The 54928-nt window shown below is 36.4% G+C and overlaps 1 protein-coding gene across 2 annotated transcripts; it reads right to left on the bottom strand.

Annotated features, from left to right (window-relative positions):
- Window positions 1-15752: 15752 nt before the first annotated feature.
- LOC143238304 (frizzled-5-like) lies at window positions 15753-49690 on the bottom strand. 2 transcript variants are annotated; one of them, XM_076478402.1, is made up of 5 exons: window positions 49109-49690; window positions 43910-43977; window positions 41901-42027; window positions 25953-26052; window positions 15753-19887 (listed from the first exon to the last, which is right to left on the bottom strand). In XM_076478402.1, the coding sequence occupies exon 5, from the start codon at window positions 19511-19513 to the stop codon at window positions 17723-17725; it is 1791 nt and encodes a 596-aa protein (XP_076334517.1). In that variant the 5' UTR covers window positions 19514-19887; window positions 25953-26052; window positions 41901-42027; window positions 43910-43977; window positions 49109-49690; the 3' UTR covers window positions 15753-17722. The 2 variants fall into 2 exon arrangements, with proteins under 2 accessions (XP_076334517.1, XP_076334518.1); XM_076478403.1 differs by lacking the exon at window positions 25953-26052.
- Between the last annotated feature and the right edge of the window lie 5238 nt (window positions 49691-54928).

Below are 54928 nucleotides of genomic sequence, written 5' to 3'. Positions count from 1 at the left end.
CTCTGAAAACCAACCAACCAAATAGTCTAGCTATGATGGCTCGTTACTTTGTGTAATCTTTCCCTGAAAGACAGTCAACATTGACATTAGAAACATGTCAATTTTTTGGATATATGGATTTTGAGGAAAAGCGGGTCTTTTTAAAGATATGAAATTACTGTACCATTATATATTAAATAAATAGGACACACGGTTTTAATTGGCTTTAAACCCTACGTCAAACAAGGAGATGAAATCCAACGAACAAACATATAAAAATGTGTAAAGTTGATATTATATGATCGTATAATGAAACCTACATTTAGAGAGAAAAATACGGTATAGTAGTGTTCAGAAACTCCTACCCTAACTCTGACGTATTGTGACATTAGAAAAATTGACGCAAAATTACATCAAACCAACTTAATTTACTTCATTATAATGAAAAACTGTTGCCAAGCGATCTACGAACAAGCCTGAAGCACCCTGGTATCTTCAGCGCTGGACATAGTAGTCTTGTTCAAAATATTTCAGATATTTTTGTACTTAATATTCAATAAATAATGGCTGGGCATTAATTTTACTACTATATTCCTTAAGGATATTGAAGTCATCCTATAAAACAGCCAATCTTCTTGGACAAAAACAGTGTAATACATAGATTACATACATTCGTCTTCACTTGTATTCATGAATACTTTTTAATAATTAGCAAATCTTCTCAGAACTGATCGTAAGAAGGCTTTGCTAATGAGGTTCTGTTTTATGCTAACAAAGAAATATCAGTGGTCGCCTACCTATCTTTAGCAATCGAGGTTTGGGCTCTTGTTTTCCTTTGCTGTCGTGCACCGAGAAGAACAAACAAATAAATGAACGGATGTTGCTCTTCCGGTTTCATATGTTTGTTCAGGAACATTGGACTTTCAAAAATACTTTAAACATAAGGGTGTGGTTTGTTCAGAAACATTAATTTTCCACTTACATTATAAGCCATTTTTGAACCCTTTTCCCCTTTCACAAATCATGAACTGTTTGTTTGGTCGGTTAAATAAGACAATTTAAGGCTCTCCACTGGAGGGGGGGGGATCACTGGTGGTTGGGAACTACATACGTTAGGGTCTTTTATTTAAAGCCAGTCAAACAACAGTCCTACTCATGAGAAGAATAGTACAAATTCGATTGGGGACGGTTAGCGCAGATAGCCCTCGTGTAGATTTGCGCGAAATTAAAAACAAACAAAACCCTTTTACCAACGAATAGCGGAATTGGCCGCTACATTATAACGTCCCCCACAGCTGAAAGGGCGGGCATGTTTGTTGTGATTGGATAACACGCGACCCTCAGATTACGAGTCAGGCGTTCCATCCACCTGACCATGGCAGGCCAGTTCGATTGGTTTGGTTTGTTTTAAATTTCGCGCAAAGCTACACAAGGGTTATCAGAATTAGCTATGCATAATTTAGCAGTGATAGACTAAATAGAGGGCAGCTAGTCAACACCACCCACTGATAAATCTTGGTCTACTCTTTTACCAGTGAATAGTGTCATTGATTGTCACATTGTAACTACCTCACGATTAAGAGGGCAAGCTTGTTCGGCGACGGAGATTAGAATCTGCGGCTCTCAGATTACGAGTCGAGCGCCCTCTAACCACCAGACTAAAAGCTGGTATATCTGATTCAGTGCTGGATTGTACACGCACTGCAAATGTTTTTATGGCTATTTCAGTAGTTTTGCGTAGAGCCCCATATACTCCATCGTCCAATTGCTCGAAGCGCGTTAATGTATTGTTGAGCAGGATGAATTAACTGCATCGAATTTTCCGCTCCTTTAGCTGTCCTTAAAGGTGACTGTAGGAGGCTTTGAACCACTTTCATTCACCTTTTGTCGTCGCCATGGTAACTTACCATGGAGATAAACTTCGTTTCGACAGGCTAGGTGGTGGTCTGTCGGAAAATCTCGTGTCAGGATTTAGCTCGTGGCGCGAGGTGAGGTGACATTTTTTCGTGTAGAGTAGGCACAAGTGTACGAAGTTTCAAGTTTAATTAAACGTGGTTACGTCTGAAGCAGCCATATCGACTCTCAAACCAAAGTACTTCTGTGTTCATGTTTCAAGAGCTTTCAAACGTTTTTACTACAAATCCCAGTAGTATGTACTAGGACTACTATTATGCATATATAAACCTAACGATGTATTTCAACAAAGAACGCTCACTATTCTAATATTGGTGCGTGTTAAACTTCTTTTCGGTAGATGGCGCTTCGAAAACAAAAGACAGTGTCAGTCCGTCTGAAAGGAAAGTTTGAAGACAGCTTGAATGGGTAGCGAAGAAAAATTGTTATAAGTTTAGCGTCATAAGAAACGTACAAAGTTTCGACAAGGTTTAGTGATCATGAGATGCAACTTTTATTATTATGCCAAACATATAATAAAGTTTTTCCTTATCATCCATTCAAGCTGTTTTCAAACTATTTTTGTCTCAAAATGGATTCCTCGTCATAAGACTGAAAAGCAGCTAAATAATATCCAGAGTTTAAGAGAGAAACCGACTATACAGTTACGTTTTAAATTTGTATTATGCGTTTCTATAACAGCGAGATTTTTCTGACATGAAATATTTCGATAAAATCAATGTTTACTCCTGTTAGATAAACATACGTTTATAATGATAACACTGAGTAAATGTTGAAGAGGGAACGTTAACGTCGAATGTCAGAGGATATGCTATGATTGACAATTACTCGATAAGAAACAAGATATAACTGATCCCTGTTACTATTGTTAAAGACTGTGCTGCTAGATAAATCATTAGATTACTCTATTTGTGCTGAATGTGACAGAACTTTATACCAACACGATACTTTTTCTCGTGTGTGTCAACATTTGGAACTAGCTTACGTTCTCTTTGGTAAATTGTTTTTAACCTAATTAAACTTTACTATCAAAATATTTTTAACTGTGGTATACATATGTATGTTTATCTAAATTAAAGGAACCCACTTTTCATTAGACCGTATTGGGAAATATAATAAAATAAGGATAAGCAAATTTCCGTTTTGTTTTCCTAAGCATCAGAGTTTAAGTTTCTCGACTTTAAAACCTAGGTTGTAGGTAAAAGCTTATTATTTTACTACTACATTTAAACGCCATCTAGTGGCCAGCTATTTACAACAGTAGCCACTGAATAAATTGGGTTTTTATCTGAGCTTTATGCACGCACTTTGTTTCAATAATATATAGACTCTCGCTCCCTCACTTGCGCTTTTATCAAGTTTTGCCATTGAAAGTCCAATTATAGCCGAAAGTAATGGTGATAACAAACCTGGAGAACAGTGTGAACTACAGAAATGGTACATGTACCTTATGATTGGCTACTGGTAGATAAGGCGGACAAACATTTGCCTTATTCACAAAACTTGTGTTAGAATGGGGTTCACTGAAATGCCATTTCGTGATAAGAAACGTTTAAGAGCTAATTACAAACGATATCAAGGAAACTAAATTTCTCACAATAACGTTTTTCGTTAGTATCTGTTTAACACACGATCGTTCTCAGACTGAGGTAAATGTATGCCTACCCAGTATCATCTACTCTGTGTTTATTATTACTTCAACATTTCATCTATACCACTCAACATCATATTGACTGTAGTCAATACCGGATCAATCATCATCAACTATTGCAACGCTGGATTAACCAACAATAATACTTGACCAACAGTCAAGTACTCAAAACCTACTACCTCAACACCGGATTGACTAATTTAATTGCTTGACCATTTGTCATCAACTTAACATCAACTGCCTCAGCGCCGGTTCAACTCATCTTGGTACTTAACCAACAGTCATCAACTTAACATTAACTGCCTCAGCGCCGGTTTAACTCATCTTGATACTTAACCAACAGTCATCAACTTAAACTCAACTATTTCAACATCCGCTCAACTAATCTTATTAGTGCTTGACCAACAATTATCAACTCAAAAAATCAACTACCTTAACACCGGGCTAACTAGTCTCATTACTTGACCATCTGTCATCAACTCGAGATCAGTTATTATCAACAGCAGATGATCAACTTTCCCCATGATCGGATCAGTTATCATCACCGTTGGAGGAACTAGCCTCAATGCAGGATCAAATACCAACACCAACAAACCACGCAATCTCAGAATCAAGTGTTTTCACCAAAAATTTATCTTCAGATGTGGATCTCCTTAGCACTGTATCATCTGTTCCAACATCCTCAGATCCACGTAGACTATTCTTTTGGTTAAATCATCTTTTCAAAACAGTGTAAACTGTTATAGGATCCTTGTTAGTGGTTCTTGGCACCATAACCCCCACGAAAATGAAGGTCTGTGCTTCATTTGGATTCAATCTCTATTGACCCTGATCAACTGTGTTTATTACTTAAATATCCTGAATTCTGATCCATTATACAAACTGTCATTCAAACAGTTGTCATCTGACGTTAACAAACGATCCAAATAACCTTATTAGCTATCGTCAATAATCCATAGCAGCCGTACAACTTAATCTTAAACTCCACGTCTACTCACGTTTTTATGAGCATGATTAATGGAACACAAATTATTCTAATTTTCGCTAGAGACTTAGTGAATGGAAACTTAAATCGTAGCGAAGACATTTTGACACACTAAAATTTTTTATTGTCTAAAGAAATGAAACTTTATTATAAGTAACAAATATACCGGGTTCGAATACCTGTTGCATCAAACATGCTTGCCATTTCAGTCGTGAGTGCGTTGTAATGTGACGGTCAATCCCATTATTCGTTGGTAAAAGAGTAGCCCAAGAATTGGCGGTGGGTGGTGATGACTAGCTGCTTTCTCTCTAGTCTTACACTGCTAAATTAGGGACGGCTAGCGCAGATAGCCCTCGAGTAGCTTTGCACGAAATTAAAACGAAGAAATTTCCAAGTAGGAATAAAAAATTAGGTGGATGACTTAAAAGAGACAGAGGTCAATACAGATAAATATATGATAGAAACGAATAGGTTTTTTTTTTAAATTTTGCACAAAAGTACTCTAGGGTTATCTGCTTCATTCACCTCTGACTTAGAAATGGTAGGTTAGAGTAAAAGTAGCTAGTCAGCACCACCTATTACAAACTCTTGGACTTCTATTCACTAAAGAATAGTAGGAACTTACCCTATCATATGATGGGAAACACTCAAACTTGGTTAGATTAGGAGAAAAGAGATATTATAAAACATTTTGAAGTTTCAGTTTATAAGTTTATTTAATACTAATATATTTTTAAAAGGGGAGTGGCTGTTTTTATCAGAGATGAGCTGCAGTCTGGTAAAGACATGAAGAAAGATAAGAAAGAGGTTGAATATGTATGTTTTTTATAATCATGAATTTTAGGGTTAAAATGCTTAATTAATTGTTAGTTATTATTAATCACGTGATCACAGGTGAAGACATTAAGAAATCATATAATGAGATAAGGGCTTACACTAATAAACACTGATGTAATAATAATGGATTTTAATTTTAGACACGTTAATTTGATATATAGTCAAATAATGAGGAAGACAGACTTGTTCAAATGATTCAGTATTGATTTCTATACCAAATTAAGAGCCAAACTGTAGGGAATCCATTTTAGATTTTCTGTTAGCTACACTGAGGACTTGGTTTCAAGACGTGAAAAGGGGAACATTTGGGAAGAGAAGTTACAGCATAATTACATTTGGTTCGTATGTAAAAAAATAAAGTTCACTAATTTTCACAATGTCAAATTTGAAGCCATGACACAAGATTTATCATTAATGATTAGGATTATTAGTTGAAGGTGTCGTAGGATAGAGTTGTGAAATTTTAGAAATTAAATTGCTTTTAATTCGAGATAGGCATCCTCCTAAAAGAGAAAAAAAAAAAAAGATAACAAAGAAGGTAAAACTTAATTGGCTTGTGAAGATATAAGAAGAAAGCTGGAGATGAATCTCATAAGTTTAAGAAGTTTAAACTGACAGATGCATTGGTAGATTTACAAAACTGTAGGATGGAATTAGGGACCTTTAAAAGGTTTGGAGGAAAAAGGCGACTTATGATGTTGAAAGTGAAAGCAAGTTTTTTCTTGAAGATTATCAGATGGCTGATTTAAATGATTTTGAAAGAAGCGGTATCAGCAATATTCTTAGCTTTGAACTTTGTATGAGAAATATTGGAATCAACCTGAACATGTAGATACCAATCCCTTGATGTTAAGTAGAAAAATTTAGAGACGAGAAATGTAAATCATCTGGATCAGCCACAGTTTTCTTGAGATTATAAAGGAGTTCAAAAACAAGACATGCAAATCTTTCTCTTTTGTTTTTAATGGGCGTATAGAGACTGAGAATATGCCCCAGGACTGGAGAAGTCCTACTCTTACTATATTTTCTAAAGAAGACGATAAAAATTGCTCTTTAAATTACAATACAGTTAGTCTTACTTCTGTAATGGGAAACATTCTACAGGGCCTGATAAAAAGAAGCTTTAGAAATTTAGTGAAATATCATGTCATAAAATGAACCTAGCGATGGTTAACCAAAGAGAAATCTTTCCTTCGTAACCTGTTACTTTTTTAGAGAACGTTATTTGATATGCAAATAATTGATGTGTGTTTTGTATTTTTGTAAGATGACATATAAGATTAGCTAAGAAAATCTCACTTCTCGTGGTTTGTTTGTTTGAATTTAAGCGCAAAGCTACATAATGGGCTATCTGTGCTCTGTCCATTCTGGGTATCGAAACTTGATTTCTAGTAGTATAAATCCACAGACATACCGATGTGCCATTGGAGGGGCCGCTATTTGTGGTTAGGAAAAGACTAGTTAATTGGTTTTTTAGGATTGTTAGATGGAAGAAAGCAAATTGTTGTTAATGGAGTCCAGTTAAACTTAACATTTGTTTTTTATATTCTTTCATGATACTGATAATTAGTAATGCTTGCTGATTACTATAAACTTAGACATTTCCAGACCTATTGAAGATGTGAAGATAGATATTGCAAAGTGGTTCAGATCAGTCGATGATTTCACAACTGTTTGACAAATAGCTTTTAATTACAGTAAATACAGGATAATGCAGTTGGGCTATCTTGTAAATTTAGCTTAAATGGGAATCAACTCAATAATGTGACTGAAGAAAATATTGGGATAGATTGGGATAGAAGAAAATATTGGTGGTAGATAAATCTGATACATCATCGTGGCTATACTCGGTTTTTGGTAGTAAAGCTAATATAATTTTTAGGGTGTAGTTACGAATACATTGATTACAAGTCAAAAGTGCCAACTATCTGTCTAGACAAATCACTAGTTAGGCCTCACTTGGGATTCAGTCTACAATTTTGATTTTCTGATCTAAGAAAGTATGCTGACTTATTTGAGAGGATGCAGAGGAAGACCGCTGGGATGATACTGTGATGAAAGGGTCAACGACAGGTTAAGATCTATTAATAATGGTCAGATGTGAGTTAATTAAAGCTTACGGTATTAGCCCAGAGAATGTAGAAAGTAAAGGTAATTTCTACATGTCGTACTTTGAAGACAAGAGGATACATGTTTAAAAATTGGAAATATACTAGCTAAGTTCCAGTTATCTAACAAGTTGATTGATTTATGGAACGAGTTGCTTTCGGGAGTAGTAGAAATTAGCACTTAACCCGAGTTTAAAATGGGAACAAGTTAATTTTTTTCTTTTCTTTAAGGTGAGCGTGCAGTAAGACTGTTGAAGGCCCAAATGGCCTTATCTTTTCTGTTTGTTAAGTGTCATCAGCTCTGGACAGCCTTTACTGATCGTTGCTCTATCCACAAACGTGTACGCATCTAGTTAACTGACTAATCTCGTCTCGTTAAAAGAAGAGAAATAAAGTAAAGAATTGTTACTTAGATACGTTTTAAAACAACCTGTACAATATCTAAAACATCCCGATTAAAACTTGCGTTTTTGATGATGTTCTAGAACAAATAGAATAATCACTTTAAGCATAGAGTTTTTGTTATAATCAACCTTATAATGAATGCTACTTAATGTTTCCAGATACTCTAGGCTCAGGCTTAGCCAATTGTGGGACATCAGAAGTTCTTTGAGCCATGTACACATTCATACCATGAACTCTGGACTGACATGTATATTGCACGTGCACTTCAGCCTGACAACATCATTATTCGATTGTGAAGATTACAAAGAAACTTGAGTCAAAGCACAACAGAAGACTGACAGCCCCCTCCATCTCCCTTCCTCGTGGTCATGTGTTCTAGTCTTTGTAAAATCCCGTTTTGTCACTGAATAAAACATTGTTAGAGCGAAATACGTGCAGGGGCGAAACAAATCAATAGAAGTAGTGAAAAATGGTGGTCAGCCATAATGAGTTGTCGAGCAAACGATAATACTTGACCAGTCTAAAGATGAATTTCACTCCTGTAACCTTCTAATAAAATCAATAAGTTTCCCAACAAAACCATTTATAATGTTGATTAATTATCGTTGAGGTAATTACGTTTTATAACTCTTCATAACTTTGTTTTTATCTGTAGAATAGCAATGTCACCACCTATCATTTAGTTTTGTAGTGTAATTATGAACTTTTGAGAAACACTAAGTCTTACTAACGTACTTGTTTTTATATGTAATTACAACCAGTATTATAGATGTAATTACAACCAATACGATTGATGTAATTACAACCAATATGGTATATGTAATTACAACCAATACAGTAGATGTAATTATAACCAAAACGGCAGTCGCTTCTTTGTTGTGTAACAAGTAAACTTTTAGACAAGGTTTAAAACTTTTTCTCCTGTCTGTTACACCTTGTGTAAAATCTCCTAATAAATTTTTCCTTTCCTGTTACACACTGTGTGAAACTTCTTAACGAGTTTCGTCGTGTTCTGTTACACCTTGAGTAAAACTTTATAATGAGTTTCGTCCCGACCTGTTACAACTTGTGGAAAACGTCTTTAACAATTTTCATCCTGTTGTTACATCTTCCTAACGATTTTCGTCCTGTCTTGTTACACCTTGTGTAAAATGTCTTAATGATTTTCGTCCTGCCCTGTTATAACTTGGGTAAAATGTCTTAACAAGTTCCGCCCTGTTTTTGTTACCCTTTGTGTAAAACTTCTTAATAATTTTGGTCCTGTTTTATTACACCTTGTGTAAAATTTCCTAACGAGTTTCGTCCTGTCCTGTTACACCTTTTGTAGAACTTAACAAATTTCGTTCTGTTATGAAGCAACTATTAAAGTCTTGGTTCGAGTTTTTCAAAAAATACGAATATAAATTTCTTGTGAGTTTATCTTAAGTCATTTAAATAAGTATAGTTTTTATATCTGTCTTTATCTTTTTGTTTTATATCACACGCGTAATGGTGAATTCAGTGCTTTTATTAACTTTTTATAATATTAATTTTATCTTCTAATTATTGATTATGTCGATCATTTTAGACCCAACTACATATAGCCTTCAAATAACCTGTGTTTGTTAGAAAATGTATTTATCAATTAATTTTCATTTTATTAGAGACACGTATTTATATTAGAAAAATAATAATAATTAGGGCTTAGATTTGATTTTTGCGGTGAATAGATTTTAGAGTAAGTCAAGACTTCCAGGTTTATTCTAAATCTGACTCTGCATGTTGAATGATTTACAACTCTTTTGCTAAGCCATAAATCTTTCTCTGTGCAGAAAAAAGAAAAGAAAAAGTGCCTTCAAAGAACGAATACACACAGCTCTAGTATTCCTCTTCTTTGGAACATTGTTTACAAATTATTACTATCATTTGTCATAATTTATTGAATAAAAAGTATACGTAAAACTTTTTATTTATTAATCGGGTTATGGCAGTAGTTTGGTAGTTTAATATCTGAGCGTTTTGAAAACCGAATTCAAATCCAATGATATGACGAAAAACGAGCTTTTTTACCAGACGAGTTAACAGTTTAATTCATTTGTTTGAATAACAGCACTTGTTTCTCGACGTTTTGGGATAGGTGTAAGTGTTGAGATATCATAAAAAATATTAGTAGGTGCAGTTGTTGATATATCATGTAAATACTGGTAGGTGGAGGTGTTGGTATATCATAAAAATACTGGTAGGTGAAGGTGCTGGTATATCATAAAAATACTGATAGGTGCAAGTGTTGAGATATAAAAATATTGGTAGGTGCACTTGTTGAGATATCATGTAAATACTGGTAGGTGGAGGTGTTGATACATCATAAAAGATACTGGTAGGTGGAGGTGTTGGTATATCATAAAAATACTGGTAGCTGTACTTGTTAACATATAAAAATACTGATAGGTGCAGGTGTTGAGATATAAAAATATTGGTAGGTGCACTTGTTGAAATATCATGCAAATACTGGTAGGTGGAGGTGTTGATATATAAAAAGTTGACGCTTCTCTCTTGAAATTCCACAATAACGTAAGAAAAAAAAAACGTTTTTCGGTTTAAACACTGAACGCCGAAAACACCAACAGGCCTATGACTTACTATAAGAATATGTTATTTGTAGTTGTTTTTTGTTTTCACATTCCTGTTAATTGATAGGGGGAGGACACCACCTACCGCCAATTCTTGGGCTACTCCTTTACCAACGAATAGTGTGATTGACTGTCACATTATTACAACTCAACGGCTAAAAGGGCGAGCATGTTTGGTGATGGGTTTAGAACCCACGATCTACAGATGGTGAGTCGAGTTATCCCAATCACCAGGCCATATCAATCGATAATAGGTATTCTTGTGAGATAGTGGGCTATTCATGTTACCTATAAATACAGACATTAGAACATTATACTTTACTATCTGTCTTCCCTCTACTCTATCAGTTCCAAAGCATGAAGGGCTAGCGCAGATTGCTTTCGAGTTGCTTTGTGAGAAATTCAACAAACAACAAACGTTTACTTTAGGTTTATACATTTTATGTAAAGTTAATTTTCTTATTGTTATTATTCCTTAAGTGGAAACGTTTATGGGTAGTTTGAAATCGGAAGAAGAACTCGTTTTTTCGTGACCTCGTTGGACTTAGGAATCGAACTCCACAAGGTTGCATGTGTGGAAATACCATACTGTATTGTAAACAATATACAGAAATGCTTTCAAAATCAAAATATGAGCGACTGAGAAATAGTGGGAATTTTCCTTAAAATATTTCGGTAGAAGTAAGGTAAATAGAGACTATATGTTAATAGTTGTTGCCCACACTGGTTCAGTGTTAAGCCAGTGGGCTTAAAACGCTAAATTTCTAGTTTCGATACCCGTTGTAGGCTCAGATGAATAGAGTAACTTGATGCTCAACAGCAAACAAACAAATATTACGTTGTTAGTAATTAAAAATTCAAATTATCATTTAATGTTTTGTTTACAGGGCAGCTGTCTGAAGTGTTATCGAGACGACGCTAGTGTTGCTATGGTTACGGCCACACAATAAAGGTGGCACGTGAGACTAGTGACGGTAAAACATTCTTTTTTTCGGGTAGTTTTTACCGAAAACTAAAACTTTATCTGTTTTCCATGATCGTGGTATATATATTATATTGTTGTTCGAGATGATGCTGTATTACTATGGTTACGGAGAGACTGGTGGGGTAAAAATATTCTATGTTTTGGTAGTTTTTACTGAAAAAATAGCCTTCATAGATTTCTCCGATCCGTTGGCTACTGTTGAGAGAAACGGCGTTAATATTGCTATGGTTACGTTAATACACTCGACTTAATAATGGTAAGATTGAATGGTGAAAAGTAAATAATTATTTAAGCCATTTCTTACTGCAGACTAACTCGTTACACCCCACTCCCCAAACACACACACATTAGTTGTGTATTACTGATCGATTTCGCACATATCCGAAAAAGACATACTGAGTAAATTTATTGTTAGAATAACACTTGGTTCAAACCACTTATGGAATATTTACAATGAACACCTGTAACACTTAGTTTAAACCACTTACGGAATATTCACAATCAACACCTGTAACATTTTGTTCGAGTCACATATTGAACATTTACAGTCAACTCTGTAAAACTTAGTTCACCTGAACGATATGTTGAATAAAAATAAACAGCGTTATAATACACTTTGAGCAGTTCGATCAAAATCTGTTTTATACAGTATAAATATATCCTGTTCTGCCTAAAGCAGTGGTTCCCAACCAGGGGTGCTCGTACCCCTTGGGGGTGCGAGATAACATTTCAGTTTTTTTGTTGTTGTTTATATTAAGGGTACTGTCCTATATATTCAAAAATTACCGTGAGGGGTGCGAGAACATATTAAAATTTTTTAGGGGTGCGGGGCATAAAAAAGGTTGGGAACCACTGGCCTAAAGTATTAAATGTATCATATATACATAAATAGACAGGTTAGGAAAAGGACAGATAATAGACGTGGAGACAGGCAGATCGACACGTGAAGTGGTTAGATAGATCGATAGTTGGACAGACAGACCAATAAGCGGGCGTAAAGAAACATTGATCTTTATTAATACGAAAGAAAGCAGTACGATAGGAAATATTCAACTTTGGCGAGGGTTTTGTAGAATTACAAGTATCTTAGCCACCTTGATTTGAAAGCAGTACTTTGTCCTTCGACGGTACAGCGATAAACTTGAGGACCAACACAAAACCGGGGTTCGATACCCGCGATGGGCACAACATAGGTGCTTCTCAGACCATCAGTTTAAACATGCCTCTAACTCTTGTGTCTACAGTTTGTAGCTAAGCGCAAAGCCACGCAACGGGCTATCCGTGCTCTGCTCAACATAGGTAATTGGCTGCGTACACATTTGTATCGAGTACTTGTAAACCGCAAGAACCGATCGCCTCCAGATTTTCTTTGTAAATACCTTGATTAACAGATTTTGTTTCTGTTATATTTTACCTATAATGGAGAAGTTACCTTGTAAGAGGAGGCGTTTCCCCTAGATGGGAAAATGAGCAACGTTTCGGTATACTTAGAGTGGAAACTTCTGAACATTTAGGCACACTTCACGTGGCAAACTCTGGACAACGTTTCGGTATAGTTCAGATTACCGTAAGTTTCGGCACATTCCAGATGGCAGTCTCTAACACAAATTATTTCACTGCAAGAACGCTCTACTCATGAAACAGAATATTTTCAGTTTGATTACACGTTTCAGTTTGCATATGTATTAATCTCCATCTGTGTGTTTGTTATGAGTAGCTTAATGTTGACTATAAGTTCTTAATGATTTCTTAGACATAGAATACAAGCAAGATCTTAGTGGAATTGCAAACTTAGACTGTGTTCCAGAGTAAAGTATATTCGTGGTTCTAGTTATCACAAAACTTTGTCTTGAGGAGTAAAGACTCAACTACAAGACATCGTCGAGCACGCTATATTTGTTCCTGTCACGCGACCACGTGCCCTGTTCTCATCATAATAAGTTCTGTTCCTATCATACACAGGCTAAGTATCACCTACTTCAGTGATTTACTTTAAGAAAGTTTTCCCGTGATCATAAACTCTCAGTTATTTTATTTTAACAGGAATCTTCTTAAGAAGTATTATTTAGAACATCGTGGCTGCAGCAATGTAAATAAACTAGCCTCTCAAACCCCTGCACGTGCCACGCGCGTTCCACTCGTAGGTTCCCCAAATCATAAATTTAACGCGCTATCGCACACAAGCCCATTTCGGCCGAGCTACGACAGTTTAATGGTACTACAATTTCTGTAAGTCATACTATTATATGGTAGTGACACGTTTTACAGGAAGAATCGCTTAGCGTCACAAATTAACAGTTTTACCGCGTTACGAGCTCTGAAAGAATATTTTTAGCTTTAGATCCTCCCCAGTTGGCCGTTAAACGTCCCTCCACTAGAAGCAAAAACTAGACCGCATTCCAACTTGAGAAAGTTATGTTAGTTCAAAACAGAAACCCCGTTCAAGTACAAAGTAACATGTCGTAAACAACCAACTATACTTGTAGCTTTAAATCTATCACAGAAACTCTGAAGGACTATTATGAAGAATAATACAAGGAGACTACGTAGAAATACACTAGTAACGTGAAGGACTATAAACAAGTAAAACTGAAGGACCAGGACTTTAAAATACACAAATAACATACAGAACCGTATAGGACTGTAAATATGTAAAACTAAACGACTAGGACTTTACAACACACTAATAATGTACAGAACTGTAGGACTATAATTAAGTAAAACTAAACGACTAGGACTTTACAACACACTAATAACGTACAGAACTGTAGGACTGTAAATAAGTAAAACTAAACGACTAGGACTTTACAACACACTAATAACGTACAGAACTGTGGGACTGTAAATAAGTAAAACTAAACGACTAGGACTTTACAACACACTAATAACGTACAGAACTGTAGGACTGTAAATAAGTAAAACTGAAGGACCGGGACTTTACAATAACCAAGTAACGCACAGAAATGTGAAGGACTCTAAACAAGTAAACCTGAAGGACTAGGACTTTACAATAAACAAGTAACGCACAGAAATATGAAGGACTCTAAACAAGTAAAGGTGAAGGACCAGGACCTTAAAATACACTAATAACGTGCAAAACTGCGTAATACTATAAATAAGGAAAACTGAAGGAGCAAAACTTTAATATATACTAATAACCTACAGAACCGTGTAGGACTGTAAATAAGTAAAACTCAAGTACCATGTCTTTATGTTACACCTGCAACACACAGGATTATAAATAAGTAAATCTGAAGGACCATGTCTTCATAATACACTAGTAACATACAGGACTATAAATAAGTAAAACTGAAGGACCATGTCTTCATAATACACTAGTAACATACAGGACTATAAATAAGTAAAACTGAAGGACCATGTCTTCATAATACACTAGTAACATACAGGACTATAAATAAGTAAAACTGAAGGACCATGTCTTCATGATACACTAGTAACATACAGGACTATAAATAAGTAAAACTGAAGGACCATGTCTTCATAATACACTAGTAACATACAGGACTATAAATAAGTAAAACTGAAGGACCATGTCTTCATGATACACTAGTAACATACAGGACTATAAATAAGTAAAACTGAAGGACCATGTCTTCATAATACACTAGTAACATACAGGACTGTAAATAAGTAAAACTCAAGTACCATGTCTTTATGTTACACCTGTAACACACAGGATTATAAATAAGTGAAACTGAAGGACCATGTCTTCATAATACACTAGTAACATACAGGACTATAAATAAGTAAAACTGAAGGACCATGTCTTCATAATACACTAGTAACATACAGGACTGTAAATAAGTAAAACTCAAGTACCATGTCTTTATGTTACACCTGTAACACACAGGACTATAAATAAGTAAAACTGAAGACCAGGGCTTTAATATAAACTAATAACACAAAAAACCGTGTAGAACTGTAAATAAGTAAAACTCAAGGACCATGTCTTCATAATATACTAGTAACATACAGGACTATAAATAAAAAAGAATTAAACAGTGAGAAACATAAATGTGACTGTACATCGGATATAAAACATTCGTTGAAGACGAGCTGACGTTTTATCGGACGTGAAGTATCTTGTGATGCTCGAAGTCACTGTCTTTGTTTTCATTTGTAATTTTCTTATCATCTTGATACATGAACTGTAAATGGAACTTGGTAGAATATAATATTATTAAGCTGAAGATCTGTGTAGCATATATCACGAAGTACCGGTGAGGTCCCTCGCATAATACCACTACTTTAAGGGTGTGAATCAGCGTAACCAATTGTATAGTAATATTTCAATTTTAATTAAGTCAGGCTCTTTTATTGTAAGAACTTATTACACAGTATTGTTTGTGTTATTACAACATCGGTTGCAAAACTTATTTTCTAAGATGTAGAAAACGCCACTCAACTCCTTACACTGGCAGTTGATCATGAACCTAGTGAATGTTGATGTCATCTTTTTCAGCATGAACCAGTTGAGAATCAGGTGGACGGTTTTTCGCTCTGAGTTCAGATTAATACTAATTACATGTTTTTCAGTCAGATCTGACGAATGTTCTGTGTTAGTTATACGACCTTCCTCAGCGCAGATAAAAGTTAGCTTTATGAATTTTCTCATCTCTGATAAGAGTTAATTATGTGACATTTCTCAACTCAGACGAGTGTTAGTTACATGATCTGTCTCACCTCTCTGATAAGAGTTGGTTATATGATGGTTTTCAGCTGAGATAATTTCTGCTCATTGCTAGAATATTATAAAACTTACTCTAAGTTTCAGTATTCTTGTCAGTAAGCTTACAGTATTCCTTATTTCTTCTGTAGTTACAAAACTACATGTAACAAAGGAGTAAAACTATCCAAGAAACCCGAAAGTTTTAGAAATAGAAAACGTCTTTTGGTAGTTTCAATAACATAATTTTTCTATATCATAACCACTATGTTTTTCTCTGAAACAAAACCAGTGATGATTAATCTCCCATAAAAAAGAGCGAGCGAACGAGAAGGAACGCTGGTTTGGAAAGTAAAACTTGTTACTGTAAACTATATTTTTTTCCGAGAAAGATGAGCGTCTTTTTCCGCTTATATGTTTTGTCTCAGATCAGACCAGAGTAAGTTATATTCTGGTCACCACTTTTTTACTTGAAACAAATTGATGTTCTAACATAAGATGAACAAATTGAAGACACCCACCTGTTACATGATGTCAATATGCAAATAGTTTAACATTCTTAAACGATTAATAAGAGAATATACAGACTAAGGTTCATTTGGTGCAAGATTTGCATTCAACTTGTAGTCACAATATTCTTTAACGAGAGCTAAAGGTGTATAACATAGTCAGTCGTTCACCTGTTAAATGAAACTTTTTACGATCTTGCAGGTTATGTTACTGTGAAGCCATGCTTTGTAACATGTACTCGTTTTGGTCTTTTCTTCTGAGATAGAACGTCTATTTAAAAAAAAAAAATATATTCAGGCCTCATATTTAATATGCGTACTAATAACTGTATGAAATGTCTCCTGATGGGAAATGGTAAGTTTATGAACTCGCCACGCTAAAATCTAGGGCTCGAGCTCTCACGTTGGACATAACGTGGCTTTGCTCAAATATGTGAGACGTGTAATAGAATTAGCGTGATATTTATGATTTGCAGTTTGTTTGTTTGTTTTTCTTCAGTTTTTCTCTGAAAACAAAATAATTTTAGAATATTTCAACTACTCCTCACACAGTAATACTCTATATTCTACCTTTCTTTTCACAAGAGCTTTCATAAAAATCAAACACTATAGTAAATTACACTAACTACTGAGAGACTCTGAAAAATCAATAATATTCAAGCACGAAATAACACGAAAATTTACTAATTCAAGAAACGTGTTTAGTAAAGATACTTTGTGTCTTATACATGAATCATTTACAGGGATGTGATATGACACTTTTTCGAAAGTTTTGTGAACTGTAATTAACAATCGTTACAGCAAATAATTATTATATCTACGTAACATCGCATAAACAATATGTTACTAAAAATTAACATTAATACGTCTAGTATGTTACACGATTTGTGTGCAACTCGTCTCTTTAAATGCTAGTCTCACATACACCGTATTCACACACACACATTTATATACACATATTTCTTTTACAGCGAGGCGGAAACTTTTCCATTTCGTTTTTACACTCGAGTAAGCATCTGTTTACCGCTAGGCGAATAATTTTTAATACAGTTTTTACACTTGAGTAAGCATTTGTTTACAGCGAGGCGGAAACTTCTCAATATCGCTTACCCTATGTATAGGTTTACACGTCCTATCTAATTCACGGTCTTTACTCCCACAAAGTCGCCCATAAACTCTCCGCCAGGAATCTACAGTCTTCCCGGACCAGATCCAGAATCCAGAAGTGATCCCGACCACCAGACACATAAAGTACTTGAGCATGAACACGGAGTAGTCGGGTCGTACAGCCGGATTACTGCAGGGGCAGTTGTGCCTTCTCTCCCAAGCCTCCCGGAAGTGTTGCTCGTAGATGTAACAGCCGATGACGATGGTGGCTGGTACCGTATACAGCACAGAGAAGACTCCAATCCGGATCATCAGCTTTTCTAGCTTTTCCACCTTAGCCCGAGCCTGCTGTCGGATGACATTCCTTATCCGAAAGAGGGCCACAAATCCCGTTAGGAGAAAGGATGTCCCCAGAAAAAGGTAAACACACAGAGGAGCTAGTACAAACCCCCGCAGAAGAGACAAGTTCTGGTTTCCTACGTAACAAATGCCTGCCACCGGGTCCCCATCCACTCCGTCCACGGCTAAGATGGCGATGGTTTTGACGGTTGGTACTGACCAGGCTAATAAATGAAAATACAAAGAGTATCCAGCAATAGCCTCGTTCCCCCACTTCAGTCCAGCTGCTAGCAGCCACGTTAGGGCTAAGATAACCCACCAAAGAGAACTGGCCATTCCGAAAAAGTAAATCATCAGGAATACGATGGTGCATGCTGGAGGTCGTTCCGAATCCTGGTACCGGATGATTGGTCCATCACAGGCTAGCTCTGCGTGTCCCATCCCTAGCCGGACCAGATATCCCACGGATACCATCAAGTAGCAGCCAGACAGAAATATGATTGGGCGTTCAGGGTAGCGAAACCTCTGCATGTCGATCAGGAAGGTGATAACGGTCAAGCTAGTTGACACACAGCACAGCACCGCCCACAGCCCGAGCCACAGTGTAGCGAAAGTGTGTTCGTCCGCAGAGAAGAAGGGACCGTAACATGGAATAGCACAGTTCAGTACACTTCCCGTCTCCACAGAATTAAAGTAACCATAGTTCCCCGTGGCTACCAAGGGAACCAAGGGATTTCGACAAAAGCACCGACAGTCTTTTTCTTGAATTCTTGTCATGCGGGGATAACCACCATTTTTTGTCATTTTTGGCACTATGTATTTCGGACTCTTTTTTTCGGGGAATCTGTTCCTATTTATGTTAATATAACTCGAAGAACGGTTTGGTTTTTGGCCTTCGTTGCGGTCCATGCACATTCTGATGGGGTCACCATAGTTAGGCAGGTCATCACACTTCATTGTTTCTGGCCAAGTGAAACCATAGTTCATCATAAGAGGTTCACAACCAGCTCGCGCCCGCTCACAGACAGATCGACAAGGCGGGATGGGTTTAGAATAATCCTTCATGCATATTGGTGTATGCATGGAACAGAGAAAGAACTGAAGATCATCCGAACATTGGATTTTCACGAGAGGCCAAAACTGATGAACCTGCAATCCTGCTTCTTCCTGGGTTTCGTGGTGAAAAGTGTTGGGCATGGAGGTGTAGTTGTAGCCAATGTCGGTACACATTGGAATAGTTATCTCCTCACATTTTTGATGGCGCCCTGCTACTTTTCCAGATGCTAGGATAAAGAATAATAAAAGTTCCAGTGAAAGATAGGTTATAACTCGCGCCAAACTATAGCCTATTGCAGGCGTTGGAACGGCTAAGGAACGCCTCTTCGCCGAACTGCACATGCTGGTCCACACCAGAACAGACAGTTTTACTTCTACGTTTATGTTTGTTATCACGATGATATTTTGATGAATCGAACACAAGCGTAGATCAAAAATCAGCTGGAGGAAACGCTTGGGTGTGAAACTCGTAACTCAAACTATTATAAGCTTCGACAATACTTTCTGGCATGACTGTTTCAATTTGTAACTAAACCACTAGCACCTGCTAAACTACCGTCACTACCGATAACTTGTATGTTTTGTGAACTTCGACACTCCTCTACACCACTTCGTCACAACTTGACTCCGAGCTTCTGCTGACGTCACCGTTAGCAAACCAATCACTTTCCTCTGAAGGCTGTCACTCATCGGATCATTGTTCTAGAAAGTAATATCTGAAACAGAACAAAAAGATTGAGGTAAATCCTTAGCAAACCACAGAGTGGGTAGCTTTAAGCCTAAAATGCTTAATTCCCAGAAAATCTCAGACAAAAACAATACGGGGGCGCCGATTCCATCGCTTCACGTTGACATATATCAACTGTAATACTATTTTAAAACAGCGCATATTTGAGAGACTATGATACGCAAAAACTAAACGTGATGAAGTCATAACTATCATAGAAGAAAGCCAAAAGCGCTAATTACGAAAGCTCCTAATATTAATAAAGGAAAGAATGAGTTGAGAAAGTAAGGTCTAGAGCTTATCGTTCGCGTTCTACAAACAAATGAATTTATCCATCTAACCATTTCATGTTGTGTTTTGGAATTTTGAATTGAGTCATGCAATTTGTGGAAAGTGGATAAGATTTACGAGGTGGTAAGTTCCAATATTTACCGTATTGCTATAAGAGTTATGAGGCCTTTGTATGTTTGTTTGTTTTCTGAATTTTGCCCAAAGCTATATGAGGGCTATCTGCTCCGGCCGTCCCTAATTTAGCAGTGTAAGACTAGAGGGAAGGCCTGTAGTCATCACCACCCACCTCCAACTCTTGGGTTACTTTTTTACCAAAGAATAGTGGGATTGATCGAACATAACAACGACCCCACGGACGAAAGGGCGAGCATGTTTGGTGTGACGGAGACTCGAACCCACGAACCGCAGACTACGAGTCGAGCACCCTAACCACCTGACCATGCCGGGCATACCTGTTTGTGAAAATATACAGAAAGTGACGTTTATCATTGTCCATAAAATAAAAAGTTTAAAAGTTTCCAACTTTTGTTTTTTGTTTTACGAAACATTTCCTGACCACGCCAGTGCTGTGGATTGTTTATAGATAGATGTCTAAGAATTTTATATTAACGTCTAATAATTATTTTTCCAACAGAAAATTTGCCAACATTGAGCCTAATAATGTTGGTATTATCTTCTCTCATCTATTTCTCTGTTACCAATGGCATGTTAAACTGTATTGAACATATTGTTACAGCAGATGCTATTAGCAACAATATGAAGACATGAAAACAATATTTTAATAACTTTATACCTCTATTTCAGCCAACGTTTCGCCATGAAGTCGCAGTGACGAAACGTTAGCTAAAATAGAAATTATGGCGCTTTTTTTTTTTTTAGAAATATAAAATGCCTGATAAGTGGGCTATGTTTGTGAAATCTTACTGATAAGTGGGCTATGTTTGTGAAAACTTACTGATATTAGTAGATACAAAGTTGAAGTTTTCATAATGCAGTTGATTAGTGTATGTTTCTCATAACATTCTGACTCTTACAAGGATAGTTATCACAACTGATGTATGAATGTTCTAAACGTGCTACGTCATCAACAGTTCATGTATTTTGTAGAAATTACGGTTCTATTTTGCTTCCATCCAAGAATTTGTTGGAATGATCCGCTGAATATAAGGTTTTGTATTAATTAGAGAGTAAAGGTTGTTGTGTTTTTTTCCACTAACTTTATTGCCAGGATGTCCGAATTTCTACAATATACAGTACAAATTTTGAAAAACATCGGATAAAATATTTTGATGGCGAACAATGTAGATGGAGTTAGTGTGCATGCTACTTCAACATGTATTCACTAACATCTGTGTAAGCTAAAGGAATTCTCCCCCATCTTACTGTGTGTGTGTATATATACTTTTGGCAAGTTTGTCTTTTGCCACGTTTTGGGTGTAAACGGATCCTTAATGAGTGTCTGTATGCACAGTTTATACACGAGCAGTATCCACAACTGGTAGCTAACAATACGAATATCCCCATCCACTTTCATGTTCTCACACCTGAAATATCTCTTTCACATCACCATAGAGGTATTGATCGCAGGGATAAGTAGATTTCCAAGTCTATTTCTTAATTCTAAGACATCTTTTGACTAAGGATTTTGTTGAAGAAGACAGGGAACAGGGGAGAGGATTGAGGTGTGAAAGAGGGTGGGAAACCTGTTTGGTGGCAGCTTACACCCCCCACATGACAACCCTAGGCGATTTGTTATGGTCTGCAATGGAATGCCATCCTGCTAGGAATGTTTAGAAGGGCGATTAGGTAGCTTAATGAACGAACCGCCCTCGCTAATTGAACCACAACATTTCTATTGATAAACCACTAGCCCTGACTCTGGTAAGGAAACCTGGACCAGTGGTAATATTGACCAAGCTCTCTAAATTAAACAAGCTCCACTGACCATATATTCTGTTCCTAACTACATAACGCCCAGTATTGTAAATAGATTTAAACATTGTACTTTTTATTTTTGAACATATTGCATATATTGTATTCTTTATTTATAAACAACTTTGTTGACTTACATTATACTATATATTTTTAAACAATAATTTTAGCTTATATTGTGCTATTTATTTTTAAACATTATTGACTTACATTGTACTATTTATTTATAAACATCTTTGTTGACTTACATTATACTATATATTTTTAAACAATAATTTTAGCTTATATTGTGCTATTTATTTTTAAACAACATTATTGACTTACATTGTACTATTTATTTATAAACTACATTGTTGACTTACGCTATACTATTTATTTTTAAACAATAATGTTATCTTATATTGCGCTATTTATTTGTTGGCTTATATTAGTTAATAACCATGTAATAAAGTTAATGGTGGGCTACATTAAATCAATAATGATTCCAGGAAAACACACACATTCAATAATTACTTCAAACTGAATACAAGACCCTACAACGCAAGTAGTTTTGAAAGGTTTGGTTTGAAAAGCTACACGAGGACTATCTGCGCTAGCCGTCCTTCATTTAACAGTATAGGACTAGAGGGAAGGCAGCTAGTCATCACCACCCACCGCCAACTCTTGGGCTACTCTTTTACCAACGAATAATGGGATTGGCCATATAATTATAACGCCCCCACGGCTGAAAGAACGAGTATGTTGGGTGTGACGGGGATTCGAACCCGCAACCCTCGGATTACGAGTCGAGTGCCTTAACCACCTGGCCACGCTGGGCTGTTTTGAAAGGTGAACCATTCTTCATTTCATCAAGGAAAAATTGGGAAAAAGGCCTCATTTTTCTAAAACGTTCAGGTTAAAGAATTTGGTATTTTTACCGTTAAATCGTTAACAAAATTAAGGAAAAACACTGTCGTTTCTAAATAATTCTCGATCACTGTAATTCATGAAATGAGCGAGTTTTATCTTGACATGAAAAAAAAAAGAAATGTTTTTAAAATGTAGATTTAAGATACTTAACATACATAGTGTTAGGGTTCACATTAAGTCGCATGCTCATTAATATTATAGTTGTTTTTAACATTTTAAGATGCTTAACATAGATAATGCTATGGTTCACATTAAGTATCGTGTAACATGCTCATTGGTATTAAAAATGTTGAAACACCAGAGTTTATTTTCTATTAGATTCCGTATATGATATTTGGTTTGATTCGCTTTTAATTTCACGCAAAGCTACAAGAGGGCTAGCTATCTGCGCTAGCCGTCCCTAATTTAGTAGTGTAAAACTGGAGGGAAGGCAGATAGTCATCACCACCCACCGCCAATTCTTGGGATACTCTTTTACCAACGAATAATGGGATTGACCGTTATATTATAACGTACTCACGGCTGAAATGGCGAGCATATTTGGTGTGAAGGGGATTCGAACCTGCGATCCTCGGATTACAAGTCAAGTGCCTTAACCACCTGGTCATGCCGGGCCCAGATATAATATATGACGTTATTTGGTTTATATTTTCAAATTGCGAGTATATACTTTATTAAAAAAGTGGAGAAATAAAGCAACCAAATACTTTCTTTTGATCAACTCTCAAAAATAAAATTTAACGTCATTCTATTAAAATTCAGCATAAGGCCCATGGTATAATAAGGGTGGCATGAAACATGGAAGAATTTTTGAAATATGAATGTTGGGCCTTTCTCTTAATTGCTGCTGTGTCTCTAAAGATGTTTACCTTAAGTGATTGTATTTGAGTACTTAAACACTTAATTTAGCTTGTAGCTGTGTATCAAACAACCGTAAAAAAATCATAGTAAAAACAAACTACAATCACAATTGCAAAATTTTAAAATACTTTATAGTAAAAACAAATGAGGTTGTTGTTTTGAATTAAGAACAAAGCTATACAATGGGCTATCTGTGCTCTTCCCACCACGGGTATCGAAACCCGCTTTTTAGCGTTGTAAGTCCGCAGACATACCGCTGAGCCACGGGGGGCAACAAATAAGGAGATCTTAGAAAATGAAAATTAGGCCTAATTTGTAATGGTTGTCGCATCTGCAAAAATGTTTCCCTAAATTTACTATATTTAAGGTTTTCCGAACGTACTTCTATAATGGTATATTAAAAAAAAGTGAAAAATTCATAATGAAAAGTTTATCTTGAAAAATAAAAATTAGTCCTAACTTTTAATGGTTGCTGTATTTCTAAAGGTGTATGCTTGAATTTACCGAGTTTGAGATATGAGTACTTAATATAATACGTTAAACAACCGCTGTTGCTCAAAAAAAGTTATAATAAAAACAAAGGGCTTGCCTACAGGAAGTCCATGCTATCCAAACCGTGCTATTGAAATTTATATATAGTCCTAACTAATGAAGAGAAGAGTTTTATTCTGCTGTTGATTCTATCTACGTATGTATTATATATTTATACCATCTGCTTTATTGGAAAGTGTTCGTCGAACTTTTTTCCGCTGGCATAAGGGTCCACATTAGCCTTTGCTGGAGTAAGTGTTTATTTACGCAGTCTAACCCACACACACAGCATGCCCCTAATCACGAGCTATATTCGGGGATCGGTCACCATGGTGACCTCGAAACATCTGGTCCTTTGTTGAAAGATTAAATATGCGTAGCTACAGCTAATCATCTTACAATGGCCGAGAAACTCGCTTGTTGATAACTGACGAAAAGAACGAACAAGAAAAATCTGTGTATATACCATACTTTTTAAATGATGTAGTTGCAACGAGTGTGTGTGTGTATTTTTATAGCAAAGCAACATCGGGCTATCTGCTGAGTCCACCGAGGGGACTCGAACTCCTGATTTTAGCGTTGTAAATTCGTAGACTTACCGCTATATCAGCAAGGGACAGGCGCAACGACCTTATTGTAATCGAAATAAAGGAATTGAACGTTTATTTATTTTGTCTTTAGCAAACAATCTATTATTGGAGCTGTTGTTAGTAACGTTTCGGTTCTGCATCTTTTGTTAAAGAAGTGATGTTTCGGAATCACATTCCCTTGATATATCACAAGTTTTGGAAAATTTTGATTTTATATATTTTTGATTTTAACGGCCTATTTGAAATTATAATTGTGGAAACTTAAATAGTTAAAATCTCTCAAACTAGTTTATATATATAAGAAAGTACAGGGTGTTCAGAAGTCATCTTAGCAAACATAGATGTACGGAAGATTTTCTTGAGGGGAGCTGTGTAATGTTTGACCCAATGAGGTTATGAGTAAGAAACCTCTGGTACCAGTTTTTTACCGAATTAACGTAAAAATTACCTGGTATCACCATATATTCAGCTTCTACTTTTGCCCGAATGGTCATGTATATTGTAAGCTAGGGGGACTGCCCTCCGCCTCTTAACGTCTATGTTAACAACATTATTAAGATTTATTTCAAAAACTTTCAAAAACACGTAAAGAATGCGTTATTTCCAGACACAATGTTTAACTCGGATATTCGTGTTATAACGATTTTTCGAGGTAAGAGTTGCATGGAACTACAAACAACACAAAAATAAATAAAAAAATTCAAAACTTTTTTTTTTTTTGTGTACGTAAGTTGATCGCGCCCATTTTGATATTTATACAATTTCTGAACTGCTTTTCAGTAATGCTTCTAAAGAGGCAGGTTTGGTTTGCATGAGATGAGCCCGTGTCTCTCAGGCTGAACGCTCCCTGCCAGTAATCTGCCCTGTCGTGCTCAGCCTGTCTAAATATACTGCTTGTCAAGCAATGGTGAGAAAGACGAATTATATTACCAGCACTTACACAGCTTGACGAGGACCGGGACGAAGATGTCAGCCCATCACGTCAGAAGGAGAATCCCATTAACCGCGCCATTATCTTCTTTAGGAAAAGGGAAAGATCGCTGAAAATAAATATGGAGACAGGTAATAGTGCTTTTATCTACTCACATATAAAAACATCAACAAATATTGTAGTAATGGAGGAAAGAGACGTGAAATCCAGATCTACTTGCGTATATAACAAAACAATAATGCACACTGCTCTCATGAGCACCAATATTGCCTTTCTAAATCAATATTTTATCAATGAATTGTCCTGGCTTCTCTTCTCTCGCTCTCACGTAGATAAATAACGATTTTAAAATTTGTGGTATTTCAAGGATGTTGTCTCCCTTCGTCACCCTCTCACTCCGTATGTTGTCCGCTCGTGTGTCTCCTTAGGTGAACGTGCAATGCTTTTTTTTTGTCTGTAAGGCACTGAAGCTACTCTGTTAAAAAACAAAAAACAAACAAAAAACCAACGTTTTTCAATGATCAATCATTTCTGACGGGACCTAACCTAAACACGGGCGTGGACGTGTTTTGTTTTAAAAAAAATGATTACGTTGTCCTAGATAGATGTGCTCAGAATAATAACAGTTTTCAGAACTAATGTATTCTGTTTGTTTAATTTTTAATTCTAAGTGCTGTTCCGCACTATGAGCAAGGGGCCAGACGAGGCTGAATGTTCAGTGTGAATTCGATGTTTCATGGTTCATGTCCCATTGCTCTGCACTTTGGGACCAAAGAATGCGATATAAGAGTGACAGTCAAATTCCACATTGGATCAGACATGAAACAGTCGAAGAGTTGGTAAAGGGTGCTATTCACTAGCAGCCTTCTTGCTAGCCTGTCAGGGGAACAACTACGAGGAGAGAAAATGCAGTAAAAGTGACATAAAACTAATTAATTTTTATTAATTTTAAGCGAAATATCTGCGAGTTTACAGTAAATAGTAAGTGTTTACAGAAATTTTGAAACTTGTTGGTTCCGTTGATGAAATTTTAAGATTTTAAACCATTCGTACTCACTTGACGTGTCAGAACAAAACATTTTAAAATATTCAGTGTCTCAACTTAGTTTAACATTTGTGAAATATATGTTTTATTGTAATTTTTACGAGGTTTTTTTTTTCTAATTAAACTAATAGTTTAATTTTTAATCGATCACCCATTTACAAATACGTCATTTTCATCCTTCATAATTCTGAAACTCATATGTTGGCCTTGTTGACGTTAACTTTTCTGATAATATTACAACATTAAGTATTTGTCTCAGTACAAAGGATAGAGGTGGAAGGAATGAGATGAACCACGAGAATGTGTAAAACTATGACTGTAAGTTTATGCGGAGAATTGATTATATATATATAGCTGTATAAGGAGTCATTTATTTTTGGCCCTACTTGTTCCAATGTTTAATTTCTAATTAACGTGTTATTATATTTGGATATCAATTCGTCATTGGCGAAGAATGGGGTCCAGGTGCTCGTGCCAAGCACGAGCTGTGAGAGGGTGAGATTAAGCAGAGTGAATATTTCTTCTCGTCGTGATTTATGCTTCAAGAAACAGAAAAGAAAATTTGAGCAGATGTGCAAAAAAAAAAAAAAAGATAGCCAGGGATAATACATGATATACAAAGTACCCAAGATATCCTCGTACAGATTAATTATTGTACACGACTGTGTCTTCTGTTTATTGTTTGTTCAATAATCTACAAACAATACAGCAGTACAAAGACTTAAGAAAAGCTTAAAGAGTTATTTTAAATGTGTCATTAGCATCATATCTCCACACTAAATCCATTTTATCTATCAAAATTGAATTCTCCACAACATATCTTTATTTTTATCTGCTGTGGACCAGCTGTAGAACAGTGATGTCCTCTCGGCGTTCCGTTTAACTTGTATGTATATGTACTGCACATGTAATTTTCCCTTGATAGTTTTGTTGCTGTATTACTCACTCTATCTGTACAGGCCATATAATTTTATGCGGTAAAATCCGTCTCTCGTAAAGCATACAGAGCTATCACAATGTGTCTGGATGTAGGTCAGTTAGTTAATTTAAGGCAGCATATACTCTTTAATTGTCATATATTGTGGTAACTTATTTGAAATTAATTTTCAGTTTTCCTTAATTCAGACTAATTCTTCACATCTCATCAAAGTCTGGACTCATTTTCAGGAATATCCAGTTACGCTGTAGACATTATCAGGAACATAAAATACTACTTATGTATTTCTTTATTTTTATAATATGCAGATTAGCCACAGTGCTAATGTTGCACAACATGTGTCAGATTATGTATTTGTACCTATTTCCATATATTTTCATTAAAAAACAACAACAGAAAGTATACAGATGCTGTTTTCTGAAGAAGAGGTCAAAACTTATATAAAACTGTGTAAAGGGTATATGCTACCTTGAGTGCAAAAGTGAGCAGTGGGATCAGATCCTGAATCTTAGTCTTATACAACTATCGATCTTTCCATTGGGACACAGGAGTACAGTTTTAAAGGTTTAAGGAGGGAACAGAATAAATGTGCTATTTTTTCCTGTTTTAATGGAGAAGTTTTACAATAAGCTATCATGCATTGCTTTCCATCAGGATCGAATCCAGAATTGTTAGCGTTATCAACTTTTAAGCTTAGCGCTGAACCATCGGAAGAGGTAAATTTAGGACAGAAAAAAAGCATTTTATTTAGTGAGATTTAAAATTAGGTTACAAACATACCTCTGATTTCAATGGAATCATTTTGTCTTTACTTACTTCGAGAAGACAATTATAGACTCAGAGTTAGGTGTTACTGTTAAGCTGACTCTATTAATAAAAGCCTAAAACACTGCACACAGTCTGAGAACAGCGTGTTTCAAAATATTAATGGGACTATTAGTGCATAGCTGGAATTAATTGTGAACTGAAACATTTATTAGAGGGAAAGCAGCTAATCAATAGCGCCCACCACTAACCCTTGGATTGCTTTTGTCTGATCAAATATGGATCTGACCGTCACTCTTATAATGCACCCATGACTCCAAACTACGAAGTATATTTTTTCGACAACGGGTCACGAATCGTGGATTCTAGAAACCACAGTGCAGGCGGGCTACCCACTAGGCTACGCCCTGTTCGAGAATATGATATCATTATTACAAGAAATACCTGATATATGAGCTATTATCACACTTGCAGGGTGTATAGTGGACCTAGTTACCCAGCAATTTCATTTATCAACTGATTTTGTATATAATTTCTTTAGGTTTTCTGCTTATTTAACAAGATTCGAAACTAAACGAAAAATGTGATGATTCAGCGTATTTGTTTATATTAGCACCTCTTAACTATTAAGGTTTAACCTTATGTAATTTTTCATTGTCGTCGACCATTTTAAACCTAAAATTATCAACCCACATCGAGTTTCGAAAACACAATTTTCAAAACTATTTACGCATGTTATTAGTTGCGTAATCTTTAGTAACGTAATACACACACAAACCACCAACATTAATTAATATTCTACTAATTAATGCTGGGTTGTCTATGTGTTTCACACAAAGAATGAGTGATTTAGCCCACTCTTTCTTTTTTGAGGGGGGCATTTCTTTAAACTGAAGGTTGTAATAGGTAGAAACATGAAATAACTCATACGTGGATTATACCGTTGTGAACGGTGTAATAATAAATCGGTAAATTTAGGGTTAACTTGTTTGCTATGTAACATTGTAGTTATCACAAGCACACTTATAGCTAGTGAACGTTGTAAAAATAAGTCGGTAAATTTAGGGTGAACATCTTTCCTGTGCAACATTTTAGTTATTACAAACACGCGTATAAGTAGCGAACGTTATAACATTAAGTCGGTAATTTTAGTGTTAACGTGTTTCTTACGTAACATTGTAGCTATCCAAACACACGTATAGGTAGCGAACATTATAACAATGACACACTAATTTTAAGGCTAACGTGCTTGTTACGTAGCATTGCAGTTATCTTTGTGTATATAAGTTTGTCAAGAATCACCTATGTGACGTTTGTTTGTCAACCCAGGCATTCTGTAGATGAGGTGCTCGATATGTTCCTTTGATTATCAGACCTGTCAGTGTTGGTGTTTGGATAACGCACTCAACAAGGGGAAATGTGCCAAACGCCGTGGAGGTGGGAGCGTGACAAGTACATGTTAACTGATTAGTTTCAACACCACGTTGCTGCGAGGAGTTTTTCTTTATAAATACAAAGTTGTTAAACGACTCTAGTTTTAATATGATCAGGCTTGTTTTCTTTTTGGTTCCACTTCAGTACGAGACTATGCACTCCAGATGGCGCTGGTCTTTTGCAACAAAATACTGCTCACGATAGCAGTATAAACAGTAATAGCATAACAGACAATTTCAATGTTGTGTGTGTATGATTATCCTTAAGTAAAGTGTATACTTATGTTATGGAGGCATGGGCAAAAACCTATGAAATGGGAATTTACTTTGGGGAAGGGAGTATGAGTGGGTATGGTGGTCAGGGGGTATGTCATGAGGAAAAATGTAGTTTTACCCAAATTGTACAATTGGATGATATCTAGGGGTGTGTTAAACATGTTTTGTGAACATATGGATGTGGATCAAGAGTGGTGAATGTATTCGTTGTATATATAAACATATACATACATATATACACACATATACATAGGTACATTACTTAGCTCAAACACATATAAAAGATATTCTCTAAATAGTACGGATTATTTGACTACTTGTGCACGTGATCTACTTTCTTTACGCCCCCTGGTGGCTCAATGGTAAGTATGAGGAGTTATTATTCTAAAAGTTGGGTTTCGATAACCGCGGTGGGAAGAGTACAGAGAGTCCATTGTGTAGAGTTGAACTTATAATCATAGAAATAAACGTTCTCTTTACTTTTTGCTCTAATCTCAATACAGTCCGAGGCCAGGCTACAAAATGATTGGGCAAGTTTTGTATTCATTTTAAGAGATTTTACTACTGTGTGTGTGAAACAGACCTATCTTTGTCCGGAACGTCCAACCAAAATCTTAATGGATTTTAGTTGCTAAAACGCTGAGATATTGATTTATAAAATATCTGTGAATGTTTGAAGTATTACTCCACAACGACCTCTTTCGGAGGAACTATATATATTTAGACAATTAATTCCTAGAATAAAGTCAGATTCTGAAAGGGCGCGAAAAACATTAAAATAACATTTAATTGGACTGAATGGTTAGGGTTCTCGACTCGCAGTTTGTTGGTTCAAATTCTGTCACCGAATATGTTTGATTTTTCAGCCGTGGAGGAGTTATAATATGATGGTCAATCCAATTTTTCGTTGGTAAACAACAACCCATAAGGTAGGGATGGGTGATCTTGACTGGTTGCGCCTCTAGAATGTCACTTCAAAAATACATTTAACATACTTTCCGACAAAGCTATTAAAATGAACATATGAAACATAAGTTTTGTTTATATTTAATACATTTTGATTTCCCGCTTTTCTTCAGTCAGTAAGCGTGGTTTCCCGCCATTGTAGTTTGAAATTAAATTTCTCTTCTTTCCCTTTGATGTAGAAAAATAGTTTCTTGAAAAGTCGATTTCTTAAAAAAAAGTTTAATCTGTACATTTTTAACAGCTACAGTTAGATTCATTAATTAAAAATTCGCGTGGAATTTGTAAAACTAATGAATAACAAATATATATATATGTATATTTGTCTTGCTTCCAAAAGCTTCCTTTTAATAGTTGTCACAATGCTATACGATTATCAATAACAAACTCAAGATATGATTTGATAGTAATAACGCAATATACATATTGGAATACAGTTACTTTTATGTATTTTACATCTCGGTTTGAAAAGTTTCAGTCCAAAAATTTATATCAAATGAAAAATCACCAAAAAGAAAAAAACAACAACCGACTTAAATGGAAATATTATATAATACTTAACAAATATATATTTGTAATTAAATAATACTGCGACATCTAGTGGTTAAACATTGTGATAATTTGAAAGGTAAAATCAAAAGTACTACTGAATGCCCCTGTAAGATTTTTTCTGCTTCACAGTGGCTCAGCGGAAACTCTGAAAGCTTATATCGCTAAAAATCAGGCTTCGATACCACTGATGGACACAGTAAGGCAATCTATAGTGTAACGTTGTGCCTAACAACATCATGAATATTTTCCTTGAAATAGTTACGATATAAAATGTATTAATAAATAATATATGCGCACGTATTCATAATATATAATTCTAAGACATAAACACTTGTCATCAGAGGCACCTCATTTTTAAAATGTTTTAGATGCAGAAAAATAAAATAAAACGGCTGTAATCTCACTTTTAAAGAAAGACTTTGGAATAGTAAACTCGATGTGGCATCATAAATATTATGTTTGTTTGAAATAATTTGTAAGTGCAACGTTTTACCAACTTTATATTTTTACCTTTAATGTTGATATTAATTTGTTTCTTAAATTTTCCGCCAGATTACTTTTAGAACGAATTTAAATGTAATGCTACTTTATCCATCCCCGTAGCTGGTAATGTTTGTTGTTGTTTTTAGTTAAGCATACAGATACTCATTCAGCTATATATACTCTACCCACCACGGGTGTCGAAACTCTGTTCCTATAGTTGTAAGTCAGCAGACATATCGCTGTGTCACTGGGGTAGGGGGGGACAGCTCGTAATGATTCATATATATTTTAGTGTAATGTGGTACGGGAGCCAATAGTGGATCTAATATTTCAGCCCTCTAGTGACAAACTGCAGTTAGTTGTTAAACACGCGAGAGCTGTAAATATAACATAACTGGCGGAACGAATACGTTAAAGTGTATTGTTGTACGGAGCACGACACGAGTAAATTATGCATGTAAACCTATAACATGGACTAAATCATTCTCTACATACTTGTTATTGCTAATAAACAACTTTTGCTGATGATTACTGACATTTATTGTGCTATTACACCGACAAATCTACCATTTACTGGCAATTAAGAATACAATAGAAAGTGCCGAGAGCGTAGTGTTTCTGTGGTATAATAGAGAGGAGTAATTAATACAGCCTTCTATCTATTGAGAACGAGCAGTGTGCTGGATTGTGAAGTTGCAGTTCCATGGTTCGCGTCCCGTTACCGTTAAAACATTAATGTATCGAAAAGAAGATCGCGATCGGAGCCATCGGGTGCGTCATAAGAGTAACTGACGTGACAACAGTGAATGGTGTTGACTAATAACCCTGGCCCGGCATAGCCACATGGTTAAGGCGTTCGACTCATAATCTGAGGATCGCGTGTTTCGAATCCCCATCACACCAAACATGCTCGCCATTTCAGCCGTGGAGGCGTTATAACGTTACGGTCAATCCCACTTTTCGTTGATAAAAGAGTAGCCCAAATTAGGGACGGCTAGCGCAGATAGCCCTCGAGTAGCTTTGCGCGAAGTTCGAAACAAACTAAACTAATAGCCCTCCCACTCCACAGTAATGGCGACTAGCTCAGCTAGCCTTCTTGTAGTTTTCGGTAACTCCATTATTTTTCCCTTGCGCGAAATCCAAATCTCACCACAATTTACTGGACTACTTTAATCGAATAACGGAATTAGTTTGTTTGTTTTGAATTGAGCGCATAGCTACAAGAGAACTATCTGCGCTAACCTTCCTTAATTTAGTAGCGTAAGACTAAAGGGAAGGCAGCTAGTAATCACCACCCACCGTCAACTTTTATGCCTCTTTTTTACCAACGAATAGTGAAATTGACCGTAAAATTATAACGCCCGCACGACTGAAAGGACGAACGTATTTGGTGGGACTGGGATTCGAACCCGCCACCTTCAGCTTGCAGGTTGAGCGCCCTAACCATCTGATCATGCCGGGCCAAGAGAATTAGACCGGCACTCTTATAACATCCACAACCCCAAAAGTATGGAGCGTTATTTTGCGGAACGGGATGCGAACCGGGAATCCTTTTTTTTTTTTTCAGCCCGGCTAGCCATTGACTAAGCCTTATATAGAGGGAAGACATTTACTAAACAGCAGTCACTACCAGCTTCTGTCTACTCGAATAGTGGAATTTCTTTGTTACTCTTATATCTCACCCTCGGATTCACAGACTAAGGCCATTTTAAACCCAAAGGAATGTGTTTATGTGCGTTTTTCTTGTAGCAAAGCCACATCAGGTTATTTTCTGTGTCCACCAAGGGTAATCGAACCCTCTGTAAAACCGTAGACTTATCACTGTCTCAGCGGGGGGAAAAGCCCAACGGAACTTAAGTGAAATGGTTGAATATTTTTTTGTATAGGTTAACTTTTTTTAAAATATTGTATTTGACAATGAGTGGTAAGCGCAATCATTGATTGTTATATTTTATTTATTTTCCAGCCCAGGTCACTTTTGCACTGTAATACACACTAACGATAATTTGTCTAAGATTCGTACTAGTCTGTTGGCTCATCCCTAATATACAAAATAAATTATTTAATATGTAATAAATATATCGCTGTAGCGACCGAGAATTTCGCTGATCTTTAATAGAAGGTTGTTTTGCCAGTTTAATCTCACAGAATACTCAAGTTCAGATTATTTGTGTCGATAGCTAGCTGCAGAACTTGTCAACAGCTTGGCTGGTATGTCAGTTTCTGTAGGCAAGCTGAAGGAGCAGTGCGCATGCGCGTCACGCTAGCAAAATTATTTGTTGATGAAAGAAGAGGAACATGAGCTTATGGGAAGGAATACCTGCCCCCTGGTTCCATGTTGATCTGTTTTATGTGTGTTGATAATCAACACGTAGTGGAGCATGTACGACGAAGTTGTCAGATTTGAATAAAAACCCTATAACCCGAGCGCTTTTGAAAGGTAGGCCTTTTTCCTTCATGGGCCAATACCCGTATTTGCTCCTGAAGAAGAAAGGTCTACCTTTCGAAAGCGCTCAGGTTATAGTGTTTTTATTCACTTCTATTAAGACTTTTTGAACTTAATCGTTTTTCTAACATCATGAAGTTGTTAGATAGTTAGGCCTGTTTATTACGTTGATGAATTTTGTATTTAGGGCAAAACTGCTAAGCCTATTTACCATAATTCCTAATAATAAACTACTAAACAGAGGAAAGGTAACCAGTTGATAGCATCCTACTACTTACTATCCACGTCAAGGGGTTGGCTGTTACTCTAATAACGCATTTACACCTTAAATTGCGGGAAATAGTTCGTGGCGTCGCTGCTACTGCCACATGAATTTTGAACACGCTCACCGGCTTCGGAATTGGGAGTTCTAATTCAGATGAGAGTTGACCCTGTGTTAGAACTGTATTGTAGCACCAGAGCATGTTAGATGGTTATTATGGGTTGAGTTTACTATGAGTTTATCCATGGTGGGTATAGAAAACTTATAAATTACACAAACATTTGCATTAAAGAGTTGGAGACAGTTTACAGGGTATTTGATTTACCAGCTGATGCAACTGTTGTACGTATAGAAGGGGGGGGGGGTTCATAGCCAAAGTCTGATACTCCTACGTCGCCCCCTGAAGGACTTTAAGGACACGTGACATGGTTGGCGACAATCGACCCAGAGTTTCGACAGTTATAAGCGGACAGATACAGACACATTAATGAAGTAATAGTTTAGATTATCTGTATAGAGAGCTTTTCTCAGTCCGCAATGATCTCGAGCTGTTAAAAGAACAACCAAAACTATAAGTTTGTGTGCATGTCTGAAGTATTAATTTTGTCGTAAGTACGTCATCAGTTCTCGAAAGAAGGTTTTATGTAGAGTTATTTGAACGACGTAGCAGAAAATACTTAGTTTGAATTGTAATCTTAAAAGGTCTTCGAGGGAAAATTTTTATTTATTAAAATAACCTATTCAATATTTTAATAAATTTATCCTCACGTTTAAAGCCTGGGGTCTCTGAAAAGTTCCCGCTGGTACAGCGGCAAGTCTACGGATTTACAACGCTAAAATCAGAGGTTCGATTCCCCGCGGTAGACTCAGCAGATAGCCCAATGTGGCTTTACAGTAAGAAAACACATACACATTCTTTGGAAGGATTTTCGTTGGAGTGCGGAGTGAAGAGAAAAATTCGCTCTGTGGATAACGACACATTTTCATGAAGAAATTAAATATTGGTAGAGGACTGAAAATAATTACCTGTGTGCCATTTGCTAAATTATTTAAGGATTCAATTCTCAGATAATTAAAACTAATATTAGAAACAACAATACTAAATGTACAAGGAAATAAAAAAACTAAATTACTTAAAATATTCCAGTAATAATATTATATCTTTATATTTGGTCACGAGATGGCACTAGTTTAAAGCTCCGCAATTTTTACCGTTATCATACGAATGGAATTTCTTTTTTCAAGAAATTATCTAATTGTGTAGCTGGTTGTGTAGTTAGTTCCTTATGAGACTGGTGGTGGGTGTAACTGTGTAACTTGTTTAGTAGTTCCTTATGAAACTGCTGGAGGATGTAACTGGCTAGCTGGTTGAGTAGTTTCTAATGAAACTAATGGTGGATATAACTGTGTACACCCTTGTGCAAATTAATTGAAACAAATGGTCATTTTACAATATTTTCAGCATAGCGGCCAGTGTAGACTCGCTGGACCCGCTGATTTCCTTTAATAGTAATTTTTTCACACAGACGGCGTCATTAGCTGTGTTTTGCAGTACGGTCGATCTATTTTTGGGATATATGACGAAATTTTGAGGAATATTACGTCATTCGAAATTGCGTTAAAAGGGCAAGGAGACCAGTCAAAAAACAACTTCTTACCAACTCAATGAAGAAAAAACGGTATCAATGGGGTCTGAAATACAAGAACTGGACGCAAGAACAATAAAGGAAGGTGTTATTCAGTGACGAGACTCATTTCTTCGTACAAGGTCAAAGAAATCTGCATGTTCGCAGATCTCCAGGTGAGAAACTTCGAGAATCTCACATCAATCAGTTCGTAAAACATCCCTTGAAGAAGATGTTTTGGGGCTTTTTCAGCTACTATGGCGTCGGAGGCTTACATATCGTAGAAGGTATGATGCGAAGACCACAGTACATCGAAGTTTTGCAGAGAAGAGTCGTTCCAGAATTGAAAAAGATATTTTCAGATGAATCTGGTATTTTTCAGCAAGATCTGGCTCCGTGCCACACATCGAAACTTGTGAAGAATTTTATGATTACAACGCGAATAAAGGTGCTGGACTGGCCTGAAAACTCTCCGGATTTAAATCCTATTGAAAATCTTTTGGTGATTTGTAAAGTAAGACTTCGGGGAAAAGACTGTACTACGGAAGATAAGCTAATTGAGGCCATAATTGAGGTGTGGTACCGCGATCCAAAAATTAGTAAAGATTGCAGTCAACTCGTGGACTCGATGCCAAATCGGATTAATAATCTTTTGTAAGATAAAGGCGGTCATATCATGTATTAATTTGTGAGTAATTTTTGGATTCTCAGAAATAAAACGCAAAAAATTGAAAAAATCGTAATTTTCCGTCTTGTTTCAATTAATTTGCACAAGGGTGTAGCTTGTTGGGTAGTTCGTTATGAGAATGGTGGTGTATGTAACTGTGTAACTTGTTGAGTACTTTGTTATGAGACTGGTGGTGGACGTAACTGTGTAACTTGTTGAGTAATTCGTTATGAGACTGGTGGTGGATGTAACTGTGTAGCTTGTTGAGCAATTCGTTATGAGACTGGTGGTGGATGTAACTCTGTAGCTTGTTGAGTAATTCGTTATGAGACTGGTTGTGGATGTAACTGTGTAGCTTGTTGAGCAATTCGTTATGAGACTGGTTGTGGATGTAACTGTGTAGCTTGTTGAGCAATTCGTTATGAGACTGGTGGTGGATGTAACTCTGTAGCTTGTTGAGCAATTCGTTATGAGACTGGTGGTGGATGTAACTGTGTAGCTTGTTAAGTAATTCGTTATGAGACTGGTGGTGGATGTAACTGTGTAGCTTGTTGAGTAATTCGTTATGAGACTGGTGGTGGATGTAACTGTGTAGCTTGTTGAGTAATTCGTTATGAGACTGGTGGTGGATGTAACTGTGTAGCTTGTTGAGTAATTCTTTATGAGACTGGTGGTGGATGTAACTGTGTAGCTTGTTGAGCAATTCGTTATGAGACTGGTGGTGGATGTAACTGTGTAGCTTGTTGAGCAATTCGTTATGAGACTGGTGGTGGATGTAACTCTGTAGCTTGTTGAGCAATTCGTTATGAGACTGGTGGTGGATGTAACTGTGTAGCTTGTTGAGCAATTCGTTATGAGACTGGTGGTGGATGTAACTGTGTAGCTTGTTGAGCAATTCGTTATGAGACTGGTTGTGGATGTAACTGTGTAGCTTGTTGAGCAATTCGTTATGAGACTGGTTGTGGATGTAACTGTGTAGCTTGTTGAGCAATTCGTTATGAGACTGGTGGTGGATGTAACTCTGTAGCTTGTTGAGCAATTCGTTATGAGACTGGTGGTGGATGTAACTGTGTAGCTTGTTGAGTAATTCGTTATGAGACTGGTTGTGGATGTAACTGTGTAGCTTGTTGAGCAATTCGTTATGAGACTGGTTGTGGATGTAACTGTGTAGCTTGTTGAGCAATTCGTTATGAGACTGGTTGTGGATGTAACTCTGTAGCTTGTTGAGCAATTCGTTATGAGACTGGTGGTGGATGTAACTCTGTAGCTTGTTGAGCAATTCGTTATGAGACTGGTGGTGGATGTAACTGTGTAGCTTGTTAAGTAATTCGTTATGAGACTGGTGGTGGATGTAACTGTGTAGCTTGTTGAGCAATTCGTTATGAGACTGGTTGTGGATGTAACTGTGTAGCTTGTTGAGCAATTCGTTATGAGACTGGTTGTGGATGTAACTGTGTAGCTTGTTGAGCAATTCGTTATGAGACTGGTGGTGGATGTAACTCTGTAGCTTGTTGAGCAATTCGTTATGAGACTGGTGGTGGATGTAACTGTGTAGCTTGTTGAGTAATTCGTTATGAGACTGGTTGTGGATGTAACTGTGTAGCTTGTTGAGCAATTCGTTATGAGACTGGTGGTGGATGTAACTCTGTAGCTTGTTGAGCAATTCGTTATGAGACTGGTGGTGGATGTAACTGTGTAGCTTGTTAAGTAATTCGTTATGAGACTGGTGGTGGATGTAACTGTGTAGCTTGTTGAGTAATTCGTTATGAGACTGGTGGTGGATGTAACTTGCAGCTTGTTGAGCAATTCGTTATGAGACTGGTGGTGGATGTAACTGTGTAGCTTGTTGAGTAATTCGTTATGAGACTGGTGGTGGATGTAACTGTGTAGCTTGTTGAGTAATTCTTTATGAGACTGGTGGTGGATGTAACTGTGTAGCTTGTTGAGTAATTCGTTATGAGACTGGTGGTGGATGTAACTTGCAGCTTGTTGAGCAATTCGTTATGAGACTGGTGGTGGATGTAACTGTGTAGCTTGTTGAGTAATTCTTTATGAGACTGGTGGTGGATGTAACTGTGTAGCTTGTTGAGTAATTCGTTATGAGACTGGTGGTGGATGTAACTGTGTAGCTTGTTGAGTAATTCGTTATGAGACTGGTGGTGGATGTAACTTGCAGCTTGTTGAGCAATTCGTTATGAGACTGGTGGTGGATGTAACTCTGTAGCTTGTTGAGTAGTTCGTTAAGATATCAAAAGGAATTACATTAATGCTAAAATGATATTACAGTAGTATTCAGAGGTGATTAAATTCGTTTTAAGATTAGATTACAGTAGTGTTGAGACATGATTGCATTAGATTTAAAAGGTTATTACAATAGTATTGCTAAGATGGAATTACAGAAGTGTTAAGGTGAATTTACAGTAGTGTTCAAACCGTAATCACGAATTTCCTGCAATGTTAAGATGGGTTTCGAATAGTATTTAGACATGATTACAATAATGTTTTGATATGAGTACAGTATTGTTAAGGTGATATTACAGTAGCGTTCGATCAATCTTCTAGTATTGTTAAGATAGCAATACAGTAGTGTTGAGATGAGATTACAGTTATGTTAAGGTGTGATTATAAGGAGAGACTACAGTAGTATTAAAGTGAGATTACAGTAGTATTAAGATAATTGTATTGTACTGTGAAGGTTAGTTTACAGTAGTGTTAAAAGGGATTATGTTAGTGTTCGGAGGGAATTACAATAATGTTAAGATGAGATTACAGTAGTAGTAACACAGGATTACAGAAGTGTTAAGAGTTTACAGCAGTGTTAAGATGGGATTAAAGTAGTGTTATTGTGTATGTAAGGGTTTAAATGTGATTATAGTAGTGTTCTGTCGATATGACAGTAGTGTTGAGACATGTTTACGCTGGTTATTAAAATGGGATGACAGTAGTGTTGTGACAGGATTATATGTTTATAGTAGCGTTAAGATGGGATTACATTTATGTTCAGACATGGTTATAATGTTTTTACGATGGGATTACAGTAGTTTTAAAATGAGATTACAGTGATATTAAAATGCGATCATATTAGTGTCAAGAAGGATTGTTATTCAGACATGATAAGATTAGTTTTTAAAGACGATTGGAGTAGTGTTCAGAGAGATCAAATTTGTTTTTAGACATAAGTATGGTAGTTCTAATACGGGACTACAGTAATGTTTAAATTGGATTATAGTGATGTTCAAACATGATTAAGTATTGTTTAGCCATAGTTAGAGTAGTGTTAAGATGGGACTATAGTCGTTTTAAGGTGGGATAACAGTATTAAACTGATATTACAGTAGTATTGAGATGAGATTTTAGTTGTGTTAAGCTTGGACAACAGCAGTGTTCAGACATCATTACTGTAACGTTTAGCCTTGATTAGATTAGTGTTAAGATGGGATTGCATTACTATTCAGAAGGTATTACAGTAGTGTTTAGACATGATTGCAGTGGTGTTAAAATGGTATGATAGCAGCGTTAAGAAGATATTTCATTTGTATTTATATGGGACTGTAATAGTAGCCCAAGAGTTTGTGGTCAGTGGTGAAGATTAGCTGTCTTCTTCTCGTCTTTCACTGCTAAATTAGGGACGGCTAGCGCACATAGTTGTCCTGATGGAATAACAGTACTACTAAGATGCGATACAGTAGTGTTAAAATGCGCTTACAGTTGTGTTCATATGAGATTATAGTAGTGTTACTATGGGATTACAGTAGTGTTAGGGTAAAAGTAAGTGTTTAAAATCGGATAACAGTAGTGTTAAAATGAATGGAATAGCGTTTAGTTATGACTTCAAGAGTGTTATGATGCATGTACGTGTTGAAAAGGGATTACATTAGTGTTAAGGTGAATGAAGGGTTCAGATTTTATTACAGTAGTTTTAGGATGAGTTTACCGTAGAGGTTAGATGTGATTACAGTAGTGTTCAGAGGGGACTAGAGTGGTGTTCAAACTGGGTTGCAGTAATGTTAAGATGAGATTGCTGTAATGTTTAGACGTGATTACAGCAGTGTTCAGATGGGATTTCAGTAGTGTTAGATGGACCTTTTGCTATTTTGCAATGGTTATTGATTTATTCGTCTGATATCGTTCACGAGATATATAAGTGTAGGAAGGTAAGATACGTAAAATAGAAATATGGCCGTTGTGACCCAAGTTGTAACCTTCCGAACTGTTAAACACGTCATTTAATTTTTCTGAAACTTCGTTTTCATCAACAGTAAAGCTAATCGTCGTGACTTACAAATCGTGCGTAAAATAATACTGATATCACTTTTTAATATTAAATAAGTCCACTCGGAACCATTAAATGCACGTGTTACCTAGCTGATCAATTTCTTTACACTTTCGACATGATCATAAAATGTTAAACATGTTTGACTTCAGTTAGTACTTGACGTAAGTCGTGCGTAATTAGTGCCAGAAGAGAATCTCGGTACGTTGAAGCTTCATGTAATATCTTACCTGTATGCTTTCTGTGGCAGTTAACTTACACACAAACATGGCTCCTGCAGGTTGACGTAGTTACGGGCTCCACCCTAGAACCGTCCGCCTCCTACCAAGCCCCTTTCTTCTTCTACTGCCTGGTCGCCTATAGGAAAAAAATCGATGATGTTTCTTGATATACTACTAGGCCGCCAGCAACTACATTATCTAGTTCGGCGACTTCATCCGGCTGGCGCTCAAAAGTGCGTGTATGCGCCCACACAGCGCGTTTGCGTTAGAGCGCGTGCGTTGTGCCGGTGAGCTTTTCAATAAAGGGTGTATAAGTTCGATGTTGTTTCTAAATTTAGTTGCGCATTAACACATGTTCTATAGACACAAGAAGCAGCATGTAAATGAATATACCTCAGTTGTTATGGACATGTAGTAAGCTTATAATTATTTGATTTTCAAGAAGTCACTTTCATAATCTATATTAGACAAACACACAGACAGATAATATATTATGGGAATATATGCATATCTATAGTTTCGAGAGGAAGGCAATTAAACTTTCAAGAAAAATACGCAGAGTAATAAAATGGAATCGAAAAACGTTTGCCGCGAGTCATCTCGAGAAAACGTTCTTTGTTAGGCTTAACCATTGGTTCGAAATGCCGCGCAGTAATTTTTTTTTTTTCACTTCAGAGAAAGTGGCTTATATAGCCTTGTTAACGGTACTTCAAAATGATAAATGGAAAACACCTTGGCTAGAGAATAACAGGAAAAGCTTAATAAGTTACATTTAGAGAAACCTGATAATCCGAGCGCAGCAGAGCCTCCTACTTGAGGGATCAACTGGGATTTAGCAAAAAATGTGGAAAATTAGTTACATGATTTTACAGCATGACATAAGTGTCTTTAATTGTAATTTATTGCTGCACCAGATGGCGCTCAAGAGTTAACTTCTTTGACTACTTTAACAAAACCTTTCATGTACACCCTTGTGCAAATTAATTGAAACACGACGGAAAATTACGATTTTTTTAATTTTTTGCGTTTTATTTCTGAAAATCCAAAAATTACTCACGAATTAATACATGATATGACAACCTTAATTTTTCAGAAGATCATTAATCCGCTTTGGCATCGAGTCCACGAGTTGACTGCAATCTTTACTAATTTTTGGATCGCGGTACCACACCTCAATTATGGCGTCAATTAGCTTATCTTTCGTAGTACAGTCATTTCCCCGAAGTCTTTCTTTACAAATCGCCCAAAGATTGTCAATAGGATTTAAGTCCGGAGAGTTTCCAGGCCAGTCCAGCACCTTTATTCGCGTTGTAGTCATAAAATTCTTCATAAGTTTCGATGTGTAGCACGGCGCCAGATCTTGCTGAAAAATGCCAGATCAATCTGGAAATCTCTTTTTCAATTCTGGAACGACTCTTCTCTGCAAAACTTCGATGTACTGTGGTCTTCGCATCATACCTTCTACGATATGTAAGCCTCCGACGCCCTAGTAGCTGAAAAAGCCCCAAAACATCTTCTTCAAGGGATGTTTTACGAACTGATTGATGTGAGATTCTCGGAGTTCCTCACCTGGAGATCTGCGAACATGCAGACTTCTTTGACTCTGTACGAAGAAATGAGTCTCGTTACTGAATAACACCTTCCTTTATTGTTCTTGCGTCCAGTTCTTGTATTTCAGACCCCATTGATACCGTTTTGCTTCATTGAGTTGGTAAGAAGTTGTTTTTTGACTGGTCTCCTTGCCCTTTTAACGCAATTTCGAATGACGTAATATTCCTCAAAATTTCGTCATATATCCCAAAAATAGATCGACCGTACTGCAAAACACAGCTAATGACGCCGTCTGTGTGAAAAAATGACTATTAAAGGAAATCAGCGGGTTCAGCGAGCCTACACCGGCCTCCATGCTGAAAATATTGTAAAATGACCATTTGTTTCAATTAATTTGCACAAGGGAGTATATTTGCTGCTATTACTAGTGAACGTTATGTATTTTGGAATAAGTTGTGCACACTTACATCTTGTCACTACAGGATACTGTGTGAAGACTGGTAACGCTAGCCACTTCCTCCTTAACTTGCTACTGCTTTAGGGTTGAAAACAAAAAAATATGTGAGTCCATATCACACCTTATAGTTTCTTAAGAGAAATTCAGTACAGATTCTCAAGGTTAACCGACAAAATTAGGCTTAATACAGGTTCGACATTTCAAAAAAATATTATTCTAATAATACTTTTATTATATTGAGTTTATAGTATTGATGATTACGTTTCTGTGGTGTTTTTGGAAAAAATATTTCGGAATAAACTTGTTACTACGGAAGATATTATCTGAAGACTTATAACCCTAAAATCCCGGTTTTGATACCCTTAGTGAGTGCAGCATAGATAGTTTACTGTGGAGCTTTGCGCTTAAAAACAAAACCTTTCTAAGTGTTAAGTTAACACTAACTTGATTCATTTAGTCTCTATTTAAAAACAGAGAGTGCTTTGTGCTTTTCTTAAAGCAAAGCCACACTTCGAGCTATCTGCTGAACCCACCAAGGAAAATCGAACCCCTGATTTTAGCGTTGTAAATCCAAAACTTATCGCTGTACTAGCGGGGGGGGGGCAGAAACAGAGAGTCTTATAGATTCACACACTGTTGAACGTCAGAAGCTAAAAAGTTACGGGTTAATTTATTAATTTATGAGTGCTTTACCAAGGTGCCTAAAACTGATCTTATATTCACTTTCAACAGACTTTACTTCTGTTAAACAATATACATTAAACAGGCTTCATTTTCCATCAAACAGGATTCCCCAGTGGCTCATCGTTAAGCCTAAACTCTAAACGCTTATAGTGCTAGAAACCGGGTTTCCATATCCTTGGTGGGCACAGCACAGCTAGGCCACTGTTTACTTTTGTGCGTTACAACAGTAAACCAACGAACCGGAAACACTCTATAAACATGTTGTATTTTCTTTAAACTGAATAAATACACCAGCATTTTCACAATTCGACTTTCACATTTTTTATAAAGTTTTCAATAGTGTTATTACTAAAATAGAAGTATTCGCCTAATTCTAAGGAAACGATTTTATCTAATTGTTAAATTAAATTTCAAAAACTGGAGCCTCCTCAGTTGGATATGGGAAGAATTTAATAGGATAGTTTTAATATCAGTAATTAAAATGTATGGTAAATTCTTAGCTATTCAAATGATAGTACTTTTTACCACTGCCTTTCACAGTTCTTATACTATTACATTATTTCTACTTAAAGCCGAATGTGTTGTGACTAAAACGATGAATGAAAGTTAAAAGGAGTTATAAAAGTTCATTACCGAAAAATGACATCATCCTCCCCCCAAGAAACACGATGCATTAATATTAGAAAATCGTCCCCGAATGAACATTGGAAACAGAAATAAGAGAAATTGGAAACTTAATGTTTCACTTAGATAAAGTATCCAACCTGCTTTCATTCCCACCTATAAAATCTCGTCTTGAGGAACATTAAGAAACAAATATCATTAGGCCAAGTAAGGGGAGCGAGAGAAAAGAACACAGTCATCGATTATTTAGGGGGAAACATCGGGTTTCGGATTAGCTGCCCGATCGATGCTTTAGCAGTAAACAACTTTCAAACTCAGCAGAGGTGGCCATCACGCTAGATTGAACTGGTACAGGTGAGTCTCCGTCTTTGTTGTAACAACATTCTGCCATGAAGAATCTATGTGGGAGTGTATTTTGAATTAATTTTTCATTATAATGTGGTCTAAAAAAGGAAGTAGGCAGTTGAACAAACAACGGTATAGCTAGCTGCTCCTGGTCACGTGGCCGGATATCTAACTAATACCTGACCCGTTTTGTGAACGTGACATTTTTTTTTGAATTTCTTTTTCATTAATATTTAACGGAAGTCCCACACGCTGCAAGAGTGTGTTAAGTAAGTGACTTTATGCTTAGTGTGTCACGTGTACCCAAGATGATAATCACTAAGAAAACATCACGTGGCATCAATAATCAGACAGTATGGTTCAGGAAAAAATAGCAGTTACTGTATTTAACATTAAATTCAACCATCACATGATTTGGTTGACACTCTTGTTTAGAACGCTTGACTCGCAACCTTTGAGTTGTGAGTTCGAATCCACTCACTCAACATGCTTGCTTTAGGGACATAATAACGCATAACGATTAATCCCATTTTTCGTTAGTAAAAGAGTAGCCTAAAAATTGTTGGTAGGTGGTATTGACTGGCTGACTTCCCTTTAATCCGTCACTGCTAAATTAGGGACGACAAACTTTAGGCAAAATTCGACAAACAAATCATAAACATTCACGAATTTGCTTGTCCCGTGTACATCGACCACACAAGGACTGTTTTTCTTCAAATTTGTTTTCATTAATCACAAAATATTATAGTAAAAGAAACTTATTTTTATATGCTTACAGAAATAGGCATAGGACTTTCTTAATATTCCTAGTTTATTTCAAAGACTCCCACCCTTATTGTCCGAAAGTTTAACGTGTGAATATTGAGAACGTGATGTAGTTAGTTTTTAATATTATAGCTGTTATAATTTTGAACTGATAGACAAGTGTACGGGTGTGTCTACTTGTTTACTCAGAATTTCGCACCAAGTTACTCGAAGGATAACTGCGTTAGGCAGCTCTAATTATGAAATTACAAACTAGAGAAAAGGCAGATAGCCAATAACACCCACCGTTGACTCTTGGGTTACTCTTCATCAACGAATAGTAGGGTTGACCGTCACATTATTACACTCCAAAGGCTAAAAGGGAGAGCATGTGTGTTGGAGAGACTCGAGATTTCCATCCACAGACTATACAATGTAACACAAATTTTGTTCCTGGACAGTATGTTATTTCTTAATTGCTTATGTTGTAAAAGTAAAAAAAATGGCCTTTATTCCCTTCAAACTTTGCTTTAGTGACCTGGATAATGAACTTTAAAAATTAACTTATTTTCTATGTAAAAACGGGCACATTTACACATTTTCATTTACATAATGTTTGAATAAAACAACATATTATTCCAGATTTACATGTATTTGTTCTGAAGTTATAGAAAAATGACCAAAAATGTTTAGAAGTGAGTAGTTTTTTGAGATTTGCGACTGTAATGTAAATCATTTTCACTTATCAGCCTACAAATATAGTCTCCCATCATGTTTTTATTATATGCTCATTGGTAGCGGCGTTCAAAGTCCAGTATATCTTGGTCGAAGCACTCGCCTTGCTCCTCTGAGTATGCTCCCATGTCCTCCTTGAATTTAGCAAGATGACCGTCAAGGACATGGACTTTCAGGGACATCCTGCAGCACATTTTGCCATAGTTCTTCACCAGAGCCTAAACCAGTTCCACATAATTTTTGGCCTTTTGATTGCCCAAGACGCCCCAAACCGCGGCGACAAAGCTGCCTCAAGCTTTTATTTCCTTTCTACTGAGCTTCTTGGGGAATTGTGTACACTCCAGGATCTACTTTGTTTGTGGTCTAACAAAGACACCAGCTTTGACCTTTGCCTTAGGGAAGAAGTCTCGAAGATACTTGAAGGCTGCAGACTCCTTATCAAGACAAATTGTTTCATAAGACCCAATTTTATGTTCAATGATGGGAACAATACCTTCTGGAGGTCCACTAGTGGCTCACACTTGACATGGTGCCTCTCCACAGAGAAGTCGGTCCGTTGTGACCAGTGCTTCCTGTTGTAGTGCGATGCGGTGTCCCTGCTGTCCCAAAGGTAAAGATAACAGGGAAACTTGGTAAAGCTTCCTTGGAGACCCATCAGGAATGCCAACATTTTGAAGTCTCCGATAACCTCCCAGCCATACTCATCATACTTCAAGGCTTCTAGTAAGGTCTTGATGCTGTTGTATTCCTCTTTGAGTTGCACCGAAAGATATTTAAATTCAAGAGGTCTAAAATTTGTGTAATGTGAAATCTTACTATTCAAACAAGCAAAAATTGTCCGTCTTACCTTCTAAAGTTTTTTTTTTTTTTCAGTGCTCACAGGCAAAATGAGGTGCCCAGGGTTTGTCTTGATTTCCGACAGATATGCTGAAATATGCCTTGTAGGCTTCACACATTTTAGCAGATGCTGTCACAGAGTACTTTTTCGCTCTTGTCTTGATAAATTGGCCACATACATAGCAGAATGCGTTTGGAGAATGCTTGCAGCTTCTTGATGCCATCTCTGATAAAATAAGATAAGTCTCTGTGTTCCCTTAGGCAGCTAGAATTAAACTTAAGTAGTGAGTGACGAGCCCCTGTATATTTATTACTATGGAAAGTTCTAGAAAATTCTGAAAGGTTTTTGAAAATTCTCGCAAATTCTACAACATTCTAGAAAGTTCTTGAAAATTCTTGTAAGTTCGAGATAATTCTCTATCAGCTACTCAGCACTGAATCTACCTGGAATGTTCTGGAAAATGGGTAAATTTGAAAATTTCATTACCCAGGTCACAAAAGCAAAGTTTAAAGAGAAAAATAGGTCTTTTCTATTTACTTTAGTCATAAGGAATTGGGAAATAATACTTTATGCCCATGAACAAGAAAAAGTAAAAATTTTGTTACATAGTGTTATGAGCCCTGACCAGTCCATGTCAGATCATGGGTTGTCAAACTTGTTTAAACCAGATCCCATTTTCAAGGTGGTGTCGGTGAATATTCATGACTCCCACCTGTCAGGCTCAGCATGGTCAGGTGGTTAAGGCACTCGACTAGTAATCTGAGGGTCGCAGGTTCGAATCCCCATCACCCCAAACATGCTCGCCCCTTCAGCCGTGAGGACATAATAATGTGACGGTCAATCACACTATTCGTTGGTAAAAGAGTAGCCCAAGAGTTGGCGGTGGGTAGTGATGACTAGCTGCCTTCCCTCTGGTCTTACACTGCTAAATTAGGGACGGCTAGCGCAAATAGCCCTGGTGTAGCTTTGCGCGAAATTCAAACCAAAACCTGAATCGCACTATATGGGAATGTTATTCTCAGCTTAAACAGGTTTTTCAACAATTCTGCTCAATAGAAATACCAGCGAATAACACTGGGTTTGACCCACTGATTTATTGTTTAAAAGAGTATTCGACTGAGTTTTTGAAGTTGGTGTGAAAAGAATATAATTAGAAGCCTGAACGCTTATAATAAAGTTTAGCAATTTTAATTTAAAAAGTATAATTACAGAAACACTGAAAACTGAGCGTGTACCTACCTTTAGAGACAATAGAAAGTGTTTGGTCCTGTAGCATTCTCTCTCGCAGAATATATTTCTCTTGGACAAATATACGGATCTCGAAAAATAACAAGTGGTCGATCGCGTTTACTGGATCTGTAAATAGCTTGTCATTTTTTTCCTCTCTCGAGATGAAACTTTGCCGAACTGGTCACCATGAAAGTCAAATAGAAATTCGTCTCTCAGTGAGACAGTGGTAACTGTATGGACTGGTAGTTACAATCCAGGACTCGATTCTCCGCGGTGGCCCACTGTGGCTCTGCTATAAAAAGAAAGACGAACATAAAGTATAACTGAGCCAAGAAAGTTCATTTTGTCCAGTGAACAGAGCCAACTCGTGATCCCTGCTTTCGGACCGTATTGGTCAACTGTTGTCCCCCTCCCCAGTTAAACATCTAATTCGTATATTTGGTTTATTGAAACAGTCCTGCGAGCAATGACAGTACGAAAAGTACATAATAGAAAACTTGGAATGACTATATAATACTGTCATGGGTCAAACGGCCACATCAGAGAATTTTAGCATTCAAGGATGGTCGCCCTATGTTTTGAAGCAGCAAGCGAGTAACACCTTCCACCACAAAGGGTTTTCCCAGCTGTCAACCGAATAACGGGAGTGATTGCCAGTCTTATAACACTCTTACAGATGTAAGCACGGAACGAGTTCAGTGGCGTAGAGGTGCAAAACTTGACCTTCGGTTCTCCTAACAAAGCGTTACAAACAGGCAGTGGAACGTGTGTGTAGTGGAGAAACCACAAGCAAGTCTTAAAGACAATAATATAATGCCAAGACAAAGAACACAAATGAACTACCCGAAGTATTACCGACGGATACAGCATATGGCGGTAACAAGTACTAAGTTGTAAATCAGATCATGTCTTCTGTGTTTTGATTTATATAAATATTAAATTATGTTCTCAGATGTAGCAGAATGGCCAAGAAGAATCTCGTGATTTGTAGCTTGTAATTTTGAAATGTAACATTTTTTGTAACTGTTATGCTTTGAGACTAATTGGAACTAGTCTATTTTCCGTATAGTGTATGATCAACTTTGAACCCTTACTTCACTGAGGTAAAATATAAGAAAAGACGAACCTCGTTTAGGTTCCTCAGCTGTTACTTTCTTTTTCTTGCATGGTTTAAACTAGAGACATGTTAACATCTGAAGAAAGAATAAAAACGAACCTCCCGTAGACCTCTACCCGTGACCTTTTATAGTTGGACACATCTGTTCGAAATTAATTCACGAACTTCGCTTTTATGTCATTCGCTTGTCATGCGCGCTTGTTTACCGAAGATCATGAAAAACCTGTCAAGCTAGGAGATTCGGTCGAACTGTCATCAAAAACAGCCCACGAGTTGTCGTCCGCTGGTGTGATAGATTAATTCGGGTTTTTCTCGACACCAAGGTCTTTATCTGGAAACACATAGGGTTACCTATAAATAACATTGCTATTAGAAACTGGCTTTAAACAAATGACATTATTTCAAATAAAACTCAGTGCTATAAAAGATAAATTGACCGAGACAAAAACGTTTAGTTTTGCGAGATTATTGCAATTTTCATCTCACAAAACGCACAAATGAACACGGTATATTTGACATACTGTCATATCATATTAGCTACAACAGTTTGACTGCTTTGCTAGTTCATAATTGTAATTGTGGTCTTAAAACACTTGTTATTTTTATAACTCAAAAATTGGATTTCGATACCCTCGCTGGTCACTGCACAGATAATCCATTATGTAAATTTGCGTTTAACAAAAAACAATTGTTCATGTGGTACAATGTCATGTAAAGTTCTGTTTGTTTTAGGTTAAGTACAAAGCTGTACAAAGTGTCATCTGTACTCAGCTCACTACGGGTATCAAAACTCTGTTCCTAGCAGCGCAAGTCTCAGTATCACCTGATCTGATCACCCACGGGCACTGGTTATATAACCCTTAAAGTGGATATTTTATCACCGCACCAGTAACTCCCGAAAATACAGATTAGTTAAAGGTCGATTTTTGGAAGAGCACACAGACCGCAAAATATATTATATGAAAACTGTAATTTATTGACAAAAAAGTATATTATTGTATTTAAAAATCTTCCACTAAAGTATAGGAATAGAAAAACCTAATATTAATGCAAAATGAAATCCCACATTACTCACTTTAACAGTTAAATTATATTTAAATTTTAATAAATCAAACACTTTATCAGAAATGCGTCATAAAGATTGAAGTGTTTTCACCAGTTTCAACAAGGATTTTTAGACTTAACAGTATACATACACACACACAACTTGAGACGTTACTGCTAAAACAACAAACAAAACGTGGCGTTCAAACACATGCTATACGTAGATCCTTTCAAATCTGTAACCCATCCGATAGAACATAAACTCAAGAGAATAAGTGATGAGTGTGAGAATCTTGAACAGCATATCTCAGAACGAATTATTCCAACACGAAAGTTGTTATTTTCAATGATCACTTCTAGAAGGCACAGAAAGGAAATTTTCTGTTTCGAGTTCTTTGCTTCATTGTTTGTTTGTTTTGAATTTCACCCAAAGCTACACGAGGGCTGTCTGCGCTAGCGTCCATAATTTTGCGGTGTTATACTAGAGGGAGGCGGTTAGTCTGTTTGTTTGTTTTTAAATTTCGAGCAAAGCTACTTAAGGGCTATTTGCGCTAGCAGTCCCTAATTTAGCAGTGTAAGACTAGAGGGAAGGCAGCTAGTCATCACCACCCACCGCCGACTCTTGGGTTACTCTTTTACCAACGAATAATGGAATTCACGGTGACATTATAACGTCTTCACAGCTGAAAGGGCGAGCATGTTTGGTGTGACGGGAATTTGAACCCGCGACCCTCAGATTACGAGTCGAGTGTCTTAACCATCTGGCCATGCTGGACCCTTCTGTGCTTGTGATGTGCTAGTAATAAAAGTTCGCTTGTTGCAACACACAACCCTGCCTGTACTTTACCCATCACGGGTGTTAAAACCCAAATTTAAGCGTCATTAATCTGTCCGAGTTACACTAGGAGGCTACCACTATGGTATTAAATGAGTGTTTATAGACAAATATTTTTTAGAGAATCAGAGAGTCGCGCCCGAGTCGCGCCAAACATGCTCGCCCTCCCAGCCGTGGGAGCGTTATAATGTGACGGTCAATCCCACTATTCGTTGGTAAAAGAGTAGCCCAAGAGTTGGCGGTGGGTGGTGATGACTAGCTGCCTTCTCTCTAGTCTTACACTGCTAAATTAGGGACGGCTAGCACAGATAGCCCTCGAGTAGCTTTGTGCAAAAAACAAACAAACAACTAATTTTGAGTTATAGTGATATTAATAAAATATTTGAAAAAAATTACATTTCACTAATTTATTCCTCATCCAAACTTGATTTGTTAACTAACATAAATAGTTCTGAACTAAGCACTGTGTCTGTCGTATCCCAGACGGACTGAAAAGGCTTTAGTATTAAACGAAAGACCTCATCGGCGGAACTGGATATAAAGTTTTGAAATATTTTTTTTTGCCTTACTAGTAAATAAATAGTGGCAAGGCATTACTTTTATTGGTATTTTCTCTAAGGGTAGAGAAGCCATCCTCTGAAGCAGCCAATGTTCTTGGACAACAATTCACACAGTTGTTAATAAGAAAAAAACAAACGAACACATTTTCACTAACTACGCGTGTTTTTCAACCAGAATTAAAGGAAAGATTAGTGGGCATGACCGGATGTGCGTCTTCTGGTTAGTACAACGACTGGAAGTCACCCTCACCAACCTTTAGTGTTTGCAAAGAAGAAAGAGTGATAATATTCTTGTTTCATATCATGAACGTCTATAACAATTTTATGAAAACGAAATATACCCTTAGTGTTATAAAACTCCATGATAAAAAAGAATATTAAGAAACCCTCTAAAAGTCTGTGTGTAACTTTAATGCACATAACCAATCAACACCTCGAAAAATAAACGGTCCTTGACTTTTCAGAACTGAGGAGAGGTAAGCCTTTTCATTTATTAATAGATGGTGTATAGATCATGTGTTTCCTTGAAAATGTTTACTCAACTTGATCCCTCATCACTTTGGATTTTTTCTTGATTTTTTCTTTCTGCCCTCAGTCTAAAGCTAAACATTACCCGGCTAGTTAAACTGTGTGTAACTATAATGCTACTCTGTATCGTAAAGTCAAGTTTGCTTTGAAACATTTTGAAAGTTTATTTTAACTAGAAACGAAAAGAGAAATTGATAACGCTGAGTTGAAAAATAAAATCAAGAACGCCATCTAATGGTACAGCAATTTGATGCGTCTTCTGTAGCCTTTCCACACTAGAATGTAAATAACTTTGAGTTTCACAACATTCATTTCCTTTCCGTAGATTTTCGGGATTAACGGCGCATAAACATAAGTTTCTGAATTGTATTACAAAATTTACAGGGCATGTAGGTAGGGAAGGTAAGTTAATAAGAGCTAGAAGTGAGTAAACCTTGGTTACACTGACCTACTGTACTCGCTAATCTGATTAGTGCAGCTATATAATCGTTAATCATGTTAGACAGTTATATACTTACTAATCTGATTAGTGCAGCCATATAATCGTTAATTACGTTAGTTATATACTTGCTAATCTGATTAGTGCAGCCATATAATCGTTAATCACGTAAAACAGTTATATGCTTGCTAATCTGATTAATGTAGCTATATAATCGTTAATCATGTTAGAAAGGTATATACTTGCTAATCTGATTAGTGCAGCTATATAATCGTTAATCATGTTAATTATATACTTGCTAATCTGATTAGTGCAGCTATATAATCGTTAATCATGTTAGTTATATACTTGCTAATCTGATTAGTGCAGCTATATAATCGTTAATCATGTTAGTTATATACTTGCTAATCTGATTAGTGCAGCTATATAATCGTTAATCATGTTAGTTATATACTTGCTAATCTGATTAGTGCAGCTATATAATCGTTAATCATGTTAGTTATATACTTGCTAATCTGATTAGTGGAGCTATATAATCTTTAATCATGTTAGTTATATACTTGCTAATCTGATTAGTGTAGCTATATAATCGTTAATCATGTTAGTTATATACTTGCTAATCTGATTAGTGCAGCTATATAATCGTTAATCATGTTAGACAGTTATATACTTACTAATCTGATTAGTGCAGCCATATAATCGTTAATTACGTTAGTTATATACTTGCTAATCTGATTAGTGCAGCCATATAATCGTTAATCACGTAAAACAGTTATATGCTTGCTAATCTGATTAATGTAGCTATATAATCGTTAATCATGTTAGAAAGGTATATACTTGCTAATCTGATTAGTGCAGCTATATAATCGTTAATCATGTTAATTATATACTTGCTAATCTGATTAGTGCAGCTATATAATCGTTAATCATGTTAGTTATATACTTGCTAATCTGATTAGTGCAGCTATATAATCGTTAATCATGTTAGTTATATACTTGCTAATCTGATTAGTGCAGCTATATAATCGTTAATCATGTTAGTTATATACTTGCTAATCTGATTAGTGCAGCTATATAATCGTTAATCATGTTAGTTATATACTTGCTAATCTGATTAGTGCAGCTATATAATCGTTAATCATGTTAGTTATATACTTGCTAATCTGATTATTCCAGCTATATAATCGTTAATCATGTTAGTTATATACTTGCTAATCTGATTAGTCCAGCTATATAATCGTTAATCATGTTAGTTATATACTTGCTAATCTGATTAGTGCAGCTATATAATCGTTAATCATGTTAG

This window comes from Tachypleus tridentatus, chromosome 13 (assembly GCF_004210375.1).
Source record: "Tachypleus tridentatus isolate NWPU-2018 chromosome 13, ASM421037v1, whole genome shotgun sequence".
Classification (NCBI taxonomy): Eukaryota; Metazoa; Arthropoda; class Merostomata; order Xiphosura; family Limulidae; genus Tachypleus; species Tachypleus tridentatus.
The sequence above is the reverse complement of the archived record's forward strand: the minus strand, read 5'-3'. Positions and strand labels throughout refer to the sequence as shown.

Bases quoted from the DNA above. Each gene is read 5' to 3' on its own strand.
- LOC143238304 (XM_076478402.1), bottom strand. From the start codon at position 19,513: ATGTGCAGTTCGGCGAAGAGGCGTTCCTTAGCCGTTCCAACGCCTGCA.